The sequence below is a fragment of the Aphelocoma coerulescens genome, chromosome 9 (genome assembly GCF_041296385.1).
Source record: "Aphelocoma coerulescens isolate FSJ_1873_10779 chromosome 9, UR_Acoe_1.0, whole genome shotgun sequence".
Classification (NCBI taxonomy): domain Eukaryota; kingdom Metazoa; phylum Chordata; class Aves; order Passeriformes; family Corvidae; genus Aphelocoma; species Aphelocoma coerulescens.
Genome location: NC_091023.1, coordinates 27,063,961 through 27,126,963, shown reverse-complemented (window position 1 = coordinate 27,126,963; position 63,003 = coordinate 27,063,961). Strand labels below are relative to the sequence as shown.

Below are 63,003 nucleotides of genomic sequence, written 5' to 3'. Positions count from 1 at the left end.
AAAGTTAAAGAGAAGGAAAAAAGAGAAAAAGTAGAAAAGTTAAAGAGAGAGAAAAGCAAAGTAGAAAAGTTAAAGTTAGAGGGAAAGAGAAAAGCAAAGTAGAAAAGTTAAAGTTAAAGTTAGAGAGAAAGAAAAAGAGAAAAAGAAAAGCAAAGTAGAAAAGTTAAAGTTAGAGAGAGAGAAAGAGAAAAAGAAAAGCAAAGTAGAAAAGTTAAAGTTAAAGTTAGAGAGAGAGAAAGGGAAAAAGAGAAAAGCAAAGCAAAGTAGAAAAGTTAAAGTTAGAGAGAGAAAAAGAAAAGCAAAGTAGAAAAGTTAGAGAGAAAGAGAAAAAGAGAAATGCAAAGTAGAAAAGTTAGAGGGAAAGAGAAAAGGAGAAAAGCAAAGTAGAAAAGTTAGAAGGAAAGAGAAAAGCAAAGCAGAAAAGTTAGAGGGAAAGAGAAAAGCAAAGTTGAAAAGTTAGAGGGAAGGAGAAAAGCAAAGTTGAAAAGTTAGAAACAGGAAAGCAAAGTAGAAAAGTTAAAGAGAAAGGGGAAAGTAAAGCAAAAGAGTCAGCGGGAAAGAGAAAAGTAAAGTTAAAAAGTTAGAGAGAGAGAAAGCAAAGTTAAAGACAGAAAAGTAGAGTTGGAGAGAAGAGGAAAGAGAAAAGTAGAGAAAACACAGGAATAAAGACAAACAGAGGAACAAAGAAGAGTTAAAAGAGAAAAATAGAGAAGGACAGAAACAGAGTTAAAGAGAAAAAGAGAGAGACAAAGCAATAAGGAGAAATAGGAAAGCAAAGAAACAGAGTTCTAGAGAAGCAAAGAAATGGAGTCAGAGACAAACAAGGAAATAGTTAAAGAGAAATAGGGAAGTAAAGCTAGAGAGAAACATAATTGGAGAGAGTGAGGAGAAACTGAGAGAGAGGTAGAAACAATGAGAAAAAGAAAAACAGACACAGAAATAAAGATAGACAGAGAAAAGTAAAGTGAAGCAAAGCAAGAAATACAGTGAATAAATGACTAAACCACACCAAAGAAAGACAGGAGCCAAGGAAGGAGGGGGGGGCTGGGGATCTTTATTAGGGTTTTAGAGTTTATTCAACTTTATTGAATGGATTTTTGTATTTACACTCTAGCACAATATACAGAAACAACAATGTATACAAATAAAGTACAAATACAATCCATATACACACTGGTAAAAGTCCTATTTGCATACAGAGCAATACATGGAAATACAGCAGCAGACACAAATACAGACCAATACAGAGCAGCACAAGGCAAATACATATCAATACAATATAACAATTACTCTATTTCTGGAAAACTTGCTACATTTTGTTTTATTGTTACAGAAAACCCAAAACAACAGCACCACAGGGAGAACATACCAGTCATCCACCACAAACACCTCTTTCAGCTTCCACACAACCCCACCATTGCTCTCATCGCAACCACTCTCCCCCCCCCAGGCTGCTCGGGAACGGGGTTCCCGAGAGCCTCCAAATCATCCTGCCTGACAAAACCCCGGCCCGGCACGGTCCGCACCCAAACCTTGGCGATGAACATCGCCTCGCAGACCGGCCGGGACCGAGGAAAAAAAAACCCAGCCGGGGGGGAAAAAAAAAAAAACCCCCCCAGCTGGGGTTTTTTTATTCTAAATTTAAAAATGTGTTGAAAAACCTGAAAGGCAAAAACCAAACACACAAGGTTAGAACCATTCCACCACACACACACCTCTTTCAGCTTCCACACAATCCCACCATCATCTCAACCACTCTCCCCACCCTGGCTGCTCGGGAACGGGGTTCCCGAGAGCCTCCAAATCGTCCTGCCTGACAAAACCCCGGCCCGGCACGGTCCGCACCCAAACCTTGGCGATGAACATCGCCTCGCAGACCGGCCGGGACCGAGGAAAAAAAAACCCAGCCGGGGGGGAAAAAAAAAAAAACCCCCCCAGCTGGGGTTTTTTTATTCTAAATTTAAAAATGTGTTGAAAAACCTGAAAGGCAAAAACCAAACACACAAGGTTAGAACCATTCCACCACACACACACCTCTTTCAGCTTCCACACAATCCCACCATCATCTCAACCACTCTCCCCACCCTGGCTGCTCGGGAACGGGGTTCCCGAGAGCCTCCAAATCGTCCTGCCTGACAAAACCCCGGCCCGGCACGGTCCGCACCCAAACCTTGGCGATGAACATCGCCTCGCAGACCGGCCGGGACCGAGGAAAAAAAAACCCAGCCGGGGGGGAAAAAAAAAAAAACCCCCCCAGCTGGGGTTTTTTTATTCTAAATTTAAAAATGTGTTGAAAAACCTGAAAAGCAAAATCCAAACACACAAGGTTAGAACCATTCTACCACACACACACACACACACACACACACACCTCTTTCAGCTTCCACACAACCCCACCATCATCTCAACCACTCTCCCCACCCTGGCTGCTCGGGAACGGGGTTCCCGAGAGCCTCCAAATCGTCCTGCCTGACAAAACCCCGGCCCGGCACGGTCCGCACCCAAACCTTGGCGATGAACATCGCCTCGCAGACCGGCCGGGACCGAGGAAAAAAAAACCCAGCCGGGGGGGAAAAAAAAAAAAACCCCCCCAGCTGGGGTTTTTTTATTCTAAATTTAAAAATGTGTTGAAAAACCTGAAAGGCAAAAACCAAACACACAAGGTTAGAACCATTCCACCACACACACACCTCTTTCAGCTTCCACACAATCCCACCATCATCTCAACCACTCTCCCCACCCTGGCTGCTCGGGAACGGGGTTCCCGAGAGCCTCCAAATCGTCCTGCCTGACAAAACCCCGGCCCGGCACGGTCCGCACCCAAACCTTGGCGATGAACATCGCCTCGCAGACCGGCCGGGACCGAGGAAAAAAAAACCCAGCCGGGGGGGAAAAAAAAAAAAACCCCCCCAGCTGGGGTTTTTTTATTCTAAATTTAAAAATGTGTTGAAAAACCTGAAAAGCAAAATCCAAACACACAAGGTTAGAACCATTCTACCACACACACACACACACACACACACACCTCTTTCAGCTTCCACACAACCCCACCATCATCTCAACCACTCTCCCCACCCTGGCTGCTCGGGAACGGGGTTCCCGAGAGCCTCCAAATCGTCCTGCCTGACAAAACCCCGGCCCGGCACGGTCCGCACCCAAACCTTGGCGATGAACATCGCCTCGCAGACCGGCCGGGACCGAGGAAAAAAAAACCCAGCCGGGGGGGAAAAAAAAAAAAACCCCCCCAGCTGGGGTTTTTTTATTCTAAATTTAAAAATGTGTTGAAAAACCTGAAAGGCAAAATCCAAACACACAAGGTTAGAACCATTCCACACACACACACTCACAGGCAGACACAACCACATAAGCACACACAACCTCTCACACACAGATACAGACAGTCACACGCTATTCAGCTTACACACTGACTGTAGCCATTCATCAAAACACTCCACCAATGAAAATACTTTGATACATCTTCCCTGGCTGCCGCTCCTCGACATCGAGCCGTAGATTCCAGGAAAATCGGTAGCATCTGTGACCGTGGAGATCCAAAGCCGCCTCGGGACCTGCAAGAAAATGTGAAGCGGTCAGAGAGTGGCCCGTGGCTAGGAGTTATCCCCACACCAGGCCCATAAATTTTCTACCCAAAACCCCACAGAAAATAAATGAACCCTTAAGTTTTATGACTGTTCTACCTAACTGTGACTCTACATGCCAGGGCAGGGCGGCTCCGACCCTAAGCGGCGCACAGAGGGGCGGCACCCCAAATTAAGAAAAGATGACACGAGGGCTTGAGATGAGTCTCCAGAAGATTAATTCTTGAGCACAATACACTTAGAGGCGATGGAACCTACTGAAATACTGCGGTCATGGAGGGAGGGTCCGATACCCTCCCTCTAGAGGTCCAAGGGAATGACATGTGAAAAGAAGCCAGTACTAAAACTGAGAAGGAAGATAGATGAGAACATCTTGTGTACTTCCTCCAGTCTCAAGCAGTGAAAAGGTAAAGATGCCAGAATAAGCCCCATCTGGGAAAGTAGGCAAGTAGAGTACAGCCAATACGGCCCAGAACGATGCAAAAAAAGTCACTGATATGCAACAAAGCCCTGTGACACAGAGGACAATGGACACTACATAACATAGACACAACCTACAGAACATAGACACAAGTTGAAACTGCCAAGCAGTCTCACCTGATGGACCCAAGATTCCTACTGCAAGATGAGCCAGAGGCCGATGATGCCAAAGGAAAGAAAGCTCTATGGCAATAGCACATGATAGCAAAACATAAGTCCTTACAAGAAGTTGGTACCAAAGCTGTTAAGAGGATGCTCAAGCTCAGTAGGCCTAGAGAAGAAGGCAACAACTGCTGGGGGACCGGGGCGATCGCTCCGGACCCAAAGGCGAGCTCCTGGGCCAAAAGGTTTTGCGATGACATCAAGACTCAGAGAAGGCCGATGACGTGAAGCTCGTGAGAACACGGAGACGGGTCGGAACCGTCCTGCCCGGCAAAAGGTCGGGTGATGCTGAGGAGAAACCCTCTCCCTTTACTTCTAAGGGGCCTATCCCTCTACAGCCCTCTCCTCTAAGCTAACTTCAAATTGCCTCCTGCAAGTCCAAAGGGTTTTCCCTTGTCCCCACCACCGGTCCCAACACTTAGCTTTTGGAAGACGAGCCGACAAAATCCATCCTCAATGGAAATGAGCACACGGGCGCCATGGATGTTGATACGGTCCCCAGGGTCTGTTTTGGTGGCTGCAAAAATTCAGAAAAAAAATTCAGACCACAGTGAGACGTCCCAAAAGCGACCCCTTCCGCAAGGCCTCCCTCCCTCCTAAGGGCCCAGGCTCGCTTACCTGCCGCTTCCAAACTTCACCTCCGCAGCTGCTCACGGCACCTAAGACAACAAAACAGAAAACGTCACTGTGGCCCTCGAGAATATTAATCCCCAGGGGTCCTCCGCACCAGTACCCTGGCTCACCTCAAATCTTCATCCGATTCCAGAGGCGGCCCAGAAAATACCTGCAAAGCGAAAAGGTACATGCTTAGCACACTGCCACATACCGCTCGCCTATTACTTGCCCCACTTAAAGGCCAACTCACCTGATTGTCTCTATTTCTTGGCACATCCAAGGCAGCAGCAGCACCTGCAAAGAAACAAAGCAAAAAACATCCTGAAAGACTCTGAAATCACAACCTCCCCCCCTCCAATTAAAGTACACTGTACCTATAGCTTAAGCTTGCACCCACCTGGCTGCCAGCATCCCCGACCGGGACATCTTGCCGGTGGACCGCCTAAAATGCGCAAAAAATAACAGATGCTTAGAGCTGCACCAGAAATTGATAAGTGAGGAAGAAAAACTAGTTCAGTCCACTAGTCACCACTTACCTCACTCACTTCACCTTGATGGCTGAGATCCAGCTTGACCTCCTAAAAATAAAGACAAAGAACAATGCTGTAACACAGCCACCATTTGCGCTTGCTCCACAAACACAAATGGTGACTGACCTTCCGGTGGGAACCCCGTCACCCGGTCCAGGGCGCTCTGCCACGGATTTAATCCCTCCGCATCTGAAAGAAAGCGATGACAAAAGTCAAAGTGCTGCATGAGAACTTCACAGCCCCAGCTATCTTGTGTCAATCTAGGAATACCATCTAGAGGCCAAACTACAGCCTACACCACAAGTTACAAGTCCCCAGGCCTTGTCCTATTACACCCATATGCCAGACCGTGCAGCAGGGCAGAGCAGCTCCGGGCCAAATTTACGCAGACACCTGTGACACAGGAAAGGACAAAGGAGGGGATGCGATGAAGAGAGAAAACCCTCGTAGAGAAGAACGATCGCAAGGACCGAGAGACCGAGGAATGAGATGACCTAGGCGAGACCGACGGTGAGCCGATGAGGCTCAAAGAACCCCGGCGGAAGGACTTATTCCGAGAACCGCAAAGACGGATGCCCGAGAATCGTACGGTCAGAATCCTCTACCGCTCTTTGCATTCTGACAAGTCCTAATCCGCTATAATGGATCATTGCGGCATACAGCTGTGAATACAGCTCAGAACAAGACCATAAAAGACATCTGACTCGACGCTTCTAAAGAGAGATGCAATTCTGATACACCTCCAAGCTCTTGAGTCAAAGGATCGATGGTATCGGCACCGGGCCAAAGAGCACCGAGAGCAGAGATGCTAAGAATAACACCCAACATTTCCAATAAGCATCTCAAAGGGCTAAGGCAAAAGACCTGCAACAGAAGATGCCCAAAAGACACAGAACATACAATAGACAAGTGACACACACCGGGACTGCTCTGCTCTGCACACCTCGGCATTGTGATCAAAAGTGAGACTTGCCCTTTATGTGGCCTAAGGGGCCCCTTCCTGGACATCCCCACCTCCATATCTGACTCAAAAATCCCTCCCGGCGAGCCCTGACCCAACACCGCACATTCATTCCCTCAGTGGATTGTAGCCCTCAACTTATCTCTCAGGCATCTGGAGATGGGAATCCTCCTCAGGCACAACAGAAGGCCGGCTCACCCTCTGGGAAGCTCCTGTCATCACCGGGCTGTCGTCTCCTAGTCAGCCACAATAAAAAAAAACCAAACATCACTACAGGAACTTAGTGGCACGTCGGCCAAAGCCCCGACAATTCCGCTACTCACCGTCCCCTAAGAAGGCCGGGGTCCTCCGACCGCACGCTTCGGCCGCGCTCCGAGGCCGACGCCGTCATCGCGGGGTATGCCTGGGTTAAGAGGAGACAAGGTGGTGTGGCATTGCTGAAACTTAAGTGGACCCTCCCTCCTCCTCCCTCCCTGACTCACCGCAACTCCACGGCCGTGGATGTACCGGAAGGTACCTCAGAAGAGAAAATGTAAAGGCTTCGTTGCAGAGTCCCGTAATACTTCCAGAGCGCTCACGACAGTGGCAAACCGGGTCTGTCGGGCGGTCGGCGAGAAGGTTCGGCATAAAAAAAGCGGACCCCCTAAAACACACAAATGACAATGGATGCTTAGAACTGCACCGGAAATTGATAACCGAGCAATAACAACTCATTCTGTCCACCGGTCACCGCTTACCTCGCTCCATCGACCTTGACTACTGCTATCCAGCTTTACCTCCTGAAAGCAAAGACAAAGAACAATGCTGTAACATAGCCACCATTTACAGTTACCCCACAAACACAGACGGCGACTGACCTTCTTGCGGGAACCCCCTCGCCCGGTCTTGGGCGCCCTGACACAGATTTCATCCGTCTGCATCTGAAAGAAAGCGATGACAAAAGTCAGAGTCCTGCATGATAACAGCTCCAGGCATCCTGTGTCAATCTAGGAATACCAGCTAGAGGCCAAACTACACCCTATATTACAGATTTCAAGGCCTTGGGACTTGTCCTACTGCACCTATACACCAGACTACACGGCGGGGCAGAGCAGCTCCGGGCCAAACCCATGCAGGCACCCGTGACACAGGAAATGACAAACGAGGAGATGCGATGAAGAGAGAAAACTCTGGCAAGAGGAATGACCGCAAGGACCGAGAGAATGCGGAGCGAGATGATCTCGGCGAGACCGACGAGGCTCGAAGAAGATGCTAACGGAAGGGCTTATTCCGAGAACCGCAAAGATGGATGCCCGAGAATCGTCCGGTCAGAATCCTCTACCGCTCTTTGCATTCTGACAAGTCCTAATCCTCTGTAATGGATCACTGCGGTGCAGAGCTGTGAATATAGCTCAGAACAAGACCATAAAAGACCTCTGACTCAATGCCTCTGAAGGGAGATGCGATTCCAATGTGCATCCAAGCTCGTCGGTCAAAGCTCCGACGGTATCGGCACCCGGCCGAGGAACACGGATGCTAAGGATGATGCCTGGCATTTCCGATAAGCTGGCCCCTCGAAGGGCTAAGGAAAAAGACCTAAGACACAAGATGCCCAAAAGACACAGAACATACAACAGACAAGTGACACGACACGCACCGGGACTGCTCTGCCCGCCTCGGCATTGTGATCAAAAGTGAGACTTGCCCTTTATGTGGGCTAAGGGGCCCCTTCTTGGACATTCCCACCTTCAAAGCTGACTCAAAAATCCCTCCCGGCGAGGCCCGACCCGGCACCCTGCTTTCATCCCCTCAGTGGGTCGTAACCCTCGACTTATCTCTCGGACGTCCGGGATGTGAATCCGCCTCGGGTGCAAAATAAGGCTACCTCGCTGTCCAGGAAGTTCCTGCCATCTCCTAGTCAGCTACAACAAAGAAAACCAAAACATCAGAAAATGTAAAGGCTTCATTGTAGAGCCCCATAACACTTTGGGAGGGCTCACGAGGGCGGCGAGCCGGCTCTGTCGGCCGGTCGGTGAGGGGATTTGGCATAATACAAGTGGACTGCTCAAAACACGCAAATGACGATGGCCGCTTAAAGTTTAGAGTACCGGCACTCGGCACCCGAGCGATAACAACTTTTTCCTTCCACCGGTCACCGCTTACCTCACTAACTTGACCTTGACTGCTGAGATCTGGCTTTATCTCCTAAAAGAAAGAGACAAAGAACGGTGCTATAACATAGCCATCATTTACACTTGCCCAGCACAGACAAACAGTTACTGACCTTCCTGCGGGAATCCCCTCACCCGGTATGGGGCGCTCTGCCACAGATTTAATCCATCTGCATCTGAAAGAAAGCGATGACAAAAGTCAAAGGGCTGCATGAGAATTTCACGGCTCCGACCATCTCGTGTGAATTTAGGAATATCATCTAGAGCCCAGCTACAACCTACATTACAAATTTCAAGTCCCCAGGCCTTGTTCTATTACACCTATGTGCCAGACTATGCGGCAGGGCGGAGCAGCTCCGGGCCAAACCCGTGCAAGCACCCGTGACACAGGAGATGACAAATGAGGAGACACGACAAGGACAGAAAACTCTCTGCGAAAAGAACGACTGCAAGCACATCAAAGGGCTAAGGCAGAAGACACGAGACACAAGATGCCCAAAAGACACAGAACGTAACAATAGACAGGTGACACGACACGCACCGGGATTGCTCTGCCCTGCGCACATCGGCATTGTGATCAAAAGCGAGACTTCCCTTTATGTGGGCTAAGGGGCCCCTTCTTGGATATCTCCATCTCCAAAGCTAATTCAAAAATCCCTCCCGGCAAGTTCCAACCCGACACCCCGCTTTCATCCCCTCCGTAGGTCAGAGCCCTCGACTTATCTCTCGGATGTCCGGGGATGCAAACGTGCCTCGGGTGCAAAAAGAAGGCTGGCTCTCGCTACCCGGGAAGGTCCTGCTGTCGCTGGGCTGTTGTCTCTTAGTCAGATACAATAAAGAAAACCAAGATCAAACTATGAGTTTAGTGGCAAATCGCAACAAGTCGGCAGCTCGCTTCGCTCCTAAGTGCCCCTAGATTCTCAAGGCCCTAGCTTTATCCCTAGTCTAAGGCTGCGGCTGCTATTGTGAGAGGCACCCAGGGTAGCAAGGGACAGAGTTACAAGGCGTTTCCATAAATGCATGGGATGTGTTTGCATGCCATAAAACTTGTAAATGAGGCTGCTATACTTATGGAAAGGCCTTAAGCGGCTCCCAAATACACCGTGCCGCCTTCAAAAGCCCCCTGCTGTAACTCCTAACCCGCTACCCTGCTCGTCCTCCCTCTCCCGGTCGCAATCCTCAACTTCCCTATCGGAAGCCTCAATCTCGGACACCATCTACGGCACGAGGTAGATCCCTTTTTGGACACAATGAATTCACTGAAAAAATTTGAAGTATCCCACTCAACACAACCCGGAATAGCAGGAAGTTGCACTGCTCCAAAAAAAAAAAAACCTTAGCACAAAACCAGAAATTATAAAACCACCTTACCAACCCTAAACATGTAACCCAAATGAGTGAACTTAAATATTACCTGTATTCCATGGTATCTTCTTCCCGATGTCTTCAAAGCCTCTGTTGCTTTAGAGGCTAAAAGAGCCTGCTGAAAGCAAGCTGAGATAAGCAGAAAGATCCCCATCACTGAAATGAGAGGAGAGCTCTTACCCCACTCACTCCCAGAGAGGGAATGACTCCCCTTGCAAAAGCCTGGGCTTAATATACCCCTGGCCGGGTCCGCCCCTCGTTCCCATGATGCCCAGGGAAAAGGGAGGAGCCAAATCCTGCAAGGTATAAAAGCCCTCCTAGGAGTTGCCACTGTTTGGCTCCTCTGACTTAAATTTGAGGTGAGTAAAGGGCTTGGTAGGAAACTCTTCAGGGAAACGACGATGCTTTCTTTTTTTGCTTTTATATTGAGCAAAAGGGTGGCCAGCCGGTAAGAAATCAAACTTTGTGTTTTGGGAACTCAGCTAGGTAATTTGTTGTTAAGTTGCATAATTATTCCCTAGTAATTACTGAGTAGTACTCCACCTGTGGCTTAGTAGGGTAGAGAAGAATAGTAATTTTATTAACGATGTAACTCTCCTTGGGACCTCTAATTAAGGCTATATACATTATAAATAAAAATAAGACTTCTTAATACCCTCCTAGCTGCTATTAGGGTTACGTCCGTGCGGGGCTCGCTCCCGTATGACGTTCGGTACCGGGGCTTGGGTAGGAGCACCCTGAGATGCAATTTAAATCCTTAAAATGCTCAAAAAGGGAGAGCTTTCTTTGACTGAAGTCTTTAAAATGAGGGAACGGGCAGGAGTTGCCTCCACTTGAACCGATACAATGGCAAATTAATGGCTTCTCCCCTTCAATTTAATCCCCTAACCTATTGGGAAAAGAGGGGTTTTCCTCACTTTAAAACTCTCTGGTGCTGGAAAAAGGGGGATTTTTCCTCAATTCAAACCCTTAGAAAGGAGGGAGAACTGGGCTTCCCCCTCAATTTAAACCTTACAATGATGGAAAAGGGGGAGATGAAAGGGACCTCACATACTGCCCTGCCCGCTCAGGTGCTGCCCCTTGGCACGAGAGCTTTTCCCTGGGTGTTTTCTTGAAGCGATGCTCCTTACCCGGGTGCATCCGGCCGCTCCCCGGCTCCTGCGGAGCGCTGCGACCGTTGTTCCCGAAGCGTCTCTCGGGACGCCGCCGTTGGCCCCTCTCGACCGGCAGCTCCCCGTGTAGGTGTGCCTCGGGAACCCTCTGAAAGCGACCTCTGGCAGAGCCGCCCCCTCCTCATCCACGCCGGTCGCGCTCGGTGCTGCCGCACCTCGGAGCGGGGGGATGAGGCGGAGAAAGGTCCTGCCGGTCGTTCCCTCCCCTACGTGGGCCGTCGTCCGCCCCCGAAACGCCGGGGTGTGGGGCTTTCCTTTCCGTGGAAAAGGACCGGCCTTCTCGTCCGGGTGCACGTGGCCAAAATTGGGATCCCGCCTCCAAAATTCCCTATGTCCTAGGCTTGTACTTACCGAGGAAATTCCCTGCCGATCGCAAGCGATTACCGGTAATGGTTCTTCCATAATTGTTACTGACTTCCGTTTCCTTTGAAGTGTTTGACGTGTTCCTCGAGGGGGTCGAGGGTTTGGCCGGGTCGTTTATGGCCCGTCCCGGCAGGCCCGGACCGAACCCGAGCGCCCCCGTCGCCGGTCCGCCCTGAATTTCGGTGAAATATTGATATTGTTTATAAATACTCCCTTTCCCTGCTACTCGGTCTTTCCTCGTGTATCTGCAGGGAGAGGGTTTACTCTATCCCTCGATCCCACCCGCAGCTCTCCGGCCCAAATGCCGATGCTTGCGGACACGATCTAAGCAGAAAACTACTACGAGTGTTGGCTTTTTGAAGTAAAAGTCTTATTGTACATCTGGCTGTACAATTTAAAAAAATGCATCTATTGATGGTCATTATGGGAAAGCTTTTCAGAGGAGAAAATACCCATTTTGGTAGCACAGATCCCATTTTGACAATACTGCATTTTTGTGGGTTTGGGAATCCTGCCTGTACAAGACATCTGAAAATCGGTATTTTACAATTTGATATTTGGAAACGGGGTCATTTTGATATTTTGGAACTTGATATTCTGTTGTTTTGAAATGGAATTAGTTTGGTATTTTGGAACCTGGTATTCTGATATTTGGAAACCGGGTAACTTTGGTATTTTGGAACTTGGTAATTTGTAACTGGGTTACTTTGGTATTTCTGAACGTGTTCTGGCAATTTGAAACTGGGTTACTTTGCTACCTCTGAAGGTGGTGTTCTGGTATTTTGAAACTAGGCTATTTTAATATTTTGGAACTGGGTATTGTGGTTGTTTGAAACTGTTTTTCTGGTATTTTGAAATTTGGGTTTCTATGATTTTGAACTAGGTTATTCTGGTATTTTGTTCCAAAATACCAGACAAATAACAAACAAAACAAAGAACAAAATTTTTCTGTAGGCTGTTTTTTTGGTGTATTTGTAGGCTTTTTTTTTTTTCCCTGTGTATTGTATGATGAGCTTTTACTGGTTTTGTAACCTCGGGGTTTGGTTTTTTGTAATCTGCGCCTGGCAGGGACCTGGGGCATCCCGGTCGAGTCTCTAGGCTTCGTTTGCTGTCTTCCGCTACGATTAACAGTTCCTGGCATGGGAACTGTTAAATTACAGACTATATGATGAGACGCTTCCTGAAACAAATTAATTCCAGCTAAATGACTCTTCCTGCTCTGCAGTTCCTATACCTGGCCCGGTTTAAATCCGTACCTAGCCCGACTCTTCGGTCCTTCCGTTTCCTACCGCTCTGCTCGGGGCTTTGCACCTCACGCTCTTTCCTCCCTCGGTGGCGTCACGGCAGAATGCGGCGAGGTTTTGGCCGGCACTTGACGTCTCCGAGATGAACTTACCGAGAATTCTTCTGCTTTTCGCTGCACCTGCCACAACAACATTTGTTCACTGAAATAAATGCTTTCCACAATGAACTAAAGGTGTAAGGGAACAAGCGCTGCACTGTTGGGGAGGAGGATAGTTTGGCAAGGGAATTACACAGATCTGGAGGCTTGGCAGAATTGAAAAAAAGGCAAGAAAAACACAAGAACTCCAAGCCCAAGCTACATCCACTACACAAAACATATTGGCCATAAAAGCAAGAAATTCCCATCTGCTTCTAAAAAACCTAAGCAGCACAAAATAAAATCTATTTTGCTAGAGTTCTGCTTACCATAAAAAACCCTGATTAATTTAATCATGACACTTAAACTTCAGGCATATTAGAAAACTTGTACTGTCTGAAATGTCAGGGGAGGCTGATGCAGCAGCTCCACCCCAGTCACTGTGCTGGAAAGCACAGGAGGCACCTGCTACATCACAGGTACTTTTGGAAATAAATAAAACGCAGCACTTTAGGTTGTGACAGATTGTAAAGCACTGTACCTAAAAGCCCCATAACATAAACATGTACTGAAGCTGAAGCAAGCACCACATTGGAAGCTTCTTTCCATCCTGTTCCTTCCACCCACTTGCAGTTCCCTGGGAGCTGCCAGGAGCACTTACTTGCACTGAAGCATCTCCCATGATGAATTTTGCCCCTTCAATAACAGCTAAGTAGGAGAACCGGAGCTGATCTGCAGTCTGGATGAGCCCCATCCTGTACTTCCTCATTTCCAGGAGAACCTGCTTAACGTCCACGGAAGAAGGGTCTTTCCGTTTGTCCATCTGCAGATAAAAACGTGAAACGTGTTTTCTGCTCTGATGAGGTTCACTACAATGACTCACTTTGTGGTAAGGCCTTCACACCACCCTCCACATTACAGAACGAATGAACTCACATACAATTGGTATCAACGGCTCTTTACTGGGTCTCCAAAAACACACAGGGGAAAACACTGGGCCTCAAAAATGCTGCTTTCCCTGAAAGCAAAGCCTGTCTTTGCGAATCACTCTGAAAACTGGAGACTTTTCTTCCCCTAACTCAAAATGGCCACTTAGGAATGAGACCTGCCTTGGAATACACTCCCAAAACAGCAGAGTAAAACAACAGGAAATCACAGGGAACCCCTCCAGCCCCTGCTCCAGCTCCTTTAAGGCTGCACCAAAGCTCCCCTGAAGGTGCCTGTGCAGGAGAGGTGGCCCTGCAGGTGGCCCTTACCAGCAGCAGACAGGTGTCCACCAGGCAGAAGGTGCCCGACCTCCCGATGCCAGCGCTGCAGTGCACCACGACCGGGCCGTGCCCGGGGCTCGGCGAGCCCGACTCCCGCACCTTGAACGGGAAATTCGGGAACGAGGCCGGCGACTCTGGGACCCCAAAGTCGGGCCAGGTGGTGTAGTGAAAGTGCAGAATCTCCCGAGTTTCCTGGGTCTGCAAAAACAGGGTTTGGGAACAGTTTTAGTTTGGATACACCAGTCAGAAGGACTGACTTAAATTCCAAGGACAAAGTTTCAGGGAGTCTCAGGGAGTTTTTATAGCTGCACAGCCAAGAAACTAATTACAAGTAATTGTCTCTTGTTGTGAAGGTCTCCACTGGGACCAAAGGGAATTGGGTAAGTAAATTTACTTATTTACAATTCAGCTATTTCAGTGCAGCTCAGAAGCCTGTGTCACTCTGGGTATGGCTGAGACATGAAACCGCCTGGAGTGTCCCCAGGTACGTCTCAGAAATATCCAAGAGTTTCATTTCCATGACATCTCATGCAGAATCATCAAATCCAGACCAATTCGTGACCCCCAATTTCAAGCCAATCTCCTGGCCCGGCTGCGGCGCGATTCATCTGGTGCCCCGAGATGGGACCCTCTCTGCCCGGCTGCCGGATCCAGGGGTAAGCGGACCTCCCGGATCCAGGGGTAAGCGGACCTCCCGGTCGCGACCCTGAATTTTCAGGGGGAGCTCGGCTGTCCTTTGGCTCGCGGCGGGGGCGGACAAGGACCATCTGCACCAAATTAAGGTATTTGCTATTCCTTTTAAACACAGAAATACCTGCAGGTCCAGGGTTCGAGTCCCTGAGGGTGGGTTGAAAGTCCCGAAGAAGACTGGGTCTCCCAAAATTAGTCCTGGGCAAGAAAAAAAAGTACTTTTAAGGGGTTGGACCCCACTGGGAAAGGTACCTTTAAGGGGCTGGACCCCACTGGCGTGTGCTATTGTACTGCTATTTTTGTTTTGTCTGTTGCTATTCTGCTGCTGTGTGAGTGAGAGTGGATGAGACGTGCTGTCAAAGTACAAAGCGAGTGAGAGGCTCTATCTGCGGTTCCGTACCCCGGCGACAGGCTCGACCGGAGGAAAGCGAAGCGTTTGGCAAAGAGCGAATGAGCATAAATCACATAAACTGTCGGTTTGGAATTCAACCTTACTGTCCAAAGGGGGTGGATTTTAGAGGAGAAAGATTTTAGCTATTGAATTGAAAACATGCAGACCCCCAACGCCTTTCTGATATAGCTCCATCTGATTTCCCTTTTGAAATCCCGTGTTAAGTGTGAGAAAACGGTTCTAAAGCTTGTCTTTGTGTGCATGTATTAATTGTGAGAGAAAGTGGTATTGTATTTCTACTAGATGGAGTGGGTGGTGTCCAAGCTGCCAGAGGAGAGAGCTTGGTATCAGACTAGAAAGAGCAGGAATAAAGAACTTGGCAGAAAAGGAAAGTGCAGATAATGTTAAAGGGGAGAGTGGCAGAGAATAGTGAGAAATTTGAGAGGAGCTGGTTAGAAAGGTACAGCAAGCGTATGGAAGAAGAGATGAGGAAAAGGCAAAAGCAATGGCAAAGGTGATGGCAGAGGTTGTAAGAATTGTGGACATTGTGGTTAATAGGTTTGGGTGTTTAGTTCCCTTTTCTGCTTGGTGTTTTGTGCGGGGCTGCGAGGCTCCTGTTATGTGGTGCTTGTGCAGAGCTGAAAGGCTCCTGTTTGGAGGGGACCCGTGCCCCTGTGCCTTTTGTGTTTTGTTGTGAAAAGCCAAAATTGGCAGGTTTCGGTTCTGAGGTGAATCCGGAGCTCCTGTCTTGTGGGGAACCCTCCCCTGCCACCGGTCTGTGGTTTATTGTGGAGAACTAGAATTGGCAGATTCTAATCCTGCGGCCAATTCTGCAGCTGCTGCCTTGTGGGGATGGTGTTGTCCCTGTGCAGGCCCAGGTATTTGTCATGCAGCCTCATCTGCGGGGGCTGTAAAGAAACCTATGGGGAGAATGTTTTGCTGTCCTTCCTTGGTTAATTTGTTAGTCACCTCTCTACTCCTGGGGTGGACTTGGTAAAAAAAAAAAAATATTGAGATAAGGAACAATTGGTTACTAAAAGATGATTGATTACTAAAAATGTGATTGGTTATTTAAAAAGAAAAAAAGGCGACTCAAATGCCTGATTCACAGACTGCAACTCTTGCAAAACTCTTAAAAGCAGTCTCGCTCCCTCCGCTGAAGAATCGATTGGAAGAAACCCCACCGAAAACCTGTGGGAGACAACAAAAGTGGTGCGACAAGCACTTCATAGAATAAAAACTAAAACTCCACTTGAATAAGTTAATGCAATTAAACTCTTGTTTCACTCAGACTTTTTTTTTTTTTGGGAAGTTTGTTTCTTTTCTCTTTTCTAGGAATGTCAAATGTCCCGACATCAAAGATAAAGCAAGCAGTTTGAGAGCAAGGAAACTGCAAGCAGCAAAATCACACCTAAATGTGATAACCGTTGCTTCGCTGTCACTTTGTGTTAGCCCTATAAAGTTTTACTTCTTTTTTAATAATCGGTCTAGTGGGCCAAATTTTCACTTTTCTTTTATAGGAATCTACCAATACCTGAGATGGAGCTGTGTGAAAACCAATGAAATTGAAAGTGTCACCATAATTGCTTGCATTGTCAGTTGGTTAATGTTTGTAATTTGTTTGTGTTTTCATTGCAAGTGACAGATCAAATAGTAGTTAAAGCATTCTACATATTCTTGAGTTTAATTTTTGTCTAACTTGTTTTGTCTTTTTACTGAAAAATGGTGTGGCTCAGGTCTTATGGATGTATAATTTGTTTCAACCAATATTATCCTGAGAGTTGGTATAAGAATTTATACATATTTGAAATCCTACAAATATGGACTAACCCTCCCGGTTCTGCCTCAGAAGGCTTCAAAATTATTATAATCTGGCTAAATTTTTTGGATTTTCTAATTAGTGAATTAAAGAGTCTTGACAAAACACAAGCAAATGCTACATGAGAAATGATTGAATCCCCCTTCCTAAACCAGGAGGGATACAGAAAAGCCTTCTACCAGCTCTCAAACTAAAGTGCTGTTCAATCTCATGCCATATGTCTTAAGAGGATGTTTTAACTTTTCCTCACCCCTCCTATTTATAGCATATTCTGCAATGTCAGTTGTAGGTGCAGAATGGGATGAAGGCAATTTATTCACCAAAAAAAAAAAAAAAGGCTACAGGAGGTAAAAAGAAAAAAAAACCCCTAAGTTTGAAAGAGAATTCATTTCATTTTTAATCCCACCAAAAATAAAGCCACAGTTTGTAGTTTGTGTCAAGATTAAATGACAAGAGTGCTATAATCTGTCTCCTGGAAAACAGAGCATAGCCCTGATGTAAAGATATGTTTGCATGAGAATATTTTGTATGAAAATGTTTTGTGTGTTAGTTTTGTATCATAAAAACTAATCCTTCATAATGTATAGAATTATATAGCAGAGTAAGAATATTATTATAACAAAAACTGTATAAAGAAGTTACAACCAAAGAAGCCTCCTGAAGATACCTGACTAGGACTTTGAAGTGTAAGTTAAACCACTAAGATTAGATAAAGGGAAAACCCATTCTTTGCCCAACTCAGGCCTAGGAAAAAAAACAAAACCAAACCAAAAAAAAACCAACAAAACAAACAAGACTGAAAGAAGAGAAATACCCATAGATAGTAAAATAACAAATCAGATGATCCCATTAGTAAGAGATGTTGAAATTCCAGGGAGATCAAAACGGGCTCCCCCAGTGATTATTGAACTACTGGAAGGGGTACAACCAGTGTCAGTTAAACAATATCCACTAAGGCATGAAGCATGAGTAGGAATGGAACCAATAATTAGTAAATTTATTGATCAGAAGTTGTTGAGAGAGTGTAGGTCTTCCTGCAATACCCCAATTCTACCAGTACAAAAGCCAAATGGAAGTTATTGATTAGTTCAGGACCTGAGGACACTTTACTCACAAAATTACCAAGTGACTGAGTGTGGTTTTCAGTTTTAGATTTAAAGGATGTTTTCTTTTGTCTGCCATTAGCTGAAAGCAGTCAGGAAATTTTTGCCTTTGAATGGGAAAACCCCAGAACAGGGAGAAAAAGCCAGCTTACGTGGACTGTATTGCCACAAGGATTCAAAAATAGACCCGTGATATTTGGAGATCAATTAGCCGAGGAACTGGAAGCCTGGACGCCGCCGCTTGGGAAAGGGAAGGTACGCTCTTGCAGTACATCGATGATCTATTAATAGCAACAAGGACCTGTGAAGACTGCAAGAACTGGACTGTAAGTCTTTTAAATTTTCTGAGACTAAGTGGACATAGAGTCTCTCCTGAAAAGGCTCAGCTAGTCCTCCACAATGTTACATATCTGGGGTATGAACTGGCAGGAGGGGAGAGAGCCTTGAGAGACAACAGGAAGGAGGCAATTTGTCAAATGCCCTGGCCAACTGAAGAACCAAAGAACTGAGAACTTTTCTGGGAATGACAGGATGGTGTAGATTACGGATCTGCAACTATAGACTCATTGTGAAACCTTTATACCAACTCCTAAAAGAGACTAGGGGAACTCACCTATGCTGGACACCAGAGACTAATAATGTATTTGTAACTCTACTGGGCATACCAGATGTCACTAAACCTTTTCTGTTGTTTTGACATGAGAGACAAAGACTGGCGCTGGGACTTTTCGCACAGAAGCTGGGACCCTACAAAAGGCCGGTGGCTTATTTCTCCAAGCAGCTGGACGTGGTCAGCCACGGAGAGCCTGCACTGCGTGCAGTGGCAGCCGTGATCCTGAACGTAGAAGCTCACGAGTTCACACTGGGACAGTAGATAACTGTTTTTGTCTCTCACACGGTGTCAGCAGTGCTCACACAGAAAGGAAATCACTGGTTAACCCCATCTCGCTTTCTCAAATACCAGGCTGTCCTAGCAGAATCGGAGGATGTGAGTATCCAAGTAACTAACATTTTAAACCCAGCAGCTTACCTGGGGCAAAGCTGCTGAGGAGCCTGTACGGCATGACCGCATCAAAACCGTGGACTCGGTTTACTCTGGCCGCCCGGACCTAAAGGACTCTCCGCTAGAAAATGCGGCAAACTGGTTCACCGATAGGAGCGGTTATGTCAAGAATGGTAAGCGGCTCGCTGGGTATGCAGTTATAGCCACAGATGCTGTCATTGAGGCAAAACCATTACCTGTGGGGACATCAGCTCAAAAGGCTGAAATAATAGCCCTAACTCGAGCCTTGGCATTGGCCGAAGGAAAACCTATCAACATTTGGACTTATTCGAGGTATACTTTTGGGGTGGTACACGCTCACGGGGCTATCTGGAAAGAAAGGGGTTTATTAACCTCACAGAAGAAATCAAGCAAGCTACTGAAATTGTACAGTTACTGGAATCAGTGGTAAAACCTTCAAAAGTGGCTATAATGCATTGTAAGGGACAGTCCCAGGGTAACACTATCCCTGAACTGGGAAATGCTATGGCAGACAAAACAGCAAAGGCAGTGGCCAGTGGGCTTCAGATCCAAGCCCTAGCTCTAATTCCTTCTAGCATCCTTATAAGTAAAAAAATAAAAACAAACCACCATATGACACTGATGATTTAAATTGGATACAAGAAGACAAGGGACAAATGAGCACAGATGGGTGGGCTAGGATAAAGGGTCTCATAATCATACCCAGAAAACTGTTAAAATTATTTATCCAAAGCGAACATTGCATCAGATCACCTTAGATTACAGTTCTTGAAGGTTTGAGGAGGTATGAGACAAACTTACAGCATGGTTACCCAACTTACCCGGCTTAAACAATTGTTTGTAATAGCTATTTGTGTTATTGCATTGTTACTTAGTGTTTGTATTAGTAGTTACTGTTGTATGATATTATGTACCTGGAATCGAGATGCTTATGCTCCATGGCACAAGCATAAACTTAGAACTAAGATAGAGAAGGGTTCTTACTTTAAAGACATGCAAGATTTGTAAAGAATTACAAATACCCAAAGAAAAGGGGGGGATTGAAGAAGGGGCAGTCAATAACTAACTCATGTAAGCACAAGTTAACTAGCTGGAGACAGCAAATGTTAGTTCAGACAGCAGATGCTAATTACACAACCTAAGAAGCCAAATTCACCTTAATCTTGTCAAGATAGAGGTGTAATAAATAAAGGTATTTTGTTCATTGAAAACAGCTGACACAGGCCACAACGTACATAACAGGAAATGTCTTAACAAATCCATATGTAAAGGTTGTAAGTGCTGTAAGTGTACTATTGTTTAAGCTCCAGGAAGAAAAGCGGGGGATACTAACTGACCAAATATGGAAAGGGTCACCCAGAGGGCACTTGAAGAAGACTACTTGCCTTCAGCTATCGACCACCAGAAGGCAGAAAACGACCCCCTAGCAACAAGCTCACACATGCGTAGAGTACTCCCTTGAAGATAAGTTACCAGGAAATGATCCTGCATAAAAGAAGGACTGAAATTTGCAAACCCCTGCGGCAGTCGGTGGAGCGGGGACTCCCCTGTCGCCCAGCGCTGATTTTGCTTATGCCTTGCTTGCTGTAATTAATAACTTCTCTAATTTGATTAAACCTCCTTGTCTGCCTCAGTCAATCACAATTTGGTGCCGTGACTCGGATGGGAATGGTACGGTGAGACAGAGATAGGGGAGGCGCCCCACCTCTGGTGGCCTCGGTATCCTCAGTCTTTACCTCGCTCCCACCGACGAACCTAAACTCAAGGCATTAAACAAAGGGAACCGGTCGGCCCCATAAACTTTGTGCGCAGAGGTCCGGACGAAGACGCTGGAAGCGTGAGTATTTGCGGAAAAGGGATCCGTTCGGTCGGGGTCGGGTATCCTGGAGTGTGGCGAGTGCGGTGTGTGAGAGGGGGGCCGGCAGCCGGACTCCCCAAGCGAGTGTGGACCCTCAGTAGTGCGGTTCCCATTGCCCGCGAGGGCGTGGGCCACGAACCAGGGGAAGCGAGTGATTCCACACACAGAACGCCTGAAGGCACTCCAGAGGATGGGACAGGGGAAAAGCAAGCCCTCTAGTTCCATGAGGTTTCCCCCAGTACCTGAGGATAGTCCGTTAGGTCTTTTATTGAATAATTGGAGGCATTATTCGAGTACACAGAATAAAGATAAGGCCAAGATGATTTATTATTGTATAGAGGTCTGGGGAGGAAAGCAGATATCACAAAATGTATTTTGGCCTATATTTGGGTCCTACGAGGACTGGGTGAGACAGGATTTGAATTTATGGGTAAATTCCAAAACTCCTTTTAGTCGAGAAGAGAGTGAATATGCAAAAATATGGATAGAGACCCCCGGGGTACTCCTGTTTACTTTAAAGGAAAAATCTGAAAACTCGGGGGTAAGAAGAAAAGATAAAAGGAAAGAGGAAGTCCCGTTGATTCCACCCCCCTATATACCTCCGCAGGCCCCGCAAGCACCCCCACTCCCACTCCCTGAGCAGCCCCTAGAGGAAGAGGAAGGGAATCCTGAACCCGAACGGGAGGGACCAATGACAAGGGGCAGAGCTAGACGTCATAACCTCTATCCATTAAGAGAAGTGCCTATGGGGGGACCCCAACCAGGAATTGGCTTTATTTCAGTTCCCCTTAGCTCTGGAGATGTACGGGACTTTAAGAAGGAAATGGGGAACCTATTAGAAGACCCCCTGGGAGTTGCAGAGAAGCTAGATCAATTTTTAGGCCCTAATATATAGACCTGGGATGAGTTGCAGTCAATTCTAAATATTCTTTTTACTGCAGAAGAAAAGAACATGATTAGGCGAGCGGGAATGCAAATTTGGGATGCCCAACATGCCCAAGGCCCACAGGCAGATATCAAATGGCCTTTACAAAACCCTAATTGGGATCATCAGGATCCAGCACACAGAACTCATATGCAGGACTTAAGGACAATAGTTATACAAGGGGTCCGAGAGGCAGTACCAAGAGGACAAAACATAAATAAGGCCTTTAATGAGAGGCAGAGAAAGGAGGAAACTCCAACAGATTGGCTAGAAAGGGTAAGAAAGAATCTACAGCTGTATTCAGGCCTGGACCCAGACACACAGTTGGGTCAGGCACTTCTGAAAACTCAATTTGTAGCCAAATCATGGGATGACATCAGGAGGAAGCTAGAAAAACTAGAAAATTGGCAGGAGAGAGGATTAGATGAATTGTTGAGGGAAGCACAGAAAGTATATGTCAGGAGGGATGAAGAGAATCACAAGAGACAAGTCAGAATGATGGTGGCAGCAGTAAGGGAAAGCAGAAAACAAGACTCTCCCCGCCGAATGGGGCAAATACCCAGAAAGGCCCCTAGGAACACAGAGGGAAATCAGAGAGTGGAAAGGAGGGAAGCAGTCGTATGTTTTTATTGTGGGGAGAAGGGACACATCAGAAGGGATTGTAGAAAGAGGATAAGAGATGAAAAGATGTTTAAAGAAGATTAGAGGGGTCAGGGGCTCTACTTACTGGGGACCAAGAAACATCCAGAGCCCTTGATAAAAATAAAAGTCGGTCCCCAGTGCCAGGAATTTGAATTCCTGGTAGATACGGGAGCAGAAAGATCAACTATCCAAGTTTTACCATCTGGATGTAAAGTCTCCCGAGACACCGCCCTTGTAGTGGGCGCCAAGGGTGAACCTTTTGAGGTCCCTGTTATTAAAGATGTCCTGATAGAAACCGAATCAAAAATAGGAATAGGAAGCCTTTTGTTGGCACCAGAAGCAGAGTATAACCTCATGGGTAGAGATCTCATAGTAGAATTGGGAATAAACCTAGAGGTAATTAATAAAGAATTGAGAATCAAACTATGCCCCCTTAGAGTAGAGGATGAAAAGGAAATTAACCCTGAGGTATGGTACACGCCTGACAGTGTGGGCCAACTGAACATTCCGCCCTTCTCCGTAACCATAAAAGATCCAGAAATTCCAATAAGGATCAAGCAGTATCCCATATCCCCAGAAGGGAAACGAGGACTAAAGCCTGAAATAGACAGACTAATAAGCAAGGGACTCCTAGAAGCCTGTATGTCCCCTTTTAATACACCCATTTTACCAGTAAAGAAACCAGATGGATCCTATTGATCGGTGCATGATTTAAGAGAAATTAATAAGAGGACAGTGGCCCGGTTCCCGGTGGTTGCTAACCCATACACCCTATTAAGTAGACTAGGGCCAGAAAATCACTGGTGTAGTGTAATTGATCTAAAAGATGCATTTTGGGCCTGCCCCTTAGACGAAAATAGTAGAGATTATTTTGCCTTTGAATGGGAGGACCCAGATACTCATAGGCGACAACAGTTGCGATGGACCGTGCTGCCACAGGGGTTCACAGAATCACCAAATTTATTTGGACAAGCATTAGAACAAATCCTCCAAGAATATCAAACAAGAGAAAACATTACTTTGATTCAGTATGTGGATGACCTCCTGATTGCAGGAAAAAAAGAAGAAGAAGTTCAGGAGGAGAGCATTAAACTGTTAAACTTTTTAAGCTTGAAGGGACTAAAAGTATCAAAGGCAAAATTACAGTTTGTAGAAGAAGAAGTAAAATATTTAGGCCATTATTTGAGTAAAGGAGAGAAAAAAATAGACCCTGAAAGAGTGAAAGGAATCCTCTCACTCCCGCCACCAAGGAGCAAGAGACAAGTAAGGCAATTGCTAGGATTAGTAGGCTACTGTAGACAATGGATTGATAATTATAGTACCAAGGTTAAATTTCTGTATAACAAGCTCAGTCATGACGGGTTATTGAAATGGAGCGGAGAGGATGAGCAGAGCTTAGAACAACTGCAACAGGATTTAATTAACGCTCCAGTACTAAGTTTACCTGATTTTAAAAGACCATTTTATCTATTTGTAAACATTGAAAATGGGACAGCATATGGAGTATTAACTCAGTATTGGGCTGGGAGAAAGAAACCGGTAGGATACTTGTCAAAGCTATTAGACCCAGTAAGCAAGGGATGGCCTACATGCCTACAGGCAGTGGTAGCCTGTGCTCTCTTGGTAGAAGAAGCACGTAAAATAACTTTTAATGGGGAACTCAAGGTACTATCTCCACATAATATTAGGGGAATATTGCAACAAAAAGCTGAAAAATGGATAACAGATTCGAGACTTTTAAAGTATGAAGGGATCTTATTAGATTCCCCAAAGCTAACACTAGAGGTCACTACACTACAAAATCCGGCCCAGTTCTTATACGGAGAACCAAATGAGAAAAAATTAGCCCATGATTGCATGTTAACCATAGAAGAACAAACCAAAATCCGACCGGACTTAGAAGAAGAAGAATTAGAAGAAGGGGAGAGGCTGTTTGTAGACGGATCATCTCGGGTAATCGAGGGAAAGAGAGTATCTGGCTATGCAATCATTAAAGAGGAAGGGTCAGAAGTCTTAGAGTCAGGACCTCTAAGTAGATCCTGGTCAGCTCAAGCTTGTGAATTGTATGCAGTCTTACGAGCTCTGAGATTGCTGAAAAATAAAACAGGGACAATATATACAGACTCCAAATATGCATATGGAGTGGTACATACATTTGGAAAAATATGGGAAGAACGAGGGTTAATAAACTCTCAAGGGAAAGACTTAGTCCATCAGGAGCTAATAAGACAGCTACTCCAGGCCTTACGGGAGCCTAGAAGAATTGCTGTAGTACATCTTAAAGGACACCAGAAAGGATTAGATTTTAGGAGTAGAGGTAATAATGGGCCAGACCAAGAAGCAAAAAGGGCAGCACTTTTGGTTATACAACAAGTTCAGGATAAGGAACAACCAAAGGAGAAATTCCTCAATAAAACTAGAATGTATAGTTTTACAGAACAAGAAAAAGAGAAACTATCACAAATGGGGCTAAAAGAAAATTCAGAAGGAGAATGGAAACTCCCAGATGGAAGAGTAGTACTACCTAAATCAATAGCAGTAGAAATTTTACCAAGGTTACATAGCCAAACTATTTGGGGAACACAAGCACTAGCAGACCAGTTTGCCGCCAAGTATATGTGTATTGGAATATATAATTTGGCAAAACAAATTGTTAAAGGCTGCATAACTTGCCTTAAAGTGAATAAGGCTTATTTAAGAGAACACCCTTTGGGAGGGAGACCACTAGCACACAGGCCCTTTGCTAACATACAACTAGATTTCACCGAATTGCCCAAAGTAGGAAGAAGTAAATACTTATTAGTTATAGTAGACCATCTAACGCATTTTGTCGAAGCATTTCCCACAGCAAGGGCAACAGCACAGACAGTGGTCAAAGTTCTATTAGAAAATATTATCCCTAGATATGGAATAATTGAGACTATTGACTCCGACCGAGGACCCCACTTTGTATCTAAAATCATCAAAGAAGTAATGGGAATTATGGGAATAAAGTGGGAATATCATACCCCCTGGCATCCCCAAAGTTCAGGACGAGTAGAAAGAATGAATGGGGAAATAAAGAAGCAATTGACAAAGCTTATGCTTGAAACCAAGTTGTCGTGGGTGAAATGTCTACCATTAGCTTTGTTAAACATACGGACTCAACCAAGATCTGACATGGGAATCTCCCCTTTTGAGATGCTGTATGGAATGCCTTATAATATGGGGGAACCTCAAGATCACCCAAATTTAAGAGACCAAAACATGAATCATTACATTATTACCTTAATGAAATATAGAGAAGAATTATGGAAAAAGAGCATGATAACTCAAAGACCCCCGCTAGAACTTAAACTACATCGAATTCAACTATTTAATTACACCCACGATTATTGTATTCAAGTGTCCATCATACCCCGAATCACGTATCATCCTAGTGAATACATGTACCAACAACACACCACAGCAGATCATCACCTAGTAAAAAGAGAACCTTTTACTGCATTAACCATAGCAACCCTTCTCACTATAGGAGGAGTTGGGGCAGGAACTGGAGTAGCATCCTTAGTCACCCAGCAAAAAGAATTAAGAGCACTAAGGGTCTCAGTAGATGAATATCTAAGCCGAATAGAACAAGCAATTGATGGCCTAGTAAAATCAGTAAGATCTCTATCAGAAGTAGTCCTACAAAATAGGAGGGGATTAGACTTATTATTCCTTCAGCAGGGAGGACTGTGTGTAGCACTCAAAGAAGAATGCTGTGTTTATGCAGACCACACTGGGGTAGTGATAGACACCATGACTGAACTAAGAAAACGGCTAGAACAACGGAAAAGAGAAAGAGAGGCACAACAGAGCTGGTATGAATCCTGGTTTAATCATTCACCCTGGTTAACCACTTTGTTATCTACCATTGCAGGGCCTCTAATTCTGTTAGTCCTAGGACTCACATTTGGGCCGTGTATATTCAATAAGCTGATCTCCATAGTAAAAGGGCGCTTAGAAGTAGCACATTTAATGCTCCTTAGGGCTAAATACCAGAAGATACCAGAAAATCATGAAGAAGAAATGTTAGAATTAGCTAAACAAGAGCTAAAAAGATTCAATGAACAAAAATGAACAAGAGAAAAAGGGGGGATTGTAATAAATAAGGGTATTTTGTTCATTGAAAACAGCTGACACAAGCCACAACGTACATAACAGGAAATGTCTTAACAAATCCATATGTAAAGGTTGTAAGTGCTGTAAGTGTACTATTGTTTAAGCTCCAGGAAGAAAAGCGGGGGATACTAACTGACCAAATATGGAAAGGGTCACCCAGAGGGCACTTGAAGAAGACTACTTGCCTTCAGCCATCGACCACCAGAAGGCAGAAAACGACCCCCTAGCAACAAGCTCACACATGCGTAGAGTACTCCCTTAAAGATAAGTTAATAGGAAATGATCCTGCATAAAAGAAGGACTGAAATTTGCAAACCCCTGCGGCAGTCGGTGGAGCGGGGACTCCCCTGTCGCCCAGCGCTGATTTTGCTTATGCCTTGCTTGCTGTAATTAATAAATTCTCTAATTTGATTAAACCTCCTTGTCTGCCTCCGTCAATCACAGAGGGGACAAGGATTATCTGAGAGGCTGCTAAATCATTCATTATTTAAAGCCGTGGCTCAGTTAAAGAGCAATACCAATTAAGCTCCTGGATAAAAAGCCTGGGAGATCGGGGTTGGGTTTTTTTCCATTGTTCCTTTCGGTGGCTTTTTGCAAGCAAACTATGAAGCGGACAAGCCGCAAGCGTGCTACAGCGCCCCTTGCTGGGACTCGCTCCGGGCTGGCGCTGTTCCACGGTGCGAGGGGACCGGAAAAGCCACGCGACCCACGGAACCGGCGGCACTCGCCGCCCGAGGACGGCCCCGCGCTCCCGGAACCGGGAGGAGCGCGGCTCGCGGCACGGAAGCGGCTCCTCCGGCAGGCGGGGGCGGCCCCGCGCCGGGAGACCCCTCCCGCCCCCGGCGCCTGCCGAGCGGCACTGGCGCCGGGCCGAGGGGGACCCGGCGGCGCGCGTCTCGCGGCACGAAAGCGCCTCCTCCGGCAGGCGGGGGCGGTCCCGCGCCGGGAGACCCCCGCCCGCCCCCGGCGCCTGCCGAACGGCACCGGCACCGGCGCCTGACCGAAGGGGACCCGGCGGCGCCCGAGCCCCGCGCACGGACGGCACGGAGCGGGCGGGACGACCGGGGGCGGCGCGGCTCCGTGCCGCATCTCCCGCCTGCCGGCCCGGCGGCGCTCACCTCGGCTCCGCGCGGCTCGGACCGGCGCGGCTCCGTCGGTCCCTGTCGGCGGCCCAGCCCCCAAATTCCCACTCCTCCTCAGAAATTCCCCAGGGGCCGGGAGTGCTCCCGCGCGAGACATTCGGTGCCGGGGCATGGCCGGAAGCGACCTCAAATGCGGTGGCACGCTCCGATTCAAACCTTTCAAATGCTGGAAAAGCCGGAGTTTCTTTCAATTTAACCCCTGAAACTGAGGCAACGGGGGGTGTTCACCTCAATTCAAACCAATACAATGGTAAATAAATAAATGTGTTCTCCCTTTCTATTTAATGGTCTAAGATATCAGAAAGAGAGGAGTTTTCCTCAACTCTCAAATGATGGGGAAAGGGCGATTGTTACCTTCATTAAAACCCTCAAAAAGCAGGGGCAGCAGGGCTTCCCCCTCAATTTAGAACTTAGGTTGATGAAAATGGAGGGGTTACCCTCAATTCAAACCCATAAAATGGTAACATCTGTGCTTTCCCCTTCCATTTTAAATGGAAGGGGGATCCCCTCGTTCAAACACAGACAATAATGAAGGAGGAGTTTCTTCCCTCCATTTAAACTCCTTTTGTTCTCGTAATCCCCATTTTTTCTGAGGGCACGGGGGGAGGGACTGGCAAGATGAAATCAGAAGGGAAAAATAGAAAGACCCCCCCCGCAAACCCACGCACCGGCTCACCTGCTTAGCTGCAGCTGCCTGGCGCCTCCTTTGGCAATGCTCCGCATCTAACTGCATCCGAGTGCTCCCCCAGACCCTGTGAGATGCTCTCACCGTCCTTTCGTGAGAGACCCCCCCAGGACCTCACCGTAAGCCCCTCTCCTCCAACATAGCCCTGCAAAAGTGAGCTGAGGTAACCCCTCCTAAAACAGGCCCCGGCAGGAGCCGCCCTCTCCTCACCGTCACAGCTCACACCTGGGGCTGCTCTGCCCCCTCATCATTCTCACGGCTCACACCTGGGGTTGTTGCCGGTCCAAGTGTGAGGGCAGGTGCAGAAAGGATTTGCTGCTCCTTCCCTGGACGGCTCATTGTCTGCACCTGACACGCTGAGGCACTGGGCTTTCCTTTCCATAGATAATAGATAGTTGATGCCAGGTGCAGCTAAACTGTCAGGGTTGGTTTTTGAAATATTTTTTTAAACTAGAAAGTGTTCCATAAGTATGCATGTGACTTTTGAGATTTGATATACGAGACTTGTTGAGCTTTTGACGGGGTACCCTTCCTTCTCGGACCGGGGTAACGGAGCAGAGGAGGCTGCTGTTCTGCTAAGTTCTTTATTTCATAGTCTCATAGTTTTCTTGAAGGCAGAGTTCAGAGGGGGTTACATGATAAAGCCAAGCAGCAACAGCAGGCAAAACCAGCCTCTTCTATATGTTCTATATGCTCCATATACTCTATATGCTTTATATACTATACACACTATACTTGATGCACTCTATACAATGTACTATACACTCTATATTTTTTCTTACGGAAGTGTAGATTATATTTGTTAACTGACCAATAAGATTAATACACGATTCTAGTTTTTCTTAACCTATCCTGGCCTGATTCTAACAGTCGTAAGCCTTACACAAGTACTACATAGGTATTACACAGATTTGCGTATGCAGTTTCTATCGGCTCTTATTGTTTATGTGAACAGTCTATCTAAAAAATATGAACAGTGTAATTCTATCTATATTTTGTCTAAAGTAAAGAATTCTGTGAAAAGGTAACACTGCTGCAGCAAGAACTGTGTTTAAGGTCTCTGCTACAGCTTTTTAATGTTTAAGGCACTTAGCATATATTTCTACTGAAGTTAAAAATCTATGTTTCTATTTCACTTTGGTGTAGCTTCATGTATCTCAGCCTGTCCAAAGGTTTAAATTCAATCCCCGTGCTTTGGCTTCCCTCTGGGCCTGAGTCCAGAGGAGCTTTTGCTCCGACAGAGACTAAATCTCTCGCCGGTTTTAGAGTACTGCATTGAAAGTCTGTGCGCTTTCTCTTCTTTCCCTGTTCTGAGCGAGTTCTTTGGAACTTCTTTCTCCATTGAATTTTTTTATTTACACTTCAGCAAAATGTGGAAATAACGTATACAAACACAAGTACAAATACAATCCATATACATGCTGGCGAAAGTCCAATTTACACACGGAGCAATACATGGAAATTCAGTGGCAAACACCAATACAGAACAATACAGGGCAATGCAAGCCAAATACATATCAATACAATAAAACAATGCTACTGTTTCTAGAAAGTTTATTACATTTTCTTTTATTGTTATAAGAAACCCAAAACAGCAACATGTAGAGAACATAACAGTCATCCACCACCCACACCTCCTTTAGCTTACCCACAAACCCACCCTTGCTCTCATCTTGACCGCTCCACTAACCCTCGGCGCTCTATGGGAATGTGGTTCCCAGGAGCCTCCAAATCATCCTGCCTCACAAAACCCCATCGCCGGCACGGTCCGCACCCAAACCTTGGCGATGAACGTCGCCTCGCAGACCGGCCAGGACCGAAGGAAAAAAAACCTGGGGGGGGGAACAAACCTGGCTGGGGTTTTTTTAATTCAAAATTTAAAAATGTGTTGAAAAACCTGAAAGGCAAAAATCTCACATACAACATTAGAACCCATCAACACACATGCTCTCACAGGCAGACAGAAGCAGAAAGACAGACAACTCTCACAGACACACACAGTCACACACTCTTCAGCTTACACACTGACTGCGGCCCTTACTCAAAAAACTCTACGGATGAAGATGCTTCAGCACATCTTCCAGCTGCTGCTCCTCGACATCAAACGGTAGATTCTGGGAAAATTGGTAGCATCAGTGACCACAGAGATCCAAAGCCACCTCAGGGACCTAAGAGACAACATGAGGCGGTCAGTAAGGGGCAGAAGGCTAGGAGTTATCTCCACGCTAGGCCCATACATTTTCTACCCAAAACCCCATAGAAAAGATATGAACCTTTAAGTTTTATAACTGTTCTTCTTAACCATTACCCTGCCAGGGCAGGGCAGCTCCAACTGCAAATAGCACATGGACAGGGTGGTGCACCAAATATAAGCAAAGATGACAAGAGGGCTTGAGATAACTCTCTGGAAGATTAATTCTTGAGCCCGATATGCTTTAAGGCAACAAAACCTACAGAACTACCACAGTCACATGAGGAGGGTCTAATATGCTCCATATAGAAGTCTAAGGGAATAGGATGTGAACAGAAGGCACTACCAAAAGTGAGAAGGAAGATGGATGAGAACATCTCCTGCACTTCCTCTGGTCTCAAAAAGTAAAAATGTAAAGATGCCAGAATAAGCCCAATCTGGGAAAGTACACAAGGAGAGACCCCCCCCCCCCGCTGCCAATACGGCCCAGAACAATGCCGATAAAGCATCAAGACATAACAAAGCCCTAGGACACAGAATAGGGTAGACACATGTTACAGTGGGGATACTGCAACACGCCTATATCAAACCAGGAGTCCCGTGGAAAAGAAATATATATAGACGGATTCTTGCTAGATGTTTCAGAGATGTTTATTTCTCCAGCCGCATGGCCGGGATCTGCCGAGGAACTGTTACAGTCAGCCCCCGAGCTCCTTTGCCTGCGCAGGGAAACGCAAACCAACCAATGGGGAACGAGGCTGACCAGGGGCAGGGAAATCCCGTGCCTCCCTCAGGGCTCCCAGGGCTACAGGGCGGGGAAGGGACCCCGACAGACACAAACTACACAACATAGACACAAACTACGTAACACAGAGAGAAGTTAAAACTGCCCAGCAGTTTCACCTGATGGACCCAAGATTCCTGCTGCAAGATGAGCCAGAAAGTGATGATGCCAAAGGAAAGACGGCTCTATAGCAATAACACGTGACAGTGAAACAACTCCTTACGAGAAGTTAGTGCCAAAGCTGTTAAGAGGATACTCAAGAAGTTCAGTAGGCCTAGAGAAAGAGGTGATGACTGCTGGGCGACCGCTCCGGACCCAAAGGCAGGCTCCTCAGGCAAAAAGATCTGCGATGACATCAAGACTCAAAGCACAAAGCTTGCAAAAACATGGGTATGGAACTGCTCTGCCTGGCAAAGGGTCAGGTGATGCTAAGGAGAAACCCTCTCCCTTTACTTCCAAGGGGCCCATCCCACTACAGCCCTCTCCTCTAAGCTAACTTCAGATTGCCTCCTGTGATTCCAAAGGTTTTTCCCTTCTCCCAACCACCAGTCCCAACACTTAGCTTTCAGAGATGAGAGGAAAAAATCCATCCTCGACAGAAAAGAACACGTGGGCGCTGTGGACATCAGTACATTCCCTGTAGTCTGCTTTGGAGGCTGCGAAAATTCTGAAAGAAACTTCAGACTGCAATGAGACGTCCCAAAAATGACCCCTTCTGCAACACCCCCCTCCCTCATAACTGCAAAGGCTAATTGCTTACCGGCCGTTTCCAAACTTCGGCTCCACACCGGCTCATGGTACCTAAGACGACAAAACAGAAAACGTGACTATCACCCTCCAGAAGATTAATCCCCAGGGCTCCTCTACACTGCTGCCCTGGCGCATCTCAAATCTTCACCCGACTCTGGAGGTGGCCTGGACAATACGTGCAAAGTGAAAAGGTACATGCTTGGCACCTCAAAGGACTAAGGCAAAAGACCTGTGACATGAGATGCACAAAAGACAGAGAACGCACAATAGACAGGTGACATGTACCAGGCCTGCTCTGCCCTGCGCACCTCGGCACTGTGATCAAAAGCGAGACTTCAGCTTTATGGGGCCTAAGGGGCCCCTTCTTGGGTATCCCCACCTCCAAATCTGACTCAAAAATACCTCCGGTGAGTGCCAACTCGACACCCCGCTTTCACCCCTACTGTGGGTCACAGGTCTCAACTTACCTCTTTGATGTCTGGGGATGTCAATCTGCCTCGGGTGCAAAAGGCGGCCGCCTCACCATGCAGGCAGCTGGTGCCTTCACCAGGCTGGTTATCTCTTAGTCAGCTACAATAAACAAAACCAAACAGACATCAGTGCATGAACTTAGTGGCACCTAAGCCAAAACCTGTCAATTCTGCCACTCACCGTCTCCTAAAAAGGCTGGAGTCCTCAGGCCGCACGCTCTGGCCGCGCTCCAAGGCCGACACCATCGTTGTAGGGTATACCTGAGTTGAGTGGAGACAAGGTGATGCGGCATTGCTAAAACTTGAGCGGACCCGCACTCCCCCTCCCTCCCTCCCCAACTTATTGCAACTCCTCGGCCGTTGCCAAAGGCAACCTGGATGGTACCCTCACATGGAAAAGGTAAAGGCTTCGTCACAGAGTCCCATGATACTCACAGAGTACTAACGAGGGCAGCGAGACAGATCCGTCGGCCGGTCGGTGAGGGGTACGGCCTAAGACAATGGGACAGCCTGAAACACACAAATGACAATGGATGCTTAGAGCTGTATCAGAACTTACCACCCAAGGAATAACATGTGGTTCTTTCCACCAATGACTTCTTACCTCATTCACTTGACCTTGACTGCTGAGATCTGGCTTTACCTCCTAAGAACAAAGACAAAGAACAATCCTGTAACACAGCCACCATTTATGTTTGCCCTGCAAAGACAAACAGTGACCGACCTTCAGGTGGGAACCCCCTCACACGGTATGGGGCGATCTGGCACGGATTTAATCCGTCTGCATCTGCAAGAAAGTGATGACGAAAGTCAAAGGGCTGCATGAGAACTTCACAGCTCCAGCCATCTTCTGACAATCTAGAAATATCATCTAGAGGCCAAACTACACCCTACATTACAAATTTCAAGTCCCCAAGCCTTGTTCTATTACACCGATATGCCAGGGTATGCAGCAGGGCAGAGCAGCTCTGGGCCAAACCCATGCAGGCACCCATGACAGAGGAGACGACAAACGAGAGGATACAACAAGGAGAGAGAACTCAGGGTGGAAAGCATGACTGCAAGCACATCAAAGGGCTAAGGCAAAAGACCTGTGACACAGGACACCCAAAAGACATGGCATGCACTATAGACAAGTGACACAACATGCACTGCGATTGCTCTGCCCTGCGCACCTCAGCATTGTCATCAAATGTGAGACTTTCACTTTATGCAGGCTAAGGCGCCCCTTCTTGGGTTTCCCCATCTCCAAAGCTGATGCAAAAATCCCTCCCGGCAAGGCCTGACTCGATACTCCGATTTCATCCCCTTGACTTATCTCTCAGACGTCCTGAGATGTGAATCCACCTGGGACGCAAAAGAAGACCGCCTCACCATCCTGGAAGCTCCTACCATCGCCGGGCTTTTGTCTTTTAGACGGCTACAATAAAGAAAACCAAACATCAGTACAGGATCTTCGTGGCACATTGGCCAATCCCCCAACAGTTCCACTACTCACCGTCTCCTAAGAAGGCCGGGGTCCTTGGGCCCCACGCTTTGGCCACGCCCCGCGGCCGATACCATCACCGCAGGGTATACCTGAGTTAAGAGGAGAGGAGGTGATGCGGGACTGGTGAAACTTGAGCGGACCCTCGGTCCCCCACCCTCCCTCCCCGACTTGCCGCAACTCCTCGGCCGTCGCCAAAGGCTACCCAGACGGTACCTTCACATGGAAAAGGTAAAGGCTTCATCGCAGAGTCCCGTGATACTTGCGGAGGACTCAGGAGGGCGGCAAGAGAAGTCTGTCAGCCAGTCGGCGAGGAGTTTGGTGTAATACAAGGGGACTACCTGAAACACACAAATGACAATGGATGCTTAGAGCTGTACCAGAACTTGGCACCCAAGGCATAACAAGTGGTTCTTTCCACCAGTGACTTCTTACCTCATTCACTTGACCTTGACTGCTAAGATCTGGCTTTACCTCCTAAGAACAAAGACAAAGAACAATCCTGTAACACAGCCACCATTTATGTTTGCCCTGCAAAGACAAACAGTGACCGACCTTCAGGTGGGAACCCCCTCACACGGTATGGGGCGCTCTGCCGCAGATTTAATCCGTCTGCATCTGCAAGAAAGTGATGACAAAGGTCAAAGAGCTGCATTAGAACTTCACAGCTCCAGCCATCCTGTATCAGTCTAGGAATACCATCTTGAGGCCAAACTACAACCTACACCACAAATTCCACAGCCCCAGGCCTTGTCCTATTACACCCATACTCCACAGTATGCATCAGGGAAGAGCAGCTCTGGGCCAAACCCACTCAGGCACCCGTGACACAGAAGATGACAAACAAGGGGACACAACAAGGAGAGAAAACTCTAGGCTAGATGATCACAAGGACCGAGCAAATGAGGAATGAGATGACCACGGCGAGACCGACGGTGAGCCAACGAGGCTGCAAGAACCCTGGCAGAGGAGGATGATAACAGAAGGGCTTATTCCAAGAAACGCAAAGATGGATGCCCGGGAATTGGACGGGTGGAATCCTCCAGCTATCTTCACATTCTTACAAGCCTTCATCCTCTATAATGGATCATTGCAGGGCACAGCTGACAATGCAGCTCAGAACAAGACCTGAAAAGACACCCGACTCAACCTCGCTGAAGAGAGACGTGATCCTGATGCACCTCCAAGCTCACGAGTCAAAGGATCAATGGTATCGGCACCACACTGAGGAACACCAAGAACAGAGACGCTAAGAATAATGCCCAGCGTTTGCGATAAGCATCTCAAAGGGCTAAGGCAAAAGACCTGTGACACGAGATGCACAAAAGACAGAGAACGCACAATAGACAGGTGACATGTACCAGGCCTGCTCTGCCCTGCGCACCTCGGCACTGTGATCAAAAGCGAGACTTAAGCTTTATGGGGCCTAAGGGGCCCCTTCTTGGGTATCCCCACCTCCAAATCTGACTCAAAAATACCTCCTGGTGAGGCCCAACTCAACACCCCGCTTTCACCCCTACTGTGGGTCACAGCTCTCAACTTATCTCTTGGATGTCTGGGGATGTCAATCTGCCTCGGGTGCAAAAGAAGGCTGCATCACCATGCGGGAAGCTCGTGCCTTCACCGGGCTGGTTCTCTCTTAGTCAGCTACAATAAAGAAAACCAGACAAACATCAGTGCATGAACTTAGTGGCACCTCAGCCAAAACCTGTCAATTCTGCCACTCACCGTCTCCTAAAAAGGCTGGCCTCCTCAGGCCGCACGCTTTGGCCACGCTCTGAGGGCAACGCCATCGTCATCGTCACAGAGTATACCTGGGTTAAGAGGAGACGAGGTGATGCGGCATTGCCGAAACTTGAGTGGGCCCTCGCTCCTCCCTCCCTCCGCAACTCACTGCAACTACCCGGCCGTTGCCGAAGGCAACCTGGACGGCACGTTCAAATGGAAAAGGTAAAGGCTTCGTCACAGAGTCCTGTAATACTTCCGGAGGGCTAACGACAGCGGCGAGCCAGGTCCATCAGCCAGTTGGCAAGGAGTTTCACCATAATACATGGGGACTGCCTAAAGCACACAAATGACAATGGATGCTTAAAGCTTAGAGTGACAGAACTTGGCATCGAAACAATAACAACCAGTTCAGTACACCGGTCACCACTTACCTCACTAACTCGACTTTGACTGCTGAGATCTGGCTTTACCTCCTAAAAACAAAGACAAAGAACGATGCTGTAACACAGCCACCAATTACACTTGCCCCAGCAAACAAACGGTGACTGACCTTCCTGCAGGAAACCCCCTCACCCGGTATGGGGCGCTCTGCCACGGATTTAATCTGTCTGCATCTGCAAGAAAGTGATGACAAAAGTCAAAGGGCTGCATGAGAACTTCACAGCTCCAGCCATCTTGGGACAATCTAGGAATATCATCTAGAGGCCAGACTACACCATACATTACACATTTAAAGGCCTTGGGCCTTGTTCTATTACACCTATATGCCAGAGTATGCAGCAGGGCAGAGCAGCTCTGGGCCATTCCATGCAGGCACCCGTGACACAGGAGACGACAAAAGAGGGGATGCAATGAGGAGAGAGAACTCAGGGTGGAAAGCATGACTGCAAGCACATCAAAGGGCTAAGGCAAAAGACCTGTGACACAAGATGCCCAAAAGACACGGCATGCACAATAGACAAGTGACGCAAGATGCACTCGGATTGCTCTGCCCTGCGCACCTCAGCATTGCGATCAAATGTGAGGCTTTCCCATTATGCGGGCTAAGGGGCCCCTTCTTGGACATCCCCATCTCCAAAGCTGACTCAAAACTCCCTCCCAGCAAGCCCCGGCCCGACACCCCGCTTTCATTCCCTCCATGGGTCATATCCCTCAACTTATCTCTCGGACATCTGGGGATGTGAATCTTCCTGGGGCGCAAAAGAAGGCAGCCTCTCGCCGGCCCAGAAGCTCCTGCCATTGCCAGGCTGTTGTGTCTCAGTCAGCTACAATAAAGACAACCAAACATCAGTATATGAGCTTAGTGGCATGTCAGCCAAAACCCAACAATTCCACTACTCACCGTCCACTAAGAGAGCCCGGGTCCTCAGGCCGCACGCTCTGGCTGCGCTCCAAGGCCGACGCCATCATCGCAGGGTATACCTGGGTTGAGTGGAGACGAGGTTATGCAGCATTGCTGAAACTTGAGCGGACCCTTGTTCCTCCTCCCTCCCCGACATGCTGCAACTCCTCGGCCGTTGCTGAAGGCTACCCAGACGGTACCTTCGCATGGAAAAGGTAAAGGCTTCATCGCAGAGTCCCATGATACTTGCAGAGGACTCACGAGGGCAGCGAGCCAGGTCCATCAGCCAGTCGGTGAGGGGTTTCGGTGTAATACAAGGGGACCGCCTGAAACACACAAATGACAATGGATGCTTAGAGCTGTACCAGAACTTGGAAGCCAAGGCATAACAAGGGGTTCTTTCCACCAGTGACTTCTTACCTCATTCACTTGACCTTGACTGCTAAGATCTGGCTTTACCTCCTAAGAACAAAGACAAAGAACAATCCTGTAACACAGCCACCATTTATGTTTGCCCTGCAAAGACAAACAGTGACCGACCTTCAGGTGGGAACCCCCTCACACGGTATGGGGCGATCTGGCACAGATTTAATCCGTCTGCATCTGCAAGAAAGTGATGACAAAGGTCAAAGAGCCGCATTAGAACTTCACAGCTCCAGCCATCCTGTATCAGTCTAGGAATACCATCTTGAGGCCAAACTACAACCTACACCACAAATTCCACAGCCCCGGGCCTTGTCCTATTACACCCATACTCCACAGTATGCATCAGGGAAGAGCAGCTCTGGGCCAAACCCACTCAGGCACCCGTGACACAGAAGATGACAAACAAGGGGACACAACAAGGAGAGAAAACTCTAGGCTAGATGATCACAAGGACCGAGCAAATGAGGAATGAGATGACCACGGCGAGACCGACGGTGAGCCAACGAGGCTGCAAGAACCCTGGCAGAGGAGGATGATAACAGAAGGGCTTATTCCAAGAAACGCAAAGATGGATGCCCGAGAATTGGACGGGTGGAATCCTCCAGCTATCTTCACATTCTTACAAGCCTTCATCCTCTATAATGGATCATTGCAGGGCACAGCTGACAATGCAGCTCAGAACAAGACCTGAAAAGACACCCGACTCAACCTCGCTGAAGAGAGACGTGATCCTGATGCACCTCCAAGCTCACGAGTCAAAGGATCAATGGTATCGGCACCACACTGAGGAACACCAAGAACAGAGATGCTAAGAATAATGCCCAGCGTTTGCGATAAGCATCTCAAAGGGCTAAGGCAAAAGACCTGTGACACGAGATGCACAAAAGACAGAGAACGCACAATAGACAGGTGACATGTACCAGGCCTGCTCTGCCCTGCGCACCTCGGCACTGTGATCAAAAGCGAGACTTCAGCTTTATGGGGCCTAAGGGGCCCCTTCTTGGGTATCCCCACCTCCAAATCTGACTCAAAAATACCTCCTGGTGAGTCCCAACTCAACACCCCGCTTTCACTCCTACTGTGGGTCACAGCTCTCAACTTATCTCTTGGATGTCTGGGGATGTCAATCTGCCTCGGGTGCAAAAGAAGGCTGCATCACCATGCGGGAAGCTCGTGCCTTCACCGGGCTGGTTCTCTCTTAGTCAGCTACAATAAAGAAAACCAGACAAACATCAGTGCATGAACTTAGTGGCACCTCAGCCAAAACCTGTCAATTCTGCCACTCACCGTCTCCTAAAAAGGCTGGCCTCCTCAGGCCGCACGCTTTGGCCACGCTCTGAGGGCAACGCCATCGTCATCGTCACAGAGTATACCTGGGTTAAGAGGAGACGAGGTGATGCGGCATTGCCGAAACTTGAGTGGGCCCTCGCTCCTCCCTCCCTCCGCAACTCACTGCAACTACCCGGCCGTTGCCGAAGGCAACCTGGACGGCACGTTCAAATGGAAAAGGTAAAGGCTTCATCACAGAGTCCTGTAATACTTCCGGAGGGCTAACGACAGCGGCGAGCCAGGTCCATCAGCCAGTTGGCAAGGAGTTTCACCATAATACATGGGGACTGCCTAAAGCACACAAATGACAATGGATGCTTAAAGCTTAGAGTGACAGAACTTGGCATCGAAACAATAACAACCAGTTCAGTACACCGGTCACCACTTACCTCACTAACTCGACTTTGACTGCTGAGATCTGGCTTTACCTCCTAAAAACAAAGACAAAGAACGATGCTGTAACACAGCCACCAATTACACTTGCCCCAGCAAACAAACGGTGACTGACCTTCCTGCAGGAAACCCCCTCACCCGGTATGGGGCGCTCTGCCACGGATTTAATCTGTCTGCATCTGCAAGAAAGTGATGACAAAAGTCAAAGGGCTGCATGAGAACTTCACAGCTCCAGCCATCTTGGGACAATCTAGGAATATCATCTAGAGGCCAGACTACACCATACATTACAGATTTAAAGGCCTTGGGCCTTGTTCTATTACACCTATATGCCAGAGTATGCAGCAGGGCAGAGCAGCTCTGGGCCATTCCATGCAGGCACCCGTGACACAGGAGACGACAAAAGAGGGGATGCAATGAGGAGAGAGAACTCAGGGTGGAAAGCATGACTGCAAGCACATCAAAGGGCTAAGGCAAAAGACCTGTGACACAAGATGCCCAAAAGACACGGCATGCACAATAGACAAGTGACGCAACATGCACTGCGATTGCTCTGCCCTGCGCACCTCAGCATTGCGATCAAATGTGAGGCTTTCCCATTATGCGGGCTAAGGGGCCCCTTCTTGGACATCCCCATCTCCAAAGCTGACTCAAAACTCCCTCCCAGCAAGCCCCGGCCCGACACCCCGCTTTCATTCCCTCCGTGGGTCATATCCCTCAACTTATCTCTCGGACATCTGGGGATGTGAATCTTCCTGGGGCGCAAAAGGCGGCAGCCTCTCGCCGGCCCAGAAGCTCCTGCCATTGCCAGGCTGTTGTGTCTCAGTCAGCTACAATAAAGACAACCAAACATCAGTATATGAGCTTAGTGGCATGTCAGCCAAAACCCAACAATTCCACTACTCACCGTCCACTAAGAGAGCCCGGGTCCTCAGGCCGCACGCTCTGGCTGCGCTCCAAGGCCGACGCCATCATCGCAGGGTATACCTGGGTTGAGTGGAGACGAGGTTATGCAGCATTGCTGAAACTTGAGCGGACCCTTGTTCCTCCTCCCTCCCCGACATGCTGCAACTCCTCGGCCGTTGCTGAAGGCTACCCAGACGGTACCTTCGCATGGAAAAGGTAAAGGCTTCATCGCAGAGTCCCATGATACTTGCAGAGGACTCACGAGGGCAGCGAGCCAGGTCCATCAGCCAGTCGGTGAGGGGTTTCGGTGTAATACAAGGGGACCGCCTGAAACACACAAATGACAATGGATGCTTAGAGCTGTACCAGAACTTGGAAGCCAAGGCATAACAAGGGGTTCTTTCCACCAGTGACTTCTTACCTCATTCACTTGACCTTGACTGCTAAGATCTGGCTTTACCTCCTAAGAACAAAGACAAAGAACAATCCTGTAACACAGCCACCATTTATGTTTGCCCTGCAAAGACAAACAGTGACCGACCTTCAGGTGGGAACCCCCTCACACGGTATGGGGCGCTCTGCTGCAGATTTAATCCGTCTGCATCTGCAAGAAAGTGATGACAAAGGTCAAAGAGCTGCATTAGAACTTCACAGCTCCAGCCATCCTGTATCAGTCTAGGAATACCATCTTGAGGCCAAACTACAACCTACACCACAAATTCCACAGCCCCAGGCCTTGTCCTATTACACCCATACTCCACAGTATGCATCAGGGAAGAGCAGCTCTGGGCCAAACCCACTCAGGCACCCGTGACACAGAAGATGACAAACAAGGGGACACAACAAGGAGAGAAAACTCTAGGCTAGATGATCACAAGGACCGAGCAAATGAGGAATGAGATGACCACGGCGAGACCGACGGTGAGCCAACGAGGCTGCAAGAACCCTGGCAGAGGAGGATGATAACAGAAGGGCTTATTCCAAGAAACGCAAAGATGGATGCCCGGGAATTGGACGGGTGGAATCCTCCAGCTATCTTCACATTCTTACAAGCCTTCATCCTCTATAATGGATCATTGCAGGGCACAGCTGACAATGCAGCTCAGAACAAGACCTGAAAAGACACCCGACTCAACCTCGCTGAAGAGAGACGTGATCCTGATGCACCTCCAAGCTCACGAGTCAAAGGATCAATGGTATCGGCACCACACTGAGGAACATCAAGAACAGAGACGCTAAGAATAATGCCCAGCGTTTGCGATAAGCATCTCAAAGGGCTAAGGCAAAAGACCTGTGACACGAGATGCACAAAAGACAGAGAACGCACAATAGACAGGTGACATGTACCAGGCCTGCTCTGCCCTGCGCACCTCGGCACTGTGATCAAAAGCGAGACTTCAGCTTTATGGGGCCTAAGGGGCCCCTTCTTGGGTATCCCCACCTCCAAATCTGACTCAAAAATACCTCCTGGTGAGTCCCAACTCAACACCCCGCTTTCACCCCTACTGTGGGTCACAGCTCTCAACTTATCTCTTGGATGTCTGGGGATGTCAATCTGCCTCGGGTGCAAAAGAAGGCTGCATCACCATGCGGGAAGCTCGTGCCTTCACCGGGCTGGTTCTCTCTTAGTCAGCTACAATAAAGAAAACCAGACAAACATCAGTGCATGAACTTAGTGGCACCTCAGCCAAAACCTGTCAATTCTGCCACTCACCGTCTCCTAAAAAGGCTGGCCTCCTCAGGCCGCACGCTTTGGCCACGCTCTGAGGGCAACGCCATCGTCATCGTCACAGAGTATACCTGGGTTAAGAGGAGACGAGGTGATGCGGCATTGCCGAAACTTGAGTGGGCCCTCGCTCCTCCCTCCCTCCGCAACTCACTGCAACTACCCGGCCGTTGCCGAAGGCAACCTGGACGGCACGTTCAAATGGAAAAGGTAAAGGCTTCGTCACAGAGTCCTGTAATACTTCCGGAGGGCTAACGACAGCGGCGAGCCAGGTCCATCAGCCAGTTGGCAAGGAGTTTCACCATAATACATGGGGACTGCCTAAAGCACACAAATGACAATGGATGCTTAAAGCTTAGAGTGACAGAACTTGGCATCGAAACAATAACAACCAGTTCAGTACACCGGTCACCACTTACCTCACTAACTCGACTTTGACTGCTGAGATCTGGCTTTACCTCCTAAAAACAAAGACAAAGAACGATGCTGTAACACAGCCACCAATTACACTTGCCCCAGCAAACAAACGGTGACTGACCTTCCTGCAGGAAACCCCCTCACCCGGTATGGGGCGCTCTGCCACGGATTTAATCTGTCTGCATCTGCAAGAAAGTGATGACAAAAGTCAAAGGGCTGCATGAGAACTTCACAGCTCCAGCCATCTTGGGACAATCTAGGAATATCATCTAGAGGCCAGACTACACCATACATTACACATTTAAAGGCCTTGGGCCTTGTTCTATTACACCTATATGCCAGAGTATGCAGCAGGGCAGAGCAGCTCTGGGCCATTCCATGCAGGCACCCGTGACACAGGAGACGACAAAAGAGGGGATGCAATGAGGAGAGAGAACTCAGGGTGGAAAGCATGACTGCAAGCACATCAAAGGGCTAAGGCAAAAGACCTGTGACACAAGATGCCCAAAAGACACGGCATGCACAATAGACAAGTGACGCAAGATGCACTCGGATTGCTCTGCCCTGCGCACCTCAGCATTGCGATCAAATGTGAGGCTTTCCCATTATGCGGGCTAAGGGGCCCCTTCTTGGACATCCCCATCTCCAAAGCTGACTCAAAACTCCCTCCCAGCAAGCCCCGGCCCGACACCCCGCTTTCATTCCCTCCATGGGTCATATCCCTCAACTTATCTCTCGGACATCTGGGGATGTGAATCTTCCTGGGGCGCAAAAGAAGGCAGCCTCTCGCCGGCCCAGAAGCTCCTGCCATTGCCAGGCTGTTGTGTCTCAGTCAGCTACAATAAAGACAACCAAACATCAGTATATGAGCTTAGTGGCATGTCAGCCAAAACCCAACAATTCCACTACTCACCGTCCACTAAGAGAGCCCGGGTCCTCAGGCCGCACGCTCTGGCTGCGCTCCAAGGCCGACGCCATCATCGCAGGGTATACCTGGGTTGAGTGGAGACGAGGTTATGCAGCATTGCTGAAACTTGAGCGGACCCTTGTTCCTCCTCCCTCCCCGACATGCTGCAACTCCTCGGCCGTTGCTGAAGGCTACCCAGACGGTACCTTCGCATGGAAAAGGTAAAGGCTTCATCGCAGAGTCCCATGATACTTGCAGAGGACTCACGAGGGCAGCGAGCCAGGTCCATCAGCCAGTCGGTGAGGGGTTTCGGTGTAATACAAGGGGACCGCCTGAAACACACAAATGACAATGGATGCTTAGAGCTGTACCAGAACTTGGAAGCCAAGGCATAACAAGGGGTTCTTTCCACCAGTGACTTCTTACCTCATTCACTTGACCTTGACTGCTAAGATCTGGCTTTACCTCCTAAGAACAAAGACAAAGAACAATCCTGTAACACAGCCACCATTTATGTTTGCCCTGCAAAGACAAACAGCGACCGACCTTCAGGTGGGAACCCCCTCACCCGGTATGGGGCGCTCTGCCGCAGATTTAATCCGTCTGCATCTGCAAGAAAGTGATGACAAAGGTCAAAGAGCCGCATTAGAACTTCACAGCTCCAGCCATCCTGTATCAGTCTAGGAATACCATCTTGAGGCCAAACTACAACCTACACCACAAATTCCACAGCCCCGGGCCTTGTCCTATTACACCCATACTCCACAGTATGCATCAGGGAAGAGCAGCTCTGGGCCAAACCCACTCAGGCACCCGTGACACAGAAGATGACAAACAAGGGGACACAACAAGGAGAGAAAACTCTAGGCTAGATGATCACAAGGACCGAGCAAATGAGGAATGAGATGACCACGGCGAGACCGACGGTGAGCCAACGAGGCTGCAAGAACCCTGGCAGAGGAGGATGATAACAGAAGGGCTTATTCCAAGAACCGCAAAGATGGATGCCCGAGAATTGGACGGGTGGAATCCTCCAGCTATCTTCACATTCTTACAAGCCTTCATCCTCTATAATGGATCATTGCAGGGCACAGCTGACAATGCAGCTCAGAACAAGACCTGAAAAGACACCCGACTCAACCTCGCTGAAGAGAGACGTGATCCTGATGCACCTCCAAGCTCACGAGTCAAAGGATCAATGGTATCGGCACCACACTGAGGAACACCAAGAACAGAGACGCTAAGAATAATGCCCAGCGTTTGCGATAAGCATCTCAAAGGGCTAAGGCAAAAGACCTGTGACACGAGATGCACAAAAGACAGAGAACGCACAATAGACAGGTGACATGTACCAGGCCTGCTCTGCCCTGCGCACCTCGGCACTGTGATCAAAAGCGAGACTTCAGCTTTATGGGGCCTAAGGGGCCCCTTCTTGGGTATCCCCACCTCCAAATCTGACTCAAAAATACCTCCTGGTGAGGCCCAACTCAACACCCCGCTTTCACCCCTACTGTGGGTCACAGCTCTCAACTTATCTCTTGGATGTCTGGGGATGTCAATCTGCCTCGGGTGCAAAAGAAGGCTGCATCACCATGCGGGAAGCTCGTGCCTTCACCGGGCTGGTTCTCTCTTAGTCAGCTACAATAAAGAAAACCAGACAAACATCAGTGCATGAACTTAGTGGCACCTCAGCCAAAACCTGTCAATTCTGCCACTCACCGTCTCCTAAAAAGGCTGGCCTCCTCAGGCCGCACGCTTTGGCCACGCTCTGAGGGCAACGCCATCGTCATCGTCACAGAGTATACCTGGGTTAAGAGGAGACGAGGTGATGCGGCATTGCCGAAACTTGAGTGGGCCCTCGCTCCTCCCTCCCTCCGCAACTCACTGCAACTACCCGGCCGTTGCCGAAGGCAACCTGGACGGCACGTTCAAATGGAAAAGGTAAAGGCTTCATCACAGAGTCCTGTAATACTTCCGGAGGGCTAACGACAGCGGCGAGCCAGGTCCATCAGCCAGTTGGCAAGGAGTTTCACCATAATACATGGGGACTGCCTAAAGCACACAAATGACAATGGATGCTTAAAGCTTAGAGTGACAGAACTTGGCATCGAAACAATAACAACCAGTTCAGTACACCGGTCACCACTTACCTCACTAACTCGACTTTGACTGCTGAGATCTGGCTTTACCTCCTAAAAACAAAGACAAAGAACGATGCTGTAACACAGCCACCAATTACACTCGCCCCAGCAAACAAACGGTGACTGACCTTCCTGCAGGAAACCCCCTCACCCGGTATGGGGCGCTCTGCCACGGATTTAATCTGTCTGCATCTGCAAGAAAGTGATGACAAAAGTCAAAGGGCTGCATGAGAACTTCACAGCTCCAGCCATCTTGGGACAATCTAGGAATATCATCTAGAGGCCAGACTACACCATACATTACAGATTTAAAGGCCTTGGGCCTTGTTCTATTACACCTATATGCCAGAGTATGCAGCAGGGCAGAGCAGCTCTGGGCCATTCCATGCAGGCACCCGTGACACAGGAGACGACAAAAGAGGGGATGCAATGAGGAGAGAGAACTCAGGGTGGAAAGCATGACTGCAAGCACATCAAAGGGCTAAGGCAAAAGACCTGTGACACAAGATGCCCAAAAGACACGGCATGCACAATAGACAAGTGACGCAACATGCACTGCGATTGCTCTGCCCTGCGCACCTCAGCATTGCGATCAAATGTGAGGCTTTCCCATTATGCGGGCTAAGGGGCCCCTTCTTGGACATCCCCATCTCCAAAGCTGACTCAAAACTCCCTCCCAGCAAGCCCCGGCCCGACACCCCGCTTTCATTCCCTCCGTGGGTCATATCCCTCAACTTATCTCTCGGACATCTGGGGATGTGAATCTTCCTGGGGCGCAAAAGGCGGCAGCCTCTCGCCGGCCCAGAAGCTCCTGCCATTGCCAGGCTGTTGTGTCTCAGTCAGCTACAATAAAGACAACCAAACATCAGTATATGAGCTTAGTGGCATGTCAGCCAAAACCCAACAATTCCACTACTCACCGTCCACTAAGAGAGCCCGGGTCCTCAGGCCGCACGCTCTGGCTGCGCTCCAAGGCCGACGCCATCATCGCAGGGTATACCTGGGTTGAGTGGAGACGAGGTTATGCAGCATTGCTGAAACTTGAGCGGACCCTTGTTCCTCCTCCCTCCCCGACATGCTGCAACTCCTCGGCCGTTGCTGAAGGCTACCCAGACGGTACCTTCGCATGGAAAAGGTAAAGGCTTCATCGCAGAGTCCCATGATACTTGCAGAGGACTCACGAGGGCAGCGAGCCAGGTCCATCAGCCAGTCGGTGAGGGGTTTCGGTGTAATACAAGGGGACCGCCTGAAACACACAAATGACAATGGATGCTTAGAGCTGTACCAGAACTTGGAAGCCAAGGCATAACAAGGGGTTCTTTCCACCAGTGACTTCTTACCTCATTCACTTGACCTTGACTGCTAAGATCTGGCTTTACCTCCTAAGAACAAAGACAAAGAACAATCCTGTAACACAGCCACCATTTATGTTTGCCCTGCAAAGACAAACAGTGACCGACCTTCAGGTGGGAACCCCCTCACACGGTATGGGGCGCTCTGCTGCAGATTTAATCCGTCTGCATCTGCAAGAAAGTGATGACAAAGGTCAAAGAGCTGCATTAGAACTTCACAGCTCCAGCCATCCTGTATCAGTCTAGGAATACCATCTTGAGGCCAAACTACAACCTACACCACAAATTCCACAGCCCCAGGCCTTGTCCTATTACACCCATACTCCACAGTATGCATCAGGGAAGAGCAGCTCTGGGCCAAACCCACTCAGGCACCCGTGACACAGAAGATGACAAACAAGGGGACACAACAAGGAGAGAAAACTCTAGGCTAGATGATCACAAGGACCGAGCAAATGAGGAATGAGATGACCACGGCGAGACCGACGGTGAGCCAACGAGGCTGCAAGAACCCTGGCAGAGGAGGATGATAACAGAAGGGCTTATTCCAAGAAACGCAAAGATGGATGCCCGGGAATTGGACGGGTGGAATCCTCCAGCTATCTTCACATTCTTACAAGCCTTCATCCTCTATAATGGATCATTGCAGGGCACAGCTGACAATGCAGCTCAGAACAAGACCTGAAAAGACACCCGACTCAACCTCGCTGAAGAGAGACGTGATCCTGATGCACCTCCAAGCTCACGAGTCAAAGGATCAATGGTATCGGCACCACACTGAGGAACATCAAGAACAGAGACGCTAAGAATAATGCCCAGCGTTTGCGATAAGCATCTCAAAGGGCTAAGGCAAAAGACCTGTGACACGAGATGCACAAAAGACAGAGAACGCACAATAGACAGGTGACATGTACCAGGCCTGCTCTGCCCTGCGCACCTCGGCACTGTGATCAAAAGCGAGACTTCAGCTTTATGGGGCCTAAGGGGCCCCTTCTTGGGTATCCCCACCTCCAAATCTGACTCAAAAATACCTCCTGGTGAGTCCCAACTCAACACCCCGCTTTCACCCCTACTGTGGGTCACAGCTCTCAACTTATCTCTTGGATGTCTGGGGATGTCAATCTGCCTCGGGTGCAAAAGAAGGCTGCATCACCATGCGGGAAGCTCGTGCCTTCACCGGGCTGGTTCTCTCTTAGTCAGCTACAATAAAGAAAACCAGACAAACATCAGTGCATGAACTTAGTGGCACCTCAGCCAAAACCTGTCAATTCTGCCACTCACCGTCTCCTAAAAAGGCTGGCCTCCTCAGGCCGCACGCTTTGGCCACGCTCTGAGGGCAACGCCATCGTCATCGTCACAGAGTATACCTGGGTTAAGAGGAGACGAGGTGATGCGGCATTGCCGAAACTTGAGTGGGCCCTCGCTCCTCCCTCCCTCCGCAACTCACTGCAACTACCCGGCCGTTGCCGAAGGCAACCTGGACGGCACGTTCAAATGGAAAAGGTAAAGGCTTCGTCACAGAGTCCTGTAATACTTCCGGAGGGCTAACGACAGCGGCGAGCCAGGTCCATCAGCCAGTTGGCAAGGAGTTTCACCATAATACATGGGGACTGCCTAAAGCACACAAATGACAATGGATGCTTAAAGCTTAGAGTGACAGAACTTGGCATCGAAACAATAACAACCAGTTCAGTACACCGGTCACCACTTACCTCACTAACTCGACTTTGACTGCTGAGATCTGGCTTTACCTCCTAAAAACAAAGACAAAGAACGATGCTGTAACACAGCCACCAATTACACTTGCCCCAGCAAACAAACGGTGACTGACCTTCCTGCAGGAAACCCCCTCACCCGGTATGGGGCGCTCTGCCACGGATTTAATCTGTCTGCATCTGCAAGAAAGTGATGACAAAAGTCAAAGGGCTGCATGAGAACTTCACAGCTCCAGCCATCTTGGGACAATCTAGGAATATCATCTAGAGGCCAGACTACACCATACATTACAGATTTAAAGGCCTTGGGCCTTGTTCTATTACACCTATATGCCAGAGTATGCAGCAGGGCAGAGCAGCTCTGGGCCATTCCATGCAGGCACCCGTGACACAGGAGACGACAAAAGAGGGGATGCAATGAGGAGAGAGAACTCAGGGTGGAAAGCATGACTGCAAGCACATCAAAGGGCTAAGGCAAAAGACCTGTGACACAAGATGCCCAAAAGACACGGCATGCACAATAGACAAGTGACGCAACATGCACTGCGATTGCTCTGCCCTGCGCACCTCAGCATTGCGATCAAATGTGAGGCTTTCCCATTATGCGGGCTAAGGGGCCCCTTCTTGGACATCCCCATCTCCAAAGCTGACTCAAAACTCCCTCCCAGCAAGCCCCGGCCCGACACCCCGCTTTCATTCCCTCCGTGGGTCATATCCCTCAACTTATCTCTCGGACATCTGGGGATGTGAATCTTCCTGGGGCGCAAAAGGCGGCAGCCTCTCGCCGGCCCAGAAGCTCCTGCCATTGCCAGGCTGTTGTGTCTCAGTCAGCTACAATAAAGACAACCAAACATCAGTATATGAGCTTAGTGGCATGTCAGCCAAAACCCAACAATTCCACTACTCACCGTCCACTAAGAGAGCCCGGGTCCTCAGGCCGCACGCTCTGGCTGCGCTCCAAGGCCGACGCCATCATCGCAGGGTATACCTGGGTTGAGTGGAGACGAGGTTATGCAGCATTGCTGAAACTTGAGCGGACCCTTGTTCCTCCTCCCTCCCCGACATGCTGCAACTCCTCGGCCGTTGCTGAAGGCTACCCAGACGGTACCTTCGCATGGAAAAGGTAAAGGCTTCATCGCAGAGTCCCATGATACTTGCAGAGGACTCACGAGGGCAGCGAGCCAGGTCCATCAGCCAGTCGGTGAGGGGTTTCGGTGTAATACAAGGGGACCGCCTGAAACACACAAATGACAATGGATGCTTAGAGCTGTACCAGAACTTGGAAGCCAAGGCATAACAAGGGGTTCTTTCCACCAGTGACTTCTTACCTCATTCACTTGACCTTGACTGCTAAGATCTGGCTTTACCTCCTAAGAACAAAGACAAAGAACAATCCTGTAACACAGCCACCATTTATGTTTGCCCTGCAAAGACAAACAGCGACCGACCTTCAGGTGGGAACCCCCTCACCCGGTATGGGGCGCTCTGCCGCAGATTTAATCCGTCTGCATCTGCAAGAAAGTGATGACAAAGGTCAAAGAGCCGCATTAGAACTTCACAGCTCCAGCCATCCTGTATCAGTCTAGGAATACCATCTTGAGGCCAAACTACAACCTACACCACAAATTCCACAGCCCCAGGCCTTGTCCTATTACACCCATACTCCACAGTATGCATCAGGGAAGAGCAGCTCTGGGCCAAACCCACTCAGGCACCCGTGACACAGAAGATGACAAACAAGGGGACACAACAAGGAGAGAAAACTCTAGGCTAGATGATCACAAGGACCGAGCAAATGAGGAATGAGATGACCACGGCGAGACCGACGGTGAGCCAACGAGGCTGCAAGAACCCTGGCAGAGGAGGATGATAACAGAAGGGCTTATTCCAAGAAACGCAAAGATGGATGCCCGAGAATTGGACGGGTGGAATCCTCCAGCTATCTTCACATTCTTACAAGCCTTCATCCTCTATAATGGATCATTGCAGGGCACAGCTGACAATGCAGCTCAGAACAAGACCTGAAAAGACACCCGACTCAACCTCGCTGAAGAGAGACGTGATCCTGATGCACCTCCAAGCTCACGAGTCAAAGGATCAATGGTATCGGCACCACACTGAGGAACACCAAGAACAGAGATGCTAAGAATAATGCCCAGCGTTTGCGATAAGCATCTCAAAGGGCTAAGGCAAAAGACCTGTGACACGAGATGCACAAAAGACAGAGAACGCACAATAGACAGGTGACATGTACCAGGCCTGCTCTGCCCTGCGCACCTCGGCACTGTGATCAAAAGCGAGACTTAAGCTTTATGGGGCCTAAGGGGCCCCTTCTTGGGTATCCCCACCTCCAAATCTGACTCAAAAATACCTCCTGGTGAGGCCCAACTCAACACCCCGCTTTCACTCCTACTGTGGGTCACAGCTCTCAACTTATCTCTTGGATGTCTGGGGATGTCAATCTGCCTCGGGTGCAAAAGAAGGCTGCATCACCATGCGGGAAGCTCGTGCCTTCACCGGGCTGGTTCTCTCTTAGTCAGCTACAATAAAGAAAACCAGACAAACATCAGTGCATGAACTTAGTGGCACCTCAGCCAAAACCTGTCAATTCTGCCACTCACCGTCTCCTAAAAAGGCTGGCCTCCTCAGGCCGCACGCTTTGGCCACGCTCTGAGGGCAACGCCATCGTCATCGTCACAGAGTATACCTGGGTTAAGAGGAGACGAGGTGATGCGGCATTGCCGAAACTTGAGTGGGCCCTCGCTCCTCCCTCCCTCCTCAACTCACTGCAACTACCCGGCCGTTGCCGAAGGCAACCTGGACGGCACGTTCAAATGGAAAAGGTAAAGGCTTCGTCACAGAGTCCTGTAATACTTCCGGAGGGCTAACGACAGCGGCGAGCCAGGTCCATCAGCCAGTTGGCAAGGAGTTTCACCATAATACATGGGGACTGCCTAAAGCACACAAATGACAATGGATGCTTAAAGCTTAGAGTGACAGAACTTGGCATCGAAACAATAACAACCAGTTCAGTACACCGGTCACCACTTACCTCACTAACTCGACTTTGACTGCTGAGATCTGGCTTTACCTCCTAAAAACAAAGACAAAGAACGATGCTGTAACACAGCCACCAATTACACTTGCCCCAGCAAACAAACGGTGACTGACCTTCCTGCAGGAAACCCCCTCACCCGGTATGGGGCGCTCTGCCACGGATTTAATCTGTCTGCATCTGCAAGAAAGTGATGACAAAAGTCAAAGGGCTGCATGAGAACTTCACAGCTCCAGCCATCTTGGGACAATCTAGGAATATCATCTAGAGGCCAGACTACACCATACATTACACATTTAAAGGCCTTGGGCCTTGTTCTATTACACCTATATGCCAGAGTATGCAGCAGGGCAGAGCAGCTCTGGGCCATTCCATGCAGGCACCCGTGACACAGGAGACGACAAAACAGGGGATGCAATGAGGAGAGAGAACTCAGGGTGGAAAGCATGACTGCAAGCACATCAAAGGGCTAAGGCAAAAGACCTGTGACACAGTACACCCAAAAGACATGGCATGCACTATAGACAAGTGACACAACATGCACTGCGATTGCTCTGCCCTGCGCACCTCAGCATCGTCATCAAATGTGAGACTTTCACTTTATGCGGGCTAAGGCACCCCTTCTTGGGTTTCCCCATCTCCAAAGCTGACGCAAAAATCCCTCCCGGCGAGGCCCGACTCAATACTCCGCTTTCATCCCCTTGACTTATCTCTCAGACGTCCTGAGATGTGAATCCACCTGGGACGCAAAAGAAGACCGCCTCACCATCCTGGAAGCTCCTACCATCGCCGGGCTTTTGTCTTTTAGACGGCTACAATAAAGAAAACCAAACATCAGTACAGGAACTTCGTCGCACATTGGCCAAGCCCCCAACAGTTCCACTACTCACCGTCTCCTAAGAAGGCCGGGGAAGTCGGACCACACGCTTTGGCCACGCCCCGAGGCCGATACCGTCACCGCAGGGTATACCTGAGTTAAGAGGAGAGGAGGTGATGCGGGACTGGTGAAACTTGAGCGGACCCTCGCTCCCCCACCCTCCCTCCCCGACTTGCCGCAACTCCTCGGCCGTCGCCAAAGGCTACCGGGACGGTACCTTCACATGGAAAAGGTAAAGGCTTCATCGCAGAGTCCCATGATACTTGCAGAGGACTCACGAGGGCAGCAAGACAAGTCCGTCAGCCAGTCAGCGAGGAGTTCGGGGTAATACAAGGGGACTACCTGAAACACACAAATGACAATAGATGCTTAGAGCTGTACCAGAATTTGGCACCCAAGGCATAAAAAGGGGTTCTTTCCACCAGTGACTTCTTACCTCATTCACTTGACCTTGACTGCTAAGATCTCGCTTTACCTCCTAAGAACAAAGACAAAGAACAATGCTGTAACAAAGCCACCAGTTACACTTGCTGAGGAAACACAAACAGTGACTGACCTTCCTGTGGGAACCCCCTCACCCGGTATAGGGCGCTCTGGCACGGATTTAATCTGTCTGCATCTGCAAGAAAGTGATGACAAAAGTCAAAGGGCTGCATGAGAACTTCACAGCTCCAGCCATCTTCTGACAATCTAGAAATATCATCTAGAAGACAAACTGCACCCTACATTACAAATTTCAAGTCCCCAAGCCTTGTTCTATTACACTGATATGCCAGGGTATGCAGCAGGGCAGAGCAGCTCTGGGCCAAACCCATGCAGGCACCCATGACAGAGGAGATGACAAACGAGAGGATACAACAAGGAGAGAGAACTCAGGGTGGAAAGCATGACTGCAAGCACATCAAAGGGCTAAGGCAAAAGGCCTGTGACACAAGATGCCCAAAAGACACGGCATGCACAATAGACAAGTGACGCAACATGCACTGCGATTGCTCTGCCCTGCACACCTCAGCATTGCGATCAAATGTGAGGCTTTCCCATTATGCGGGCTAAGGGGCCCCTTCTTGGACATCCCCATCTCCAAAGCTGACTCAAAACTCCCTCCCAGCAAGCCCCGGCCCGACACCCCGCTTTCATTCCCTCCGTGGGTCATATCCCGCAACTTATCTCTCGGACATCTGGGGATGTGAATCTTCCTGGGGCGCAAAAGAAGGCGGCCTCTCGCCGGCCCAGAAGCTCCTGCCATTGCCAGGCTGTTGTCTCTCAGTCAGCTACAATAAAGACAACCAAACATCAGTATATGAGCTTAGTGGCATGTCAGCCAAAACCCAACAATTCCACTACTCACCGTCCACTAAGAGAGCCCGGGTCCTCAGGCCGCACGCTCTGGCTGCGCTCCAAGGCCGACGCCATCATCGCAGGGTATACCTGGGTTGAGTGGAGACGAGGTTATGCAGCATTGCTGAAACTTGAGTGGACTCTTGTTCCTCCTCCCTCCCCGACATGCTGCAACTCCTCGGCCGTTGCTGAAGGCTAGCCAGACGGTACCTTCGCATGGAAAAGGTAAAGGCTTCATCGCAGAGTCCCATGATACTTGCGGAGGACTCACGAGGGCAGCGAGCCAGGTCCATCAGCCAGTCGGTGAGGGGTTTCAGTGTAATACAAGGGGACCGCCTGAAACACACAAATGACAGTGGATGCTTAGAGCTGTACCAGAACTTGGCACCCAAGGAATACCAAGTGGTTCTTTCCACCAGTGACTTCTTACCTCATTCACTTGACCTTGACTGCCGAGATCTGGCTTTACCTCCTAAGAACAAAGACAAAGAACAATGCTGTAACAAAGCTACCAGTTACACTTGCTGAGGAAACACAAACAGTGACTGACCTTCCTGGGGGAACCCCCTCACCCGGTATAGGGCGCTCTGGCACGGATTTAATCCGTCTGCATCTGCAAGAAAGTGATGACAAAAGTCAAAGGGCTGCATGAGAACTTCACAGCTCCAGCCATCTTCTGACAATCTAGAGATATCATCTAGAGGACCAATTGCACCCTACATTACAAATTTCAAGTCCCCAAGCCTTGTTCTATTACACCGATATGCCAGGGTATGCAGCAGGGCAGAGCAGCTCTGGGCCAAACCCATGCAGGCACCCATGACCGAGGAGATGACAAACGAGAGGATACAACAAGGAGAGAGAACTCAGGGTGGAAAGCATGACTGCAAGCACATCAAAGGGCTAAGGCAAAAGACCTGTGACACAAGATGCCCAAAAGACACGGCATGCACAATAGACAAGTGACGCAACATGCACTGCGATTGCTCTGCCCTGCGCACCTCAGCATTGCGATCAAATGTGAGGCTTTCCCATTATGCGGGCTAAGGGGCCCCTTCTTGGACATCCCCATCTCCAAAGCTGACTCAAAACTCCCTCCCAGCAAGCCCCGGCCCGACACCCCGCTTTCATTCCCTCCGTGGGTCATATCCCTCAACTTATCTCTCGGACATCTGGGGATGTGAATCTTCCTGGGGCGCAAAAGAAGGCAGCCTCTCGCCGGCCCAGAAGCTCCTGCCATTGCCAGGCTGTTGTGTCTCAGTCAGCTACAATAAAGACAACCAAACATCAGTATATGAGCTTAGTGGCATGTCAGCCAAAACCCAACAATTCCACTACTCACCGTCCACTAAGAGAGCCCGGGTCCTCAGGCCGCACGCTCTGGCCGCGCTCCAAGGCCGACGCCATCATCGCAGGGTATACCTGGGTTGAGTGGAGACGAGGTTATGCAGCATTGCTGAAACTTGAGCGGACCCTTGTTCCTCCTCCCTCCCCGACATGCTGCAACTCCTCGGCCGTTGCTGAAGGCTACCCAGACGGTACCTTCGCATGGAAAAGGTAAAGGCTTCATCGCAGAGTCCCATGATACTTGCAGAGGACTCACGAGGGCAGCGAGCCAGGTCCATCAGCCAGTCGGTGAGGGGTTTCGGTGTAATACAAGGGGACCGCCTGAAACACACAAATGACAATGGATGCTTAGAGCTGTACCAGAACTTGGAAGCCAAGGCATAACAAGGGGTTCTTTCCACCAGTGACTTCTTACCTCATTCACTTGACCTTGACTGCTAAGATCTGGCTTTACCTCCTAAGAACAAAGACAAAGAACAATCCTGTAACACAGCCACCATTTATGTTTGCCCTGCAAAGACAAACAGTGACCGACCTTCAGGTGGGAACCCCCTCACACGGTATGGGGCGATCTGGCACAGATTTAATCCGTCTGCATCTGCAAGAAAGTGATGACAAAGGTCAAAGAGCCGCATTAGAACTTCACAGCTCCAGCCATCCTGTATCAGTCTAGGAATACCATCTTGAGGCCAAACTACAACCTACACCACAAATTCCACAGCCCCGGGCCTTGTCCTATTACACCCATACTCCACAGTATGCATCAGGGAAGAGCAGCTCTGGGCCAAACCCACTCAGGCACCCGTGACACAGAAGATGACAAACAAGGGGACACAACAAGGAGAGAAAACTCTAGGCTAGATGATCACAAGGACCGAGCAAATGAGGAATGAGATGACCACGGCGAGACCGACGGTGAGCCAACGAGGCTGCAAGAACCCTGGCAGAGGAGGATGATAACAGAAGGGCTTATTCCAAGAAACGCAAAGATGGATGCCCGAGAATTGGACGGGTGGAATCCTCCAGCTATCTTCACATTCTTACAAGCCTTCATCCTCTATAATGGATCATTGCAGGGCACAGCTGACAATGCAGCTCAGAACAAGACCTGAAAAGACACCCGACTCAACCTCGCTGAAGAGAGACGTGATCCTGATGCACCTCCAAGCTCACGAGTCAAAGGATCAATGGTATCGGCACCACACTGAGGAACACCAAGAACAGAGATGCTAAGAATAATGCCCAGCGTTTGCGATAAGCATCTCAAAGGGCTAAGGCAAAAGACCTGTGACACGAGATGCACAAAAGACAGAGAACGCACAATAGACAGGTGACATGTACCAGGCCTGCTCTGCCCTGCGCACCTCGGCACTGTGATCAAAAGCGAGACTTCAGCTTTATGGGGCCTAAGGGGCCCCTTCTTGGGTATCCCCACCTCCAAATCTGACTCAAAAATACCTCCTGGTGAGTCCCAACTCAACACCCCGCTTTCACTCCTACTGTGGGTCACAGCTCTCAACTTATCTCTTGGATGTCTGGGGATGTCAATCTGCCTCGGGTGCAAAAGAAGGCTGCATCACCATGCGGGAAGCTCGTGCCTTCACCGGGCTGGTTCTCTCTTAGTCAGCTACAATAAAGAAAACCAGACAAACATCAGTGCATGAACTTAGTGGCACCTCAGCCAAAACCTGTCAATTCTGCCACTCACCGTCTCCTAAAAAGGCTGGCCTCCTCAGGCCGCACGCTTTGGCCACGCTCTGAGGGCAACGCCATCGTCATCGTCACAGAGTATACCTGGGTTAAGAGGAGACGAGGTGATGCGGCATTGCCGAAACTTGAGTGGGCCCTCGCTCCTCCCTCCCTCCGCAACTCACTGCAACTACCCGGCCGTTGCCGAAGGCAACCTGGACGGCACGTTCAAATGGAAAAGGTAAAGGCTTCATCACAGAGTCCTGTAATACTTCCGGAGGGCTAACGACAGCGGCGAGCCAGGTCCATCAGCCAGTTGGCAAGGAGTTTCACCATAATACATGGGGACTGCCTAAAGCACACAAATGACAATGGATGCTTAAAGCTTAGAGTGACAGAACTTGGCATCGAAACAATAACAACCAGTTCAGTACACCGGTCACCACTTACCTCACTAACTCGACTTTGACTGCTGAGATCTGGCTTTACCTCCTAAAAACAAAGACAAAGAACGATGCTGTAACACAGCCACCAATTACACTTGCCCCAGCAAACAAACGGTGACTGACCTTCCTGCAGGAAACCCCCTCACCCGGTATGGGGCGCTCTGCCACGGATTTAATCTGTCTGCATCTGCAAGAAAGTGATGACAAAAGTCAAAGGGCTGCATGAGAACTTCACAGCTCCAGCCATCTTGGGACAATCTAGGAATATCATCTAGAGGCCAGACTACACCATACATTACAGATTTAAAGGCCTTGGGCCTTGTTCTATTACACCTATATGCCAGAGTATGCAGCAGGGCAGAGCAGCTCTGGGCCATTCCATGCAGGCACCCGTGACACAGGAGACGACAAAAGAGGGGATGCAATGAGGAGAGAGAACTCAGGGTGGAAAGCATGACTGCAAGCACATCAAAGGGCTAAGGCAAAAGACCTGTGACACAAGATGCCCAAAAGACACGGCATGCACAATAGACAAGTGACGCAACATGCACTGCGATTGCTCTGCCCTGCGCACCTCAGCATTGCGATCAAATGTGAGGCTTTCCCATTATGCGGGCTAAGGGGCCCCTTCTTGGACATCCCCATCTCCAAAGCTGACTCAAAACTCCCTCCCAGCAAGCCCCGGCCCGACACCCCGCTTTCATTCCCTCCGTGGGTCATATCCCTCAACTTATCTCTCGGACATCTGGGGATGTGAATCTTCCTGGGGCGCAAAAGGCGGCAGCCTCTCGCCGGCCCAGAAGCTCCTGCCATTGCCAGGCTGTTGTGTCTCAGTCAGCTACAATAAAGACAACCAAACATCAGTATATGAGCTTAGTGGCATGTCAGCCAAAACCCAACAATTCCACTACTCACCGTCCACTAAGAGAGCCCGGGTCCTCAGGCCGCACGCTCTGGCTGCGCTCCAAGGCCGACGCCATCATCGCAGGGTATACCTGGGTTGAGTGGAGACGAGGTTATGCAGCATTGCTGAAACTTGAGCGGACCCTTGTTCCTCCTCCCTCCCCGACATGCTGCAACTCCTCGGCCGTTGCTGAAGGCTACCCAGACGGTACCTTCGCATGGAAAAGGTAAAGGCTTCATCGCAGAGTCCCATGATACTTGCAGAGGACTCACGAGGGCAGCGAGCCAGGTCCATCAGCCAGTCGGTGAGGGGTTTCGGTGTAATACAAGGGGACCGCCTGAAACACACAAATGACAATGGATGCTTAGAGCTGTACCAGAACTTGGAAGCCAAGGCATAACAAGGGGTTCTTTCCACCAGTGACTTCTTACCTCATTCACTTGACCTTGACTGCTAAGATCTGGCTTTACCTCCTAAGAACAAAGACAAAGAACAATCCTGTAACACAGCCACCATTTATGTTTGCCCTGCAAAGACAAACAGTGACCGACCTTCAGGTGGGAACCCCCTCACACGGTATGGGGCGCTCTGCTGCAGATTTAATCCGTCTGCATCTGCAAGAAAGTGATGACAAAGGTCAAAGAGCTGCATTAGAACTTCACAGCTCCAGCCATCCTGTATCAGTCTAGGAATACCATCTTGAGGCCAAACTACAACCTACACCACAAATTCCACAGCCCCAGGCCTTGTCCTATTACACCCATACTCCACAGTATGCATCAGGGAAGAGCAGCTCTGGGCCAAACCCACTCAGGCACCCGTGACACAGAAGATGACAAACAAGGGGACACAACAAGGAGAGAAAACTCTAGGCTAGATGATCACAAGGACCGAGCAAATGAGGAATGAGATGACCACGGCGAGACCGACGGTGAGCCAACGAGGCTGCAAGAACCCTGGCAGAGGAGGATGATAACAGAAGGGCTTATTCCAAGAAACGCAAAGATGGATGCCCGGGAATTGGACGGGTGGAATCCTCCAGCTATCTTCACATTCTTACAAGCCTTCATCCTCTATAATGGATCATTGCAGGGCACAGCTGACAATGCAGCTCAGAACAAGACCTGAAAAGACACCCGACTCAACCTCGCTGAAGAGAGACGTGATCCTGATGCACCTCCAAGCTCACGAGTCAAAGGATCAATGGTATCGGCACCACACTGAGGAACATCAAGAACAGAGACGCTAAGAATAATGCCCAGCGTTTGCGATAAGCATCTCAAAGGGCTAAGGCAAAAGACCTGTGACACGAGATGCACAAAAGACAGAGAACGCACAATAGACAGGTGACATGTACCAGGCCTGCTCTGCCCTGCGCACCTCGGCACTGTGATCAAAAGCGAGACTTCAGCTTTATGGGGCCTAAGGGGCCCCTTCTTGGGTATCCCCACCTCCAAATCTGACTCAAAAATACCTCCTGGTGAGTCCCAACTCAACACCCCGCTTTCACCCCTACTGTGGGTCACAGCTCTCAACTTATCTCTTGGATGTCTGGGGATGTCAATCTGCCTCGGGTGCAAAAGAAGGCTGCATCACCATGCGGGAAGCTCGTGCCTTCACCGGGCTGGTTCTCTCTTAGTCAGCTACAATAAAGAAAACCAGACAAACATCAGTGCATGAACTTAGTGGCACCTCAGCCAAAACCTGTCAATTCTGCCACTCACCGTCTCCTAAAAAGGCTGGCCTCCTCAGGCCGCACGCTTTGGCCACGCTCTGAGGGCAACGCCATCGTCATCGTCACAGAGTATACCTGGGTTAAGAGGAGACGAGGTGATGCGGCATTGCCGAAACTTGAGTGGGCCCTCGCTCCTCCCTCCCTCCGCAACTCACTGCAACTACCCGGCCGTTGCCGAAGGCAACCTGGACGGCACGTTCAAATGGAAAAGGTAAAGGCTTCGTCACAGAGTCCTGTAATACTTCCGGAGGGCTAACGACAGCGGCGAGCCAGGTCCATCAGCCAGTTGGCAAGGAGTTTCACCATAATACATGGGGACTGCCTAAAGCACACAAATGACAATGGATGCTTAAAGCTTAGAGTGACAGAACTTGGCATCGAAACAATAACAACCAGTTCAGTACACCGGTCACCACTTACCTCACTAACTCGACTTTGACTGCTGAGATCTGGCTTTACCTCCTAAAAACAAAGACAAAGAACGATGCTGTAACACAGCCACCAATTACACTTGCCCCAGCAAACAAACGGTGACTGACCTTCCTGCAGGAAACCCCCTCACCCGGTATGGGGCGCTCTGCCACGGATTTAATCTGTCTGCATCTGCAAGAAAGTGATGACAAAAGTCAAAGGGCTGCATGAGAACTTCACAGCTCCAGCCATCTTGGGACAATCTAGGAATATCATCTAGAGGCCAGACTACACCATACATTACACATTTAAAGGCCTTGGGCCTTGTTCTATTACACCTATATGCCAGAGTATGCAGCAGGGCAGAGCAGCTCTGGGCCATTCCATGCAGGCACCCGTGACACAGGAGACGACAAAAGAGGGGATGCAATGAGGAGAGAGAACTCAGGGTGGAAAGCATGACTGCAAGCACATCAAAGGGCTAAGGCAAAAGACCTGTGACACAAGATGCCCAAAAGACACGGCATGCACAATAGACAAGTGACGCAAGATGCACTCGGATTGCTCTGCCCTGCGCACCTCAGCATTGCGATCAAATGTGAGGCTTTCCCATTATGCGGGCTAAGGGGCCCCTTCTTGGACATCCCCATCTCCAAAGCTGACTCAAAACTCCCTCCCAGCAAGCCCCGGCCCGACACCCCGCTTTCATTCCCTCCATGGGTCATATCCCTCAACTTATCTCTCGGACATCTGGGGATGTGAATCTTCCTGGGGCGCAAAAGAAGGCAGCCTCTCGCCGGCCCAGAAGCTCCTGCCATTGCCAGGCTGTTGTGTCTCAGTCAGCTACAATAAAGACAACCAAACATCAGTATATGAGCTTAGTGGCATGTCAGCCAAAACCCAACAATTCCACTACTCACCGTCCACTAAGAGAGCCCGGGTCCTCAGGCCGCACGCTCTGGCTGCGCTCCAAGGCCGACGCCATCATCGCAGGGTATACCTGGGTTGAGTGGAGACGAGGTTATGCAGCATTGCTGAAACTTGAGCGGACCCTTGTTCCTCCTCCCTCCCCGACATGCTGCAACTCCTCGGCCGTTGCTGAAGGCTACCCAGACGGTACCTTCGCATGGAAAAGGTAAAGGCTTCATCGCAGAGTCCCATGATACTTGCAGAGGACTCACGAGGGCAGCGAGCCAGGTCCATCAGCCAGTCGGTGAGGGGTTTCGGTGTAATACAAGGGGACCGCCTGAAACACACAAATGACAATGGATGCTTAGAGCTGTACCAGAACTTGGAAGCCAAGGCATAACAAGGGGTTCTTTCCACCAGTGACTTCTTACCTCATTCACTTGACCTTGACTGCTAAGATCTGGCTTTACCTCCTAAGAACAAAGACAAAGAACAATCCTGTAACACAGCCACCATTTATGTTTGCCCTGCAAAGACAAACAGCGACCGACCTTCAGGTGGGAACCCCCTCACCCGGTATGGGGCGCTCTGCCGCAGATTTAATCCGTCTGCATCTGCAAGAAAGTGATGACAAAGGTCAAAGAGCCGCATTAGAACTTCACAGCTCCAGCCATCCTGTATCAGTCTAGGAATACCATCTTGAGGCCAAACTACAACCTACACCACAAATTCCACAGCCCCGGGCCTTGTCCTATTACACCCATACTCCACAGTATGCATCAGGGAAGAGCAGCTCTGGGCCAAACCCACTCAGGCACCCGTGACACAGAAGATGACAAACAAGGGGACACAACAAGGAGAGAAAACTCTAGGCTAGATGATCACAAGGACCGAGCAAATGAGGAATGAGATGACCACGGCGAGACCGACGGTGAGCCAACGAGGCTGCAAGAACCCTGGCAGAGGAGGATGATAACAGAAGGGCTTATTCCAAGAACCGCAAAGATGGATGCCCGAGAATTGGACGGGTGGAATCCTCCAGCTATCTTCACATTCTTACAAGCCTTCATCCTCTATAATGGATCATTGCAGGGCACAGCTGACAATGCAGCTCAGAACAAGACCTGAAAAGACACCCGACTCAACCTCGCTGAAGAGAGACGTGATCCTGATGCACCTCCAAGCTCACGAGTCAAAGGATCAATGGTATCGGCACCACACTGAGGAACACCAAGAACAGAGACGCTAAGAATAATGCCCAGCGTTTGCGATAAGCATCTCAAAGGGCTAAGGCAAAAGACCTGTGACACGAGATGCACAAAAGACAGAGAACGCACAATAGACAGGTGACATGTACCAGGCCTGCTCTGCCCTGCGCACCTCGGCACTGTGATCAAAAGCGAGACTTCAGCTTTATGGGGCCTAAGGGGCCCCTTCTTGGGTATCCCCACCTCCAAATCTGACTCAAAAATACCTCCTGGTGAGGCCCAACTCAACACCCCGCTTTCACCCCTACTGTGGGTCACAGCTCTCAACTTATCTCTTGGATGTCTGGGGATGTCAATCTGCCTCGGGTGCAAAAGAAGGCTGCATCACCATGCGGGAAGCTCGTGCCTTCACCGGGCTGGTTCTCTCTTAGTCAGCTACAATAAAGAAAACCAGACAAACATCAGTGCATGAACTTAGTGGCACCTCAGCCAAAACCTGTCAATTCTGCCACTCACCGTCTCCTAAAAAGGCTGGCCTCCTCAGGCCGCACGC

The 63,003-nt window shown here is 49.1% G+C and overlaps 1 protein-coding gene and 1 long non-coding RNA gene across 11 annotated transcripts; both read right to left on the bottom strand.

The window, feature by feature from the left end:
- Positions 1 to 2,929: 2,929 nt before the first annotated feature.
- Positions 2,930 to 28,653, bottom strand: LOC138114714 (tyrosine-protein phosphatase non-receptor type 1-like). Of its 8 annotated transcripts, none has more exons than XR_011152750.1 (22): positions 28,460 to 28,653; positions 27,760 to 27,988; positions 14,861 to 14,934; positions 14,035 to 14,244; positions 13,440 to 13,601; positions 12,654 to 12,820; positions 9,912 to 11,569; positions 9,250 to 9,316; positions 8,611 to 8,673; positions 8,490 to 8,531; positions 7,205 to 8,248; positions 7,085 to 7,126; positions 6,830 to 6,990; positions 6,671 to 6,750; positions 6,546 to 6,583; positions 5,513 to 5,575; positions 5,393 to 5,434; positions 5,254 to 5,298; positions 5,107 to 5,177; positions 4,985 to 5,025; positions 4,860 to 4,900; positions 2,930 to 4,758 (listed from the first exon to the last, which is right to left on the bottom strand). XR_011152750.1 is itself a non-coding variant. In XM_069024499.1 (6 exons), the coding sequence occupies exons 1-6, from the start codon at positions 28,514 to 28,516 to the stop codon at positions 12,710 to 12,712; spliced, it is 804 nt and encodes a 267-aa protein (XP_068880600.1). In that variant the 5' UTR covers positions 28,517 to 28,652; the 3' UTR covers positions 11,786 to 12,709. The 8 variants fall into 8 exon arrangements, 1 of the variants encoding a protein (XP_068880600.1); XR_011152745.1 differs by having other exon boundaries at positions 6,486 to 6,583; positions 27,760 to 27,949; XR_011152744.1 differs by having other exon boundaries at positions 27,760 to 27,949.
- A 1,251-nt stretch (positions 28,654 to 29,904) lies between these two features.
- On the bottom strand, positions 29,905 to 32,739 carry LOC138114606 (uncharacterized). 3 transcript variants are annotated; one of them, XR_011152690.1, is made up of 5 exons: positions 32,661 to 32,739; positions 32,204 to 32,244; positions 31,563 to 32,110; positions 30,510 to 30,636; positions 29,905 to 30,300 (listed from the first exon to the last, which is right to left on the bottom strand). It is a non-coding gene; the product is annotated as an uncharacterized lncRNA (long non-coding RNA). The 3 variants fall into 3 exon arrangements; XR_011152689.1 differs by having other exon boundaries at positions 31,563 to 32,099; XR_011152688.1 differs by lacking the exons at positions 31,563 to 32,110; positions 32,204 to 32,244; positions 32,661 to 32,739 and adding an exon at positions 30,742 to 30,803.
- Positions 32,740 to 63,003: the final 30,264 nt, after the last annotated feature.

Excerpts from the sequence above, each read along its gene's own strand:
- LOC138114714 (XM_069024499.1), bottom strand. The coding sequence starts at position 28,516 with ATGCAGTTAGATGCGGAGCATTGCCAAAGGAGGCGCCAGGCAGCTGCA. Across the intron at positions 14,935-27,759 it reads CCGAGCCGCGCGGAGCCGAG|GACTAATTTTGGGAGACCCA; the intron begins GTGAGCGCCGCC and ends TTTCTTGCCCAG. Across the intron at positions 13,602-14,034 it reads TGGACACCTGTCTGCTGCTG|ATGGACAAACGGAAAGACCC; the intron begins GTAAGGGCCACC and ends TTTTATCTGCAG.